Consider the following 64,363-nt stretch of genomic DNA (forward strand, 5'->3'; position numbering starts at 1 on the left):
GATCTCAGAGACTTTGCTATGGTAAAGAATCCTGAAATATCACCCACACTTAATAGGAATCACAAGCTGAAGTGTTGTAAAATACTTCAAGACTGTTCCTGATGGTTTCACACTTAATTCTTCACCTTTTAATTCCTGATTTCTTTTGCAGTTAACATGTGTCTTTTCCTCTTGGCCTATTTTTGTATGACCCTGCTGAACCAATGAGCATTTTGCTGTACATTGGTCACACCTTAATTTTGCAATTTCTAGTATTGCATTAGTATTGCTTCCTTCTCAAGAGCATTTAATAATATTAGATTTTTCAGTGCAAGTTAAATATCTCTTTTGACCCATTTTACCTGTAAAAGAAAATCTGCTTAATAATTATGCAAATCCGAATATAAGGCATTTTTCACTTCCAGCCTTCCTTAACAATTATATATCACTTATAAATGATTAAATACAAACATAATAGTGGTTATTAAGATTGATATGGTTTGGAATTGGTTAAATGTGCTTATCAACTTGCATAATAATTATGCATGCACTATATATATATATATATAGTGTTATTGAGTTGGTCCCCCTTTTGCTGCCAAAACAGCCCTGATCCGTCAAGGCATGGACTCCACTAGACCTCTGAAGGTGTGCTGTGGTATCTGGCACCAGCAGATCCTTTAAGTCCTGTAAGTTGAGAGGTTGGGCCTCCATGAATCGGACTTGTTTGTTTAGCACATCCCACAGATGCTCGATTAGATTGAGATCTGGGGAATTTGGAGGCCAAGTCAACACCTCAAACTCATTGTTGTGCTCCTCAAACCATTCCTGAACCATTTTGGGCGCATTATCCTGCAAAAAGAAGCCACAGCAACAAGGGAATACCGGGTATACATGGTCTGCAACAATGCTTAGGTATGGTACATGTCAAAGTAACATCCACATGGATGGCAGGACCCAATGTTTCCCAGCAGTACATTGCCCAAAGCATCACACTGCCTCTGCCGGCTTGCCTTCTTCCCATAGTGCATCCTAGTACTATGTGTTCCCCAGGTAAGCGACGCACACTACCCGGCCATCCACGTGATGTAAAAGAAAACGTGATTTATCAGACCAGGCCACCTTCTTTCATTGCTCTGTGGACAGGGGTCAGCATGGGCACCCTGACTGGTCTGCAGCTATGCAGCCCCATACGTAACAAACTGCAATGCACTGTGTATTCTGACACCTTTCTATCAGAACAAGCATTAACTTCTAGAGCAATTTGATCTACAGTAGCTCATCTGTTGGATCAGACCACATGGGCTAGCTTTCGCTCCCCACGTGCATCAATGAGCCTTGGCCGCCCATGACCCTGTCGCTGGTTCACCACTGTTCCTGCCTTGGACCACTTTTGATAGTTACTGACCACAGCAGACCAGGAACACCCCACAAAGAGCTACAGTTTTAGGAGATGCTCTTTACCCAGTCGTCTAGTCATCACAATTTGGCCGTTGTCAAAATTTGCTCAAATCCTTACCCATTTTTCCTGCTTCTAACACATCAACTTTGAAAACAAAATGTTCACTTGCTGCCTAATATATCCCACCCACTAACAGGTGCCGTGATGAAGAGATAATCAGTGTTATTCACTTTACCTGTCAGTGGTCATAATGTTATGCCTGATGGGTGTACATATATACATACATAAATACACATACATACACACATACAGTGCATATAGAAAGTCATCATACCCTCTGAAAATCTTTAATTTTTGTCACATTACACCCTGGAAAATAAAATAAATTAAGTCTAACTTTTTTGAGCTGTATACACATTATAACCCTCATCATCAAAGTAAAAATAACATTGTAAAACATTCTATTAAAAATTGAAAAACTAGAATAACAGGGTTGGAAAAGTTGTCAGTCCCCTTATTTAATAGTGCCACATTTCACTTTAATTACAATTTAATTAATTGGATATGTTTGTACTAGCTTTGCACACCTAGATTGGGGAATATTGCCCATTCTTCCTTGCAGAATTGCAGTTAAAGGATTAGTCCACTTTTAAATACACTTTTCCTGATAAATTTACTCACCCCCATGTCATCCAAGATGTTCATGTCTTTCTTTCGTCAGTCGAAAAGAAATGAAGGTTTTTGAGGAAAACACTCCAGGATTATTCTCCTTACAGTGGATTTCAACAGGTTGAAGGTCAAAATTACAGTTTCAGTGCAGCTTCAAGGGCTTTAAACGATACCAGATGAGTAATAAGGGTCTTATCTAGCGAATCGATCGGTCATTTTCGAAAAAAATACAACCGTGTATGCTTTATAAACAAAATATCGCCTTGAACGTACTTTCCGCTTCCGCATTCTTCATAACGCTTACGCTGAATGTCCTACGCCTGCCCTATTCAAGTTACGAAAAAAAACGAAACTGGCGCCGCGTTCGTTCCGTAAGTAGAATAGGGAAGGCGTAGAACATTCAGCGTAAGCGTTATGAAGAATGCGGAAGCGGAAAGTACATTAAAGGCGATATTTTGTTTATAAAGCATAAACAGTTGTATTTTTTTCGAAAATGACAGATCGATTCGCTAGATAAGACCCTTATTACTCATCTGGTATCGTTTAAAGCCCTTGAAGCTGCACTGAAACTGTAATTTTGACCTTCAATCTGTTGGTAGCCATTGAAATCCACTGTTAGGAGAAAAATCCTGGAATGTTTTCCTCAAAAACCTTCATTTCTTTTCGACTGACGAAAGAAAGACATGAACATCTTGGATGACATGGGGGTGAGTAAATTTATCAGGAAAAGTGTATTTAAAAGTGGACTAATCCTTTAAATTCCATGGTGAGCTGAAGTCCATCCACAGATTTTCTATCGTATTTAAGTCAGGGCTCTGACTTAGCCACTCAAGGAGATTCACCTTCCTATCCTTAAGCCATTGAACCACCATTTCTTTGTTCTTTTGGCGGTATGTTTAGGTTCATTGTCATGTTTGTCAGGTTCATTCTTTCATTGTTTTCCTCAAGTATTTGAATGTACTTCGCGGCATCCACACTCCAAAAAATTTTAAGCCTTTTTTTTTTTTTTTTTAAAGATTTATGCAATTTAATTAATAGTAAAATTCCATCAAAATGAATTGAATAATCCTTACGCAGTTTAATTGATTAAGGATTTTTGAATTATTCAATTAAATTTCATAATCAATTTGATGGAATCTTACTATTAAATTGCATAAATCTTAAAAAAAAGGACTTACAATTTTTTTGAGTGCATTTTCTCAGTCCCCGCTGGAGAGAAACACCCACACAACATAATGCTGCTTAAAATAATTGTGTTAGATTATAGATTCACTGCATGCTCAGAACACTCAAGACGACTTCTACAGAGTTTTTAATATTTAGTTTAATAGTTTAAGAAGTTTTCTTGAAAACTGGTAAAGAAAACAAAAACAAAAAAAATGTCAAAATGTACACTGACAAATTTATTTCTTTAGAAACAACACTGCTAAACAATAATAAAAAGAACAAAATGTAAACTGTGACGCAATAACACTATGAAGACCTTTTAAAACAATCACACATGAACAAATCCAGTCTTACAGTAACATACAAGTTCAGAATAGAAAAAAAGGAACCTATATCAGAATATAACTGCTAACCAAAATTTACTACAAATATATGAAATCTGTGTCGATTAAATAAAAACAAAACAATGAATCCACGATTGTCTTGCTAGATTGTCCAAAATCACAAAAAAATAAAAATCTGGGATTTATGAAACTGAAACATACAGCCTTTCATGTGTGTGCTTCATTCACATTTTTGTAACAATGAATGAAGCACTAATAATTTCTGTTAGACAATGCAAAATGTAAGGGAAGCACAATAAGTAAAATACAGAGGAGCAAAACAGCTGAAATAAAGATGAAGTGTTTGAACTTTGTACTTGGTGTAGAGTTTTTCAACCACAGAAGAAGAATCTGAAGTGCATAACACGGCTCTAGTGCTATGGGAGCTGTGCAAGGTGAGGTGTGTATAAAGAACAAACGTGTAATCCCAACAAACACACTTTAGCTCAAACCAGTTTCAGGTATCAAAGGAGAGAAAACATTACTAAAATAAGGTTGTAATACTGATAACATCACCAACTGTGCAAGATAAACATTTATTCACAGCCATGCTGTTCTGCTGTGCTTTGGTGTGCTGTGGCTTATTTTGAATATGTGGACTCTTTTTTATTGTAGTTTATTGTTCTATCTAGAACAAACTACTTATAAAAACAAGCTTCCTGCTGTAGATGAATTATTAAAAGACTTCAAAAGATCTGTTCATCCTGGGTAGGAGGATCACCCCAGCTAACAGGGAATATTCTCAGAACTTTGGCTAACATTCTGGAAAAGAATAAAAGTTATGAACAAACATTCTTACAGTAACATTAATAGAATGTTCGTTCAAAGTTATCTGCAATGTTCTCAAAACGTTAACATTCATAATTTTTTTTAAATGTATTACTTGGACGTTCAGCTAACATTTTAAATGTTACTACTTGTTTCGGAATGTTCAAAGAATATAGTAAAGTAACATTCCCATAATGTTTGCAGAAGTAAAATGGAATGATCCCTTAACGTTCCCAAAAGAAGAAAAACATTTTTAAAACATTAAAAAAAAACGGGACCTTTTGAATGTTCAGAGAACATTCAGAAATAAGTTTTTCATAACTTAACGAGAACGTTATCAAAATGTTCTAAGAACTTATTTTTGTTAGCTGGGACAGAGACCCGAAAGTTGCATTGCTGAATAGTTGCAAAATTGGAAAAGTAAAACTTAAAAGTCAACATGAAATGACATCCACAACCCTTTTGCTTTCGCAATGTTACACATTGTTAAAAATGTCTTTCCATACAAAAATTTGCAGTCAATTGTGAATGACATTGCCACGTAATCATTGTTTAAAAATTGGCCTTAGTGATTAGTTAGTTATTACATTTTGATGAACGATTACAAAGACAATTTTTTGCATATTAAGCAAAACATGACACAACCCTTGTACAGAAAGATTAGGAATGCGCATTGAAAGAACAATCAGAACGCCGGCTCATTATTGGCCAGCTCCAGCGTAAGCATCACATGTATATGTTGTGCTGCTCACGTGAACAGCCTCGGCCAATAGTGAGGCGGCGTTCTGACGTAGAACCCGGAAGTGCTGCACTGTGTTTACAACGTGAACACCTTAGGAGACTTGACAGGGAAGAGAAGAAATTGTTGAATAAAGTCGTTATTTTTGTTTTTTGCGCACAAAAATTATTCTCATCGCTTCATGACATTAAGCTTGAACCACTGTAGTCACATGGACAATTTTAACGATGTCTTTACTACCATTCTGGGCCTTGAAAGTGGCGATTATATTGCTGTCTATGGACGAGTCATTTAGCTCTCGGATTTCGTCAAAAACATCTTAATTTGTGTTCTGAAGATGAACGAAGGTCTTACAGATGTGAAGCGACATGAGTAATTAATGACAGGTTTTACATTTTTGGGTGAACTGACCATTTAAGAAAGTAAATAGGGTCAATTTTGATTTCATGTTGACTTTAAAGGCCTGTTTACAAAAAGACGAATGTTTGAAGCAAAATTGCACAATAAACATTTTAATTTGAATGAATAGAATTTAATGTGTCTGTTCAGACCATCAAAAACTTCAGCATGCTGTCAATGCGATGGATTTTTTTTAAACAGCGAGGGGTTCTAAACTCTTTTCCATTGCACTGCGAAAAACTGCCAACCAATAAGTCTCACATTTTTGGTCACATGCCCAGAGCTACTGCTATTACATAAAACTATGTCTGCATCCGAAAACTTAAAAATGCATGCCTGAATTCCAATGTTAGCTTCACTTCCTGTCTTCTGAGATATCTTCATCTGATCGATTTCTGAAGGCAGCATAGATGTATCCTTCACTACCTTTGATATCCCACAATCCTTTGTGTTCCATTCTGTGACAGTTAAGCACTTGTGATGTCATTTAAATATTTAAATATTTGCTTAGTTATCACCAAAGCTCTCTCAATCTTGTTGTAGATCATTAAACCGTTATGTTGCCTCAGAAGTCTAAGCTAGAAGTCTAAGCCCTAAGCTTTCGGACGCAGCCTATGACTTGGTGGCGCTCACAAAGAGAGTACTTTGATTAGCAAACCGGCTTCTTTTCTTCTCAGACACCCTGTGGTATGTGGTATCTGCTTTCCTTTAAGCACCACTTACTGTCAGAGAGTGAAACTGCAGTTTCATTCAGTCCGCCTGATGGTTTTTATGCATTGGTCTGAACAGACATGCCAAAAATCACACTGAATTTTCATGCCGAACATTCGTGTTGGTGCAAACAGGCCGTAACACCTTAAAGGGTTAGTTCACCTAAAAAGGAAATTTCTTTCATTAATTACTCACCCTCATGTCGTTCCACACCCGTAAGACCTTAGTTCATCTTCGGAACACAAATTAAGATACTTTTGATGAAATCCGAGAGGTTTCTGATCTCCATATACACTGCAATATCATAACAAATTTCAGGGCCTAGAAAGGTAGTAAAAACATTGTTAAAACAGTCCATGTGACTACACTGGCATATTCATCGACAAGAATACTTTTTGTGCGCAAAAAACAAAATAAAAATAACGACTTTATTCAGCAATTTCTTCTCTTCCCTGTCAGTCTCCTACACAGCTCATGTTGTAAACACAGTGCAGCGCTTCCGGGTTCTACGTCAGAACGCCGACTCATTTTTGGCCATTTTGACTGACAGGGAAGAGAAGAAATTGTTGAATTAAAGTCGTTATTTTTGTTTTGTTTTTGCGCACGAAAAGTATTCTCGTCACTTCGTAACATAACAGTTGAACCACGGTTGATAGTCACATGGACTATTTTAACAATGTCTTTACTACCTTTCTGGGCCTTGAAATTTGTTATGAAATTGCTGTGTATATGGAGATCAGAAACCTCTCAGATTTCATCAAAAATATCTTAATTTGTGTTCCAAAGATGAACGAAGGTCTTACGGGTTTGGAACAACATGAGGGTGAGTAATTAATGACAGAAATTAATTTTTTTGGGCGAACTAACCCTTTAACAATATCAAACCACACTCAACCAACAAGCCCATTTGGCTCATTTTTAACTTTTACATTCTAGAGGAATTCTGTTGTTGTCCTGAATATAAGACAAAATGTAAAAAGCCCCATTTCCCACTTCATAAAGAAAATCCCTTTTCATATTGCTTTTAAATGGACTGTAGTGGGATTCATAAGACCTGTCTGTGCACAATATCCTCCCGTAGCTACAGTATGGACAGACAACTCAACTTTATCATATTCCCACTGCAGTCTCCCTGACTGAACTCACACACTCTCACACAAAACACACAAGGATACATGCATCTCACACACACTTATTAGACCCCCACTCATGTCTCTAGGTCTGGCAGTAAAACATTTTCATCTTGTTCACTGGCATGGGAGCTTGTCTGTCTGTAATAGGCGCTGCCAAATGTCGGAAGCCTCTGGTTGCACAGCGAGTTTCTCTTGTAAAGGAGCCACAACGACCCAATCATCACAGCGAACAACACAATGGCCACCAAAGCCGCCACTGAGATCACACTTCGATGCAGACCTGAAACAAAATGACACATTTGAGTCTTAGAACATGATGAAAGCTTTAAAGTAGAGCCCTTAAATATATTTCATATGTTATAATACATTTTCATATGATGCCTGACAAATGTCCACATTTGAAACTGAGAAATAGACACTGTAGACAAGTTACAAATATTATACTCAAGTTTGAGGCAGTTGTCACGTCTAAAAAAAGCAGACAGCGATGCAGAGTATACAGAGCTTTCACTTCTTCAGAAATATGATGCAACAAAAAAGATTATTCTAACCTTTCAAAGGCTCCACTTCTACCTCTTTGATGGCTCCTGTAATGCAAAGCAAAACAAAACATCTGAATTAAAAACTGACCAATTGCACTGCAGAAGCATTAACAATAATATTAAGAAAAAAATTTAAAAAATAGCTCTGGGTTTCAAAACCACAGTGTTCCACCGAAGAAAGTAAGTCATAAGACATGAGAGTGAGTAAATTATGACTTTTTCTTTTTTACTTTTGTAAGAGCTATTTCTTTATCAGATACTTTGAGTCAGTGCACAAATGATACAGCACTGCAACAAAGAAACGTTGCCACATTTTAAGGCCATTAGTCATTTCCTGCTCTGTTTTTGCTGTACATATAGACTGGGACATTACTGGGCCTCCGCTGGTGGTTTGTGGTGGTTATGAGGTCAAAGGTCATGCCTTTTACCTGATGAGGTTCTGCAGACGAAGCCCTGTTTGTCAGTGCAGTTGGCTAACTGCCACACAGCATCCGATATCCGCATAGTCACACATAGACCAGCCCTCATGACACTGGGATCTGGAGCTTTGGAGCGCCAGTAAGTGTACTTGAGCGGCGAGCCATCCAGTCGAGTCAAAGCGCCCTCTAAAATAAGCATTTAGGATAATTTCATTTTTTCAGATAAAACTTTCAATAAATATAACATAAAACTTTTTCACATAAATCTTTAAAGTGCCCCCGTTATGTTTTTTCAGATATTACCTTTCATGTAGTGTGTTACTATATTGTAATGTTTGTGAATGTAAAAGATCAAAATACACAATAAATGTAGTTATCATCTACCAAACTGATTCTGAACTGCCTAAAACGAGTCGTTAGTAATTCCGGTCTTAATTCCTGCACAAACCAATATAGGTTTGTAAAAAACGTGCATAATGCCAGCCTATGGTCTTCAGTGGATGCCTGTGAACAACATCTGCTTTGACCTGATCTCAAACACGGTAGCTCTAGCTGAGGCCAGGAAGAGTTTAGTTCCTGTTGTTGACATGTAGACAAACCAGTGTTTTCTGTGCTGCGAAAGCAAATCCACTTTGCATGCACTTTCAAAGGATGAGGACTCAGGCTTGAATTGATATGGAACAACTGATGCCATCGTTACTGTTCGAAATTACTGTGTAACAAGTGCTGAGGAAGCCCTTCAGAGCTGAAATTTAGATATGATAAGGGACATAAGTGGTAGATCAATCACATCAGACCAATCACATATGACCAAATCATTTACTGAACCATTTTAGACACTGTAAGAAAAGAGGTGATGCAGCAGTGCATATTCTGAGAAAATGTAAGATTTTTTTACTTGGATGCATGTAAACCTATTTTAGGAGACCTCAAAAACACAATTAGGAACCTTTAAAATAGCATAATAGGAGCACTTTAAATATAACAATATAAATTAAAAATAAAATAATGCATATATGCTTATAAAAAAATTAAATATATATAAAAATAAATATCAACACAATAAGACATTTTCATACATATGTATATATATATATATATATATATATATATATATATATATATTTTTTTTTTTTATATGAAAATGTCTAATTGTATTGATATTTTTATATATATTTAATTTTATATATATACATATATATAATTTTATTCTTTTACACAATCATTTTCATTCATCAATTTAATTTTGCACGTTTATAAAATAATATGTATATAAAATAAATATATAAAAATAAATATCAATAAAGTCATTTTTATATAAAACTTATCATAAATACAAATAATATAACATTTAATATTTAATGATATAATAATATAAATAAAAATTCCAGTGTGTATATATATATATATATAGTATATATATTGTAGTATATATATACACTACATAAATTATTGTATTTTGTACAAATATCATTTTATACATAATTTTCATACATAATTTTAATTTTACACAGTTTATATAACTAAAACATACATACAATTCTAAATATATAATATATTTTTCATTTATATATTCTATTTATGATATAAATATACAGAATTTATAATTTTCATGAATAAAACTATATATATATTATATATATATCTCAATTAAATGTAAATGCTCAGTATTTAACATCAAAGCTCTTACTGTCAGTGTTGTAGAAAACTCCTAGCCACATTTTCCGAGGCCCCTTGTAATAATGCCCCAACTCGTTAAGGACAAACCGGCTCTCCTCATCATCTTGAACTGTCAGAAGGTCTGAAGAATTTCCTGGGAAAAAATAAAAATCTTGCTAAGCCATGCAAATGCAACCATGCAAATCAAAGTCACCACTAGGTGGAGCTCTCGATCTAAACAATTTTAAAATGATGTACCATTCTTTTTACAGTAATTCCTCGCTTCCTCCAGGGTCATCTTTGTTGCAAAAGTTTTAAAATAATAGCAGCTCCCACGAAACTTCAGCCAGGTTTCAGGACATACCACTTCATAGGAGAAAGCAATGCTTTCTGTGCAAGGACAAACAATGATATTAGTCAGATTTCAACCATTTACAAACTGATAAAATGAATGGAAAGTCAGAGAGGAATGGACTCACTCAGAGGAGGTATGTAGCATATCGCTCCTGATAACAGCATGTCACATTCTGCATCTTTCCAGCGTCCATTAACATCCATGGACGCGCAGCCTCCATCTCCCATTGGGATTTCCCAGTTAGTGAACGATCCCTCACTGCCATCGGACCACTGGTGAGATGTATCATCCTATGGAGACAGAGGGCGCTCTTGTTTAACACCACTACAATTCATCAAAATACATCACATTGTGATTTCAAAGCCTCCTTACATCTGTGCTGTACAAGCCAATCCAAAGTGGGGCGTCAAGCCTGTTTATGAGCACAGTGAGATAGGCCTGATGATACGGGTCTGTGATGCTCACAAGCACCGCCCCCTTATCCAAACATGCTTTCTGGGCCTCGTACCAGCTCAAGTTGCCATGGATGATAAGGTAACTGTGGTTCTTATACTCAGATGTGTCCAGAGAGGAAGCGGTGTAATAGGAGTGGGTTGGACGCTTGGTGATGTCTGAGATAGAGTATAGATGCACCAATATTAAAGGGTTAGTTCACCCAAAAATGAAAATTCTGTCATTAATTACTCACCTTCATGTCATTCCAAACCCCTAGGATGAGTGAATTTAAGCATCACAACATGATTCACAGTATGAAAAATGGATATTCATTTTTTTTTTACCTTTGCTAAAGATTACATTTACCAGTGTTATTAAATGACTCATCTTTTCAAGTTAGATGACTGCAAAGGCAATATAAATGTAAAAATATACGAAATGCACATCTGCAATTAAATACCCACTACTGGTCGATACCTATAAATTTAAAAATTCTCTATTGTGAAAAATCTATCTATATCATGAAAATGAGCCTACCTTGCGGCTTCTGGCAGACAAAGCCATAGATGCTCTCAGTACAGACATCATCTTGCCATACCCCTGTCATACGGAAGATGTGACTGTTGGACAGGTAAGTACAATGAGGTTCCATAGGAGATTTATAATTAGACTTCTGTAGACACACACATAGAAAAAACCATTTAAAAACTGTGTTGGAATCAAGTTACATTTCAAATATATCAAATCCCGAGTTTTTATACCTCCCAGTTATCATAGACGAGTGGCTTCCCGTTACTCCATGTGGGAGAAAAACGCCCCTGTGCACCAATCCAAACCCCCGCTGACCTGCCATTAAGCAGCATGACGATGTAGGCTTCAACCATAAGATAAAAGCCATGAAAAAAATGTCAATATAAAACAACATTGGAAACATCATCGGTGTCACAATCTGTGTGTTAAGTTTCGTTTTCGTGAACTTTTAGTTTGCATTCATCAGTTACCCGTTTCCTTTGTTCGTAATTTCCCACCAGTTATCAGTTGTCATGAACACTCATCTAATCATCACACCTGTTTTTTATGTTGTCATTATCACGTTGCATTCAAGTTCCTCTTTGTGCTCCTTTAAGTTGTCCGGTTTGTGTATTGTGTGGTACACGCTGTCTTGTTGGTATTTCTACCTCTGGATTATATGAATCTACTTTGGTTTTCTTTATTTAAATAAAAGGACTTATATTTGATCTTCTCTGCCTTTCATTTTCATCATTGGACTGACAACGGTACAGAATATCGGAGCATAAAAGAATTTAATAATGCTTTAATTAATGTCACCCCGATGAGGTGCTCTTACAGACCCAGCGGGGTCACAATTTTTATGTTTCAGGGAGGTAGAGACCTGGAGGAGTATGTGGAGGAATTTGTTGCCGTCAGTCACCTCGCTCAGTGCAACGACATTGCACTCATGAAGAGGTTTTGGATCGGATTGGATGATGAAATGCCATGGGGAAACTCCTGCTGGACACTGGCAGAGTATATCAACTTCGAGAGAACGAGAGACCCAGCCACAGACATACAGACAGAGCCAGCTGCAAAGTCCATCCCTGAAGAGAAGCCTGAGGTCCCGTCTGACCAGGTGTGTGAGCCGGCCATTGCATCCGTGCCTGTGAGAAATTTGCCCAACCACGAACCTTCTCTGTCACTGGTCCCCTCCTGCACTAATGTCTTGTCATCACCACTGGTTCCGTCCAGCACAGTCTTTGTAATCGCTGCAAGTTCTGTCCAGCACAGTGTTGTCTTTGTCGCCACCATCCCTGTCTATCAAGTCTGTGTCCACACCCAACCTTCCTCTCCTGTTTGCTCCACCAAAGCCAAGTCATTCCCTCGGCCCCGCCTCCACTGGATTCCTTCAGCCCTTCGGCTCCGCAATGCAACCCAGCTCCGCTGTGGCATGTGGATTCCCTAGCTCTGCCGTAGCATGGGGATTCTCTGGCTCCGCCTCATCCCTCCAAGTCCTCAGCTCCACCTTGGACAGTCAACCAGTTGGCTCCGCCTTGGCTCCTTGCCCCCTTGGCTTTGCCCAGCTCCACTGGGCTCCCTCGAACCACCGGCCACCAGGCTCCACCTCGGCCGCTCGTCGCTGGTACTCCGCTTTGGTCTCCAGGTCCAGCGATGTCTCTCGGTCCATCGGACGTCACCTGGTCTCACCATCTCCCTGCGTCACCTCTGTCGGCTGGGCTCAAATTACCACCTTGGCTCCTTCCTCCATCACTGCCGCCATGGATTGCCTCCATCATGGCTGTCTCCTGGGTTACTCTGAAATCTTGTCGGCCATCTGTACCAACCTGGATCCTACCACCAATCACTCCTCCGTGGGCCTTTCTACAGTCATCTCCTCCATGGCTTCTCCCACCATCAACTCCTCCATGGTGCCTCCCATCGTTTCCTCCATGGTTTCTCCCACCATCTGTTCTGCCCTGGTTCCTCCCATTTAGCCCCCATTGGGTTTCCAGCACCTCGCCAGTCCCTCATCCACCTCCAGAACCTCCTCCCTTTTTCCCTCGATCTACCCATCACAGCGCAAGGCCGTGCCTTCCCGTTCTGTCACAATCTGTGTGTTTATCACTGTGTATCCAAGTTCCTCTTTGTGCTCCTTTTAGTATTCTTTGTGTATTATGTGCTGTTTCGTTGCTATTTCTACCCTTTGGATTATTTGAGTCTATTTTGGTTTTCTTTTTTTTAAATAAAAGGACTTATATTTGATATTCTCTGCCTTTCATCTTCATCATCGGACTGACAACGTTACAATCAGAAATGAACATGATCTTTACCTTGTTCAATTTCATCCTCTATGGACACCAGAGATCCCTGATAGGATAAGCATTTGGTCTGAGCCTCCTGCCAGGTTTTCCCCTCTTCCGGATGGGCTGGGAGATGCAGAAACAGACACTGGCAACCAATCACAAACAAGCAATTCTCAATCATACAATAAAACACAAGAACCTAAAATGGTAAATAAAAAGTTGATTTGTGAAGATCATATCTAAAATGTATAGAAACATACTGCATAATTCTGGTGTGCTATTAATATTAGTTCTTCAAAAAAAATTGATACATGTGAAAGAGAAAAGACATGAGCCTTCAATATTAGGAATTCATTGTTAAATTATGTTTTTGCCTTAAATATTAGGAATTAATTGTTAAATTATGTTTTTGTTGAAAACTGCAGTAAAAAAGTCTTCAGCTTTATATATTTTTTCTCATGATTAATGTGAAAAATGAATTGATTTTTATGTTCTATATAATTTGAGCTGCAAAATTTTTTAAATTTTGCGAAAATATACAAGAGAAAACATTCCAAAATAAATAAATAGACAAACCAATAGATAAATAAATAAATGAAGTGATATTACTTTGCAAGAGCAATATGACAGGAATATGCACTTTGTGAACCACTGATCTAAGTTACATTCTCACAAGGCTGCTAAGCCAGCTTCTGGTGTATGTGAACCTTGTGTCCGTAGTAGAGCCAGTTCTTTGGGCAGCTCCCGATATAGTGAGGCTCACGAGGGTCCTCCAATACAGACACCGTTCTGCGCTTGCACACGTAACCATGAGGATCTTTACAGTTTCCTGCCGACCACTGACCTGCACAACATTATCGAGATAAGCGTGTTTGGGTATTGTGGATAATGGTACTTGCGTGTGCTTAAAATATTGTGTACATATATTGTTTACCAGACTGAGACGACATTTGGATGCAGTTCTGGCCAGGCTTTCGGGAAAAATGACCATTTTCCCAGTTCTCATAATCCAGAGCAGATCCATCAGTCCAACTGCAGAACACACAAAAACGCACAAATCCCAACATGAACTCTGCTTCATATTGTACAGTATGCTCATCTTTTTTCTTAAAGGTCAAGTGTGTGATTTCTGTAATACTTGTTGACCAAATGCAATTGAAAAAATACTGTTTATTTTGACAACTTGAGAAAAAAATAAGAATAATAAATACATAAAAGTCAATTGTTTTACTTAATTCTAATGTAAAAGAGACTCATTATGGTAGTCAAAGAAATGCACCTGAGGCCATTGTGATTATTGTTAGCAGACAAACCAATCCACCAATATTCAGAGTCCTAAAAAACAAAGACACAAACAAAGATGTTCTTTTATATACATACATATAATTATTATATGTATTTATGTGTATATACAGTATACACACACACACACACTACTGTTCAAACATTTGGGGTCAGCAAGTTTTTTTAAAAGTCTATTATGCTCACCAATGCTGCATTTATTTGCTATAAGTGTTACGTGTTTTCTATTTGAATATATTTTAAAATGTAATTTATTCCTGTGTAGCAAAGCTGAATTTTTAGCAGCCATTACTCCAGTCTTCAGTGTCACATGATCCTTCATAATTCTAATTGGCTGATTTGATGATCAAGAAACACTTCTTATCATTATGAATGTTGAAAACAGTTGTGCTGCTTAATATTTTTGTGGAAACTGAGAATTATTCCGCTTATACTATGGTTACCCACACCTCAAGACATTGTTCAGATGTTGTATTTCAAGACATTTGTCAGGTTTAAGTTGCTAAACTATTGGTAAAATGATCAGAGCAGCGTTGACAACACATTTCTCTGCAAGTGTGCCTGTACTGTATGTGTGTGTGTTTGAGTGGGAGAGAGCGGGTGTAAGAGAGTGTGCTTTCCGTACATAATAAAATGTAATTTTGTGGCAAAAAACATGGAAATAATTTTTGGTTTTTATCCTATTGTTTACTACATTTATTTGTTTGGTCAGCGTAATTGTGGGTTTTTGTTCTTTTGCTGTTGTAGGCTGTAACGACCTTAGGAATAACTGAAATCATTTGGCGAAGTGATATGGACATGTAATGCGGTCAAGACCTGCCTGGAACTACTTTAGCCATGCGTTTCCCTGAAAATAATTGCACACCTTAAAACGTTCATCAACCAATCAGATTCAAGCATTCAACAGCCCCGTAGTGTAAGATCAATTTAATGCATTCCTGCTGAATAAAATAAAAAACTTCCTGAGTCCAGACTTTTGAACGATCCATAAGTAAATGAATGAATATATATTTAACCTTCATGCGATCTCTGATGAAGTTCAGTTCATCGCTAGAGTGAACAGAGAGAAGATCAGCACCCATCATCTTACAGGCGAAGGCAACAGCCTCCCAGGGAAATGGCTTACTGGCAATGTAATATTCAGCTCCACGGAAAAACACCCATGGCTCAAGTTCTGCACCATAAACAAAAACAAACATCATCATCATCATCATCATCAGTGAGTTTCTATAGTATTTACCTGTACTGTACTTACGGTCGCTGTACCAGTATGGCTTGACCAACTCCACACCTGAGGAAAAATCAAACACCTACATTTCAACAATTATATTTCAGTTTTATGGATGTTTTTCTTGCTTAAAAGACCAGAAAGTTGTTTTATTATTTTTATTATTTTATTAAATTTATTATTGTTATTATTATTATTATTCAGAAACCATAACTAGACTTCTTTCAATTAAATACAAAATGAATTAAAAAGTACCAATTAAAAATATTAGCTGAAAGCCGTGTGGAAATTTAAGAATGTCTGAGCTGGTCTTTTCAGCAGGTTGATAATGAATTTTTTATTAAATATTTGAAATGTATATTCATACACCCTAAACACAAACCTTTGGGGACCTTGCAAATCCACTCATATTTGGAGTCACATGAGTGGGGCGTGAGAGTGTTTGTGAGGTCACTGTACACAGCACACATGCGAGAGTCCACTTCATTCATATCCTCAATGAAAAATGTCACCACCTACAGAATGGTATGAATATGACAATTGCTTAAAAAAAGCTGATGAACTGGTTCCTTACAAAATGGTCTGTTTTTCTAAACTGACTTTCTGTCTTTTTCTTTACATGTAGATAATATATTCAAACATATTCACTCGACTCTGCTTTCTCTTTGGCTTTTTTTCTCTGAATTTTTACCGGTGTGCCATCTGACCACTCCCAGGCTCCGTTGGACCTAGGGTTTCTCTTAGTAAAGCCCACCCAAAACCAGCGACCCTCTGTACTGAAAAGAGACAAAAATAAAAGGAAGGAGAGAAAACAATAAATTAATGAATTACTTAATGCTGTTAAACTGATCAATCGCAATGATTCGCATCTTACATAAAAGTTTGTGTGTGTGTGTAAATATATATATATATATATGTTTATGATATATATATATATATATATATATATATATATATATATATATACAGAGCTGGGTAGTAACGGATTACATGTAATCTGAATTACGTAATCAGATTCCAAAAATGAAGTACTTGTAATTAGAGTAAACTACTTTTTAAAATACTCGTAATTAGACTACAGTTACTTTTTTATGGATTACATGATTACATATTATTTACACAATGGCAATAAGTTGTTCATAATTCTTTGATTCTCCTTATTTTTAATTTTTTTAACGTTTATATTTTTTTTCATAATAAACCTGCCGCTTATATACGTTCATGATTCTTCGAGTTTTTCCGGCAGCGAGGGGGAGGGGTGTGGAATCGTGCACAGAAATCAGCAACAACAAGAACATTTGTTTTTGTAATGTTGCTGTTTTCTATATTTACTTAATTTTAAGTAAATATGTTTTAAAATCATAAAATGTGATTTTGTGTTATTTAGTGTTACTATCAGCAAACACTAACAGGCACATTAGTGTTAGTCCCTCCAGGATTTCGCGATTCTGCGATTGCAAAATCAAGCAAACTCCGCAATATTCGGAGGAGCTTGCATATTTTTCCTCAGATTTTCCACAGATTTTGGGCTTAGACATGTCCCGTGACGTCATCGCAACATGCATTTATGCTGTGTTCCGGACGAGGTTGGACGTGGGAGTATCCCAATTTACATGTCCAACTTCCGACCTCAGTGTGTTCCAGTCAATCACACGTCATGCTCACATGCTGACCATGTGATGTCGCCACAACACAAGGATAGCATATTGTGTTTTTATGGCAAAAACAGAATAAAAATAACCATCTCTTTGAAAATAACTGACGAAAAGCAAAAACGAATGTATCATTACAGCAACTTAATGTGTAATGTTAAAGGTGCCCTAGAACCCCTTTTCAAAAGATGTAATATAAGTCTAAGGTGTCCCCTGAACGTGTCTGTGAAGTTTCAGCTCAAAATACCCCATAGATTTTTTTAAATTAATTTTTTTAACTGCCTATTTTTAGCCATTATTAAATATGCACCGATTAAGCGTGCGGCCCCTTTAAATCTCCCGCTCCCCCGCGAGCTCTCAACTGCCTTAAACAGCAAACACAAAGTTCACACAGCTAATATAACCCTCAAAATGGATCTTTACAAAGTGTTCGTCATGCATACATCGATTCCTGTGAGTATAGTATTTATTTGGATGTTTACATTTGATTCTGAATGAGTTTAAGGCTATGCTCCGTAGCTAACGGGCTAATGCTACACTATTGGAGAGATTTATAAAGAATGAAGTTGTGTTTATGAATTATACAGACTGCAAGTGTTTAATAATGAAAATAGCGACGGCTCTCTTGTCTCCGTGAATACAAGTAAGAAACGATGGTAACTTCAACCATATTTAACAGTACATTAGCAACATGCTAACGAAACATTTAGAAAGACAATTTACAAATATCACTAAAAATATCATGGATCATGTCAGTTATTATTGCTCCATCTGCCATTTTTCACTATTGTTCTTGCTTGCTTACTTAGTCTGATGATTCAGCTGTGCACATCCAGACGTTTTGCCCTTGTCTAATGCCTTGAACATGGGCTGGCATATGCAAATATTGGGGCGTAGACCCCGACTGTTACGTAATAGTTGGTGTTATGTTGAGATTCGCCTGTTCTTCGGAGGTCTTTTAAACAAATGAGATTTATATAAGAAGGAGGAAACAATGGAGTTTGAGACTCACTGTATGTCATTTCCATGTACTGAACTCGTTATTTAACTATGCCAAGAATAATTCAATTTTTAATTCTAGGGCACCTTTAAAGTTTGTTTTTACGTTTATGCTCATTAGAAACAGGACCTGCCGACATCTTGAAAGTGACGTTAAATGACGCGTCTCGCTGAGGTCAGGGTTGATCGATGTACCCAACTTCAGAGGTTGAATGTCCCACTTTGAGTGAGAAGTTGCTCACTGCAGAGCAAATGGATGGAGTTTACGTTAGCTCCCCCTTGCTAGACATCCAGCGAGGAGGAGCTAATGTACAACCACACCCTAATCCTACCCTAACCCTACCCACAACTCTGGCCATCATAGACTCTGCAGTGAGTACCACTTGCTTTGAGTGGCGTTCCAGACGTTATTTCCAAGAAGGAGGTAGGAAAAATCCTAATTCCCACCTGTCTGGAATGCAGAATTAGTCAACTCGTTTGAGCTGCGCAGCTCGGACCAATAATAGACAACGCAACATGAGTTCAGAGCAGGGGCCTGATCTCGATCACACAACATTTCTACACAGCGCTGTGAAGAAAGCGCTTGAATTCACCACAAAATTAATAACATCGCTGAGAAATCTTGTGAGAAACATTGACATTCATTGCAGAATTCTCTATTAAACCACAGATATCAGATCAAACAGTGCCGACGTGGGAACTGTTTGATATTTGTGGTTTAACAGAGAATTCTGTGACAAATGTACTGTGAATGCTTCTCTAAAGATTTCACAGCAATGTTATTAATTCTGCGGTGAATTCAAGCGCTTTCTTCCCAGCGCTGTGTCATCTAGAAACCATGATAAACAATGTGACATTAACAAATTAACAGAAATGGTCTAATGTTTTCAAGTGCTTCACACAACTTTTCCCAGCACTTCAAATCTTTAAATATTGCCCAATTTGAATGTTATTTTTAATGTTATGTCCAAAACATTATTTGTTCATCCTTCATAGTTAGTCCCCATTTGTAAAACTAAAGGTGTCATGATGTAGGAAAGCGAACACAACTGTAGTAGATGCTGCAGAGGAGCACTTATTGGCTTATTAGCCATTTCCACACCCTAGTATATATATTTTTTTTAATATATTTTTTAATACTAAAAGTTAATATTATCTGCAGCTCAACTCAAGCTCAGTGCTTTTCTGTCAGCCCTGACAGCGCTGCCAAATCAGGGGCTGGTGCCACCTTAGAACTTAAAGGGTTAGTTCACCCAAAAATGAAAATTCTGTCATTAGTTACTCACCCTCATGTCGTTCTACACCCGTAAGACCTTTGTTCATCTTCGAAACACAAATTAAGATATTTTTGATAAAATCTGATGGCTCAGTGAGGCCTCTATTGCTAGCAAGATAATTAACACTTTCAGATGCCCAGAAAGCTACTGAAGACATATTTAAAACAGTTCATGTGACTACAGTGGTTCAACCTTAATATTATGAAGTGAAGAGAATACTTTTTGTGCGACAAAAAAACAAAAAACAAAATAACGACTTTCTTCAACAATTTCTAGTGATGGGTGATTTCAAAACACTGCTTCATGAAGCTTTGCAGCTTTATGAATCTTTTGTTTTGAATCAGTGGTTCAGAGCGTGTATCAAACTGCCAAAGTCAAGTGATTTCAGTAAACGACGCTTCGTTACGTCATAAGTGTTTCGAGACGTTTCGAAATTTCAATGGTTCACCACTGGGGGGGCGATGATCTCTGTGAACCGATGAACACATGCTGTAAATGTTGCCGCAAATTTTGAGAAAAGCCGCCAAAAATTCAGTCATTTTAGCCCGCAAAAATCAAAAAAAAAAGTTGCGTGAAATCCTGGAATGACTGGTTAGTATTTTGAAGTATTAACTGCCCATACATTGCACTTAAAAAATAATCTGTTGAGGCTCCTGTTGGTGAATAGAATATATATTTTTGGACTATATTTTTTCTTTGTATCTGTCAAAATAGTACAAGATTATCCTACAATATATGTGACATCAAATAAAGGTTAGCACAAAAGTAATCTAAATGTAATCCAAAATTATATTACTGATTACAAATTGTCATGTAATTTGTAATCAGCAACTGATTACAATTCATAAGTAATCTACCCGGCTCTGTATATATATATAATATATTTATACACACAAACGCATACTGTTTATTATTATACTGTATATATATATATATATATATATATATATATATATATACACACATATATTATATTTTTTGTTAGATGTGATTAATCACGATTAATCGATTTTACAGCATTAAAATAAATAAAATTCAGAATTGCAAAAAAAAAACAAAAAAAAACCCACCACCAACAACGACAAAAACAAACAAACAAATAATAATTCACTATATTTTTTAATTTATATTTTTTGAAAATTACTTGTTAAAACTGCAGACAAATTTTACAAATATATCCAGATACAGTGAGGTCCAAAAGTCTGTGAGCTTCAATGGAAGCACAAAATCTGACAATGTCACAAATGTATTTTGTTTGGTTAGTTTCTAACCTTCCAGGTTTAAACTACATTTTGGAATCCCTTAATTTCAATGTGGTATTAGAATTTTGAACCCTACTACACAAAAATCCCAAGAGATTTGTTATATGTAGTCTTACATAAACTACCGTTCAAAATGTTGGGGTTATTAAGATTTTTTTTTTAATTAACATTTTTAATTCAGCATTAAGAATTGATCAAAAGTGAGAATAAAGAAAGACATTTACAATGTTACAAAAGTAACAAAATTAACTTTCTATTATCCTGGAAAAATGCATATTAAGCAATATATTAAGCAGCACAACTTTTTCAACATTGATAATAATAAGAAATGTTTCTTCTATTTTTTAATATATTCAAATATAAAAGTTATTTTAAAATGTAACATTATTTCACAATATTACTGTTTTCCAACTAAATAAATGCAGCCTTTTTTGAGCATAAGAGACTTCCGACCAAAAAAGAGTGTATAAACCCCCACCTGCCATGGGTAAACGTGTAAACCAACCTTTGGAACATCACGGAGAGGAGATTTTTGACAAAAGCCTGATCTTCATAGTGATGGAAACTGGCCAGATCAGCACCCAAAGCCCGGCAGAAGAACTCAGCCTCGCTCCAGGTGCGCTGCATCAGGATCTTCTCACTGTGATACACCTAAACAACAAAAAAAAAGCAGATAATAATCCAACAGACATGAACGGCAGTAACATACTAAATATTAAGTAAACAATGGGTAAATATGCATCAAACTAAAGATTCAAAACAAGAAAATGAAAGCATGCAGTGACTCTCTATAATGCATTTATGCTTATATATACCTTGTAACAGTGAGACAGGCCTTTGCGGCTTTCCCATCCTGTCGGACATGGTGCATTTATATCTATGTGTGGCACGGGAATCACGGTGTAATTGTCACCGCTCATTTCCTGTTTGCACACAGCCCGGGCCTTAAAGGTGTTACAATTTTTCACCTCCCAGTGACCCAGTGCTTGACCCCCAGACATCACCACACACCCCCCAATACTCACTGCAGACAAAGGAAAAAAGGGCAAATAAAGAAAGAGCTCTCAGTCTGTTTGTGCCCAGGTTTATGACGGTAACTGTTTCAAGCACTTACCTGGCTGGTGTCGGTTCCAGTTGTTGTAGTTGAGGGGTGTCGACGAATTGTCCCAGGTCAGCCAGCGGTACTCTCCGCTTCTTTTCTGGTCCTGCAGAGCTGTCCAGTAGGATTGGGAATCAGAGCCTCCCATTTCATTGATCAGACTGTTCAGAAAAGCCTGCTCAAACCTGCCACAGAGAAACCACATGATTGTGATGAATGTATCTGCTTCTTTCACGTTGTAAACGTCTTAATTATCCTTGTATAGTAAGCATTTCCTGACTCAGGTACTCATTTGAGGTTAACACTATATGAAACACATTTCCTGGTTATTCCAGGTTAGTTTATGATCCTGGGAAGTTCCATTAGTTACATAAACTACCATTCAGACGTTTTTGAAAGGAGTTAATACTTTTATTCATCAAAGGATGCAATAAACTGATCAAAAGTGACAGACATTTAAAAAGTTATAAAAGATATTTCTAGGTCAAATTAGTTCTTTTGAACATCATATGCATCAAAGGATCCTTAATGTATAATGGTTTCCCAAAAAATATAAAGAAGCAAAACCGTTTTTAACATTTAACATAATCAATGTTTGTTGAGCAGCAAATCAGCATATTAGTATGATTTCTGAAGGATCATGTGACACTGAAGGCTGCTGATAATTCAGCTTTGTCATCACATTTAATAATAATATTTCAAAATATTACAGTTTTTACTACATTTTCAGTGAAATAAATGCAGCCATGGTAAGCATTAGAGACTTTTTAAAAAAAAAAAAAACATTAAAATAAATTACAGACCCCTTACTTTTCCTTAAAGTAGTAAATACAATGTGCAAGTTCAAGTAATTTTGTCATGAAAAAAATAGACATACTAGGTAATTTCATATTTCAAGTTTTATTAAATTCACATACCAAACTAATGTAGCAATATACAAAGTAAAGTGTACTCTATTCAAATTGTGTACAAACTAATTTGTCACCGTTCACAGTTACCGCCTACTCTGATCAGTACCAACAAAATTTCATCCAGGTGTTTTCTACATACCTGTTTTCTACAGTAACAAGAGATTTGCAGTAATATCCTCTCACTGCATCTGCAAACGTCTGCTCCTGATCTGTGATCTTATAACACCAGCTGTCCTTCCTTCTCCAGTCCTGCACATGCACACAATACACAAACTTTATATAGATTCTGCAAGGCCTTAAACTGACATACAGATATAAAATTAAGAACATAGTAATATTAACATGCTGAGATATTTGTGAATATAAAACAGATTTTCCTCACAAAATCTGATTGTTATGGTTTGTAGTATGTAGTATACAGTGGGTACGGAAAGTATTCAGACCCCCTTAAATTTTTCACTCTTTGTTATATTGCAGCCATTTTCTAAAATCATTTAAGTTCATTTTTTTTCCTCATTAATGTACACACAGCACCCCATAGTGACAGAAAAACACAGAACTGTTGACATTTTTGCAGATTTATTAAAAAAGAAAAACTGAAATATCACATGGTCCTAAGTATTCAGACCCTTTGCTGTGACACTCATATATTTAACTCAGGTGCTGTCCATTTCTTCTGATCATCTTTGAGATGGTTCTACACCTTCATTTGAGTCCAGCTGTGTTTGATTATACTGATTGGACTTGATTAGGAAAGCCACACACCTGTCTATATAAGACCTTACAGCTCACAGTGCATGTTAGAGCAAATGAGAATCATGAGGTCAAAGGAACTGCCTGAAGAGCTCAGAGACAGAATTGTGGCAAGGCACAGATCTGGCCAAGGTTACAAAAAAAATTCTGCTGCACTTAAGGTTCCTAAGAGCACAGTGGCCTCCATAATCTCTAAATGGAAGACATTTGGGATGACCAGAACCCTTCCTAGAGCTGGCCGTCCGGCCAAAGTGAGCTATTGGGGGAGAAGAGCCTTGGTGAGAGAGGTAAAGAAGAACCCAAAGATCACTGTGGCTGAGCTCCAGAGATGCAGTCGAGAGATGGGAGAAAGTTGTAGAAAGTCAACCATCACTGCAGCCCTCCACCAGTCGGGGCTTTATGGCAGAGTGGCCCGACGGAAGCCTCTCCTCAGTGCAAGACACATGAAAGCCCGCATGGAGTTTGCCAAGATGGTGAGAAATAAGATTCTCTGGTCTGATGACACCAAGATAGAACTTTTTGGCCTTAATTCTAAGTGGTATGTGTGGAGAAAACCAGGCACTGCTCATCACCTGTCCAATACAGTCCCAACAGTGAAGCATGGTGGTGGCAGCATCATGCTGTGGGGGTGTTTTTCAGCTGCAGGGACAGGACGACTGGTTGCAATCAAGGGAAAGATGAATGCGGCCAAGTATAGGGATATCCTGGACGAAAACCTTCTCCAGAGTGCTCAGGACCTCAGACTGGGCCGAAGGTTTACCTTTCAACAAGACAATGACCCTAAGCACACAGCTAAAATAACGAAGGAGTGGCTTCACAACAACTCCGTGACTGTTCTTGAATGGCCCAGCCAGAGCCCTGACTTAAACCCAATTGAGCATCTCTGGGGAGACCTAAAAATGGCTGTCCACCAACGTTTACCATCCAACCTGACAGAACTGGAGAGGATCTGCAAGGAAGAATGGCAGAGGATCCCCAAATCCAGGTGTGAAAAACTTGTTGCATCTTTCCCAAAAAGACTCATGGCTGTATTAGATCAAAAGGGTGCTTCTACTAAATACTGAGCAAAGGGTCTGAATACTTAGGACCATGTGATATTTCAGTTTTTCTTTTTTAATAAATCTGCAAAAATGTCAAAAATTCTGTGTTTTTCTGTCAATATGGGGTGCTGTGTGTACATTAATGAGGAAAAAAATGAACTTAAATGATTTTAGCAAATGGCTGCAATATAACAAAGAGTGAAAAATTTAAGGGGGTCTGAATACTTTCCGTACTCACTGTAAGTATAGGATTCATGAGTCATATGTAGTGTGGACTACAAAGTAAGGTCTTGTGGACTTAACGGACAAGCGTACGCGGCAGCCATTTCAAGTCCACAAGACCACAAGTGCACATGAAGTGTGCACTTACAGTACCAGATTTATTATACAAGGAAAATTCCCATAAAAGTGCTGTTGGGAGGGGAAAGTTCTGCGGGTAATCTACTGACAATGTGCAAATTAAAGAACAGATGCAGCCATGTCAAGTGCAAAATGGGTTAAGACATGCTTTTTTCCTGTGTTAAATAATGGCGCAAATACCAGTAAATTGACTACTGATTGAATTGATTGACTAATTGAATAACTGCGCTATATGCTGGCGCTGCCCACAAGGCTATCGCTGCCGACTACAGCAAACTTTATTAAATCATGTTGCATGACTTATTTAAATACTCTCCTCCCGTAAATTTTGCGTCTGAAAGAGAAACTCCTACAAATGAGTATGCAATACGTTCAGTATCCAAAATAACTGTGTCTACGCCTTTTCATTGCCTATTTTTCACTGCGTGTAGTAAATCCTTACAGTAGTTTTTAAATGCCAAAGTGTGTTTGCGCTGGCGCAAGCTGTTGGTAAATCTGCTCTATATTGTGGTGTGACTTATTTGAGAGAAAATATGGTATATAATACTATTTATACTATAAATAGTGCATAGTTTATTGTAATAGAAGGTAATTTGGGGTGCAGCATTAGCTTCAATTTTCCAGTGGCATCTGGCTGTGTTTTCACACCTGTCCTCCATTAACCCTGAGTCCAATGGCCTCAATTCAGTGTCCTTCATATAACCCGGACCAGACTGAAACAGGCATTTTAACAGCTACATACAGACACAGACGAGTTAGCTGATGCTGAACTTTGAACCTTTTTTTTCAAGATCAACTTCATATCAAGTTAAAACTGATATGAAGGGGAAAGCATATATTTTAGGTGCTAAAATACTTTTTTCACCATTTTACACTCTTTTGCCTTCAGTAGAATACAAAACCATTACAGTAGAAACAAAACAGATAAACGGTTGTTCTTCACATACAGTGCAAGATGATTAAGTGTGGGTGATGAGCATTCACTAGCACGTGTGCAACTCTGAAAAGTGGCCTTTCTCTGTTAGGTCATATTCGTCACGTTTGTCCTTCTCGCAGCCGTCTTGTTTCATAGCCAGCAAAAGCAGAAAGAGAGCGACAGAACAGATCTGAATCAATCTGTTGTTCTCCAGCCCTGACCTGCTCTCACCCTCGCTGACGGCCACTTTGTCCTCTAGACACACGGCCTGTCTGCCCTCTTCACCCCACACAAAGCCCATCTCAAGCACAACCAATCAGAAATGCAGGAAAACAGATGGAACGAGAGTGCCGGTAATGAGATTGACGGGAAAAGGCAGTTCAGTAATGGAGTTTTTTTTTTTGTTGTTAGGTCAGTTTTTCAAAGACCTCCACTGATTCACTGCATTTTATTCATGTTTCTCATTCAATGTATTTGGAATGACATGCTAAATGTGTGTATATGACACTTCTGGGGAACTTTTGGTTTGTTTTATTGTTCTTGCTGTGCTTTTATTATGAAATATGAATTGCAATCATATTAGTAGCCAAGACAAATCTACTTTATTCTACATAGTGGTTTATCCCTTTATCAATTAATCATGAAAAAAATAAATCAGCAAAAAAGATAGGTTATGCAATGTTAATGTTAAGCAAACTACTCCAATAACACTCAATGAATTGTAGGTAAATAATGCAATTTATCCGTCACTCTTTCTCTTTTATAATGTGAACTGAATGAACTGTTTGAATGATTCAGAATAAATCACTAACAGTTCAGGTTATTTACAGTAACCTACTGTATATTGTGAGTGAATCACTTAACGAAAAGAATGAATCATTTGTGAATTGACATCATGTTTATTTTAGTATTACTAGTATAGTACAGTATTTTAGTATACCATTACAGTATTTATCAATATTTTTTAAATGAGCTTTTATTTGTGTACTTTCACTTTTCTTTTTTCATTTTATTAATTTTATATATATATTATATATATATATATATATATATATATATATATATATATATATATATATATATATATATATATATATATACACAGTACAGTCCAAAAGTTTGGAACCACTAAGATTTTTAATGTTATTAAAAGAAGTTTCGTCTGCTCACCAAGGCTACATTTATTTAATTAAAAATACAGTAAAAAACAGTAATATTGTGAAATATTATTACAATTTAAAATAACTGTGTACTATTTAAATATATTTGACAAAGTAATTTATTCCTCTGATGCAAAGCTGAATTTTCAGCATCGTTACTCCAGTCTTCAGTGTCACATGATCCTTCAGAAATCATTCTAATATGCTGATTTGCTGCTCAATAAACATTTATGATTATTTTCAATGTTGAAAACAGTTGTGTACTTTTTTTTTTTCAGGATTCCTTGATGAATAGAAAGTTCAAAAGAACAGCATTTATCTGAAATACAAAGCTTCTGTAGCATTATACACTACCGTTCAAAAGTTTGGGGTCAGTAAGAATTTTTATTTTTATTTTTTTGAAAACAAATTAAAGAAATGAATACTTTTATTCAGCAAGGATGCATTAAATCAATCAAAAGTGGCAGTAAAGGCATTTATAATGTTACAAAAGATTAGATTTCAGATAAACACTGTTCTTTTGAACTTTCTATTCATCAAATAATCCTGAAAAAAAATATTGTACACAAATATTTTGTACAATTGTACATTAAATGTTTCTTGAGCAGCAGATCAGCATATTAGAATGATTTCTGAAGGATCATGTGACACTGAAGACTGGAGTAATGATGCTGAAAATTCAGCTTTGCCATCACAGGAATAAATTACTTTGTGAAATATATTCAAATAGAAAACAGTTATTTTAAATTGTAATAATATTTCACAATATTACTGTTTTTTACTGTATTTTTAATTAAATAAATGTAGCCTTGGTGAGCAGACGAAACTTCTTTTAAAAACATTAAAAATCTTAGTGGTTCCAAACTTTTGGACTGTACTGTATATATACTTTATATATAGTTTTAGTAATTTCAGAACTTCAACTTAATTTTTTTAATTGAAATTAGTTGCTAAAACAACATTTTGTTTAAGTTTTTCATGTAAAATTTATATACAAAAACACAATTTTGATAGTTTTAGCTTTGCAACTCGTAGAAAATACCAGACACATGAAAAATAGCTGTTGTATAGACTAGCAAAACATAAGCAAATGACTATAATCTGCAATATTGATTTCTTTTGTTTCTTTTCTACTCTGTAAACCCTAATGCTCAATGCATACTTAGTTGGTTTGAGTAGGACAAATTTAAATTGAACGAATTAGTTCAGTTAAATTAACTGCTATGAGTATTTAGAACTTTCTTTTTTTCTTCAAGTTGGTATTTTTTGTATTTTCTTAGAGTTTACAGTGAAGTAAATAACTCATTTTGATTTGCAAGAAGTTAATTAACTAAATATATTATGTTAATTGCTATAAAAAAAAAGAGTTAGCTAACTCAGTGCTTCAAGTCTGGAGCAATTAACATGCATGAGTACTACAAACTCAAAACTTGATAGTTCTGCTTACTTAAAATTAAGGACATCATAACTCAAAAACTTTGATGTAACTGATTACCTACAAATTTTTATTCAGTAAGACTGCCCTCAGGTTTGAAATTATGTTTCTCCTCACAGAAATGTAACAATATGTGTGTGTGTTTTATGTTACGTTCTCACTTCTGGACATCCTTCATCCCATTCTCCAGCAGGATGCTGGGGAACAAGACCTGACGCCTTACAGATTGCTGAATGCTTCTCTTCACACTCCGCAAACTGCCATCTGCCTTCCTAAAACACACAGACACACGAGTCTTTCATCAAGCACAGAAGAAGATTCAGCATGGTTTCCTACGGTAACTAACTGGTGACGGATTACGCAGGATAAAGTTTTCATGCAGTGACTGTCTCTGAAATTGCTGTCTCAGTAGCTGTATTGATTTATGGGGTGATTCTGGACACGTGCTTCCTTCATGACCACATACTGTATGCTCGGTTTATGACTAATGTCCTGTGACATTAATCTGATCTACGACCTCTGATCTCACCTTCTGGTCTGCTGTAACACAGATGCGCTTGTCGCCATGATGATGGGAAGGCTCCTGAGAGTACCAGGATGTGAATGTCACTGGAGAGTTGTCTGACCATTGGACTGCTGGAAGTTTGGCCTCCTTGTGCAAGCCGATCCATACGTTAGAGTCGGGTTCTTCTAACATAACCAACAACATTGTAATCAATGTAACTTCAAGTGAATAACATTTAATTTCTCTTCAATATAATATCCAGCCAACCACTGAAGAGCAGCAGATTCATCAGCAGTTCCTGTTGGGAGAGGGAGTGGACGCTGACCAGCTCTGCCTCAAGAGCCTTGCATGCGCTAGAAGAGCTGTCCCAGCTCGACTTCTCCTCCAGGTAATGGTAACAAAACCCATTGTGGTCCAACCAACCATCAGGACAAATCGTCTGCTTATATTGCCAGTTATCTTGTAGACAAACAGACAGAGAGAAAATTTGAAATTAAACACTACAGTATAGACTACTGTTTAAAAGTAAAGAAGATTCTTTTCACATACAAAATACCGTTATATTTGTCCCAGGGAAAAGATTATTTTCATGTCTTTTAATCTAATCAAGCCTGCATTCAGTTTGAATTTTTAAAAATACAGCTGTTTAAAAATTGTTTAATTGTAAAATGTTTGTACATTTTATCCCTGTGATGGCAAAGCTCAATTTTCAACAGGCATAACTCCAGTCCTCACTTGTCACATGATCCTTCAGAAATTGATGAAAACAGTTGTGCTGCTTAATATTTTTGTAGAAGCATTTTATACATTTTTCTAGGATTCTTTGACAACTAGAACATTTAAAAGAACAGCATTTATTTGAAATAAAAATCTTTTGTAATATTATAAATGCAGTTACTGTCCGTTCTGATCAATTTACTGCATCCTAGCTGAATAAAAGTACGAATAAAAAAAAGTTATATATATTTACAGTATGAAAACTGGTTAGTTCCTGTCTTTGATTCTGATTGGTCAATAGCTTGTGTTTTATTCATGATAAAACACGGCTATTACCGCTTCACCCAATGGTTCTGTGTATCACTACACAACACCCTTAGCAACCACTCTTAGCAACGTAAACTGTTTGTTCTCAATTGATATTAGAGTTCATTGAAGCTTACTGTATTATGTAGAAGAGTATTGTGAGAAAAAGATTGAGTGAGCGAGTTTATTACCTTCATTCATATTTAACATTCATAATAAAAAATCTGTTTATATGTCCAATGTATTATCTTGTCCTTTTAACAGTTAAGGGGTTTTCCCATGGCTGACAGCGCTAGTCAAAGCATTTGTCAGTTGCGTCTATGTTTCCATGTTCACAACAATTCAGTCTTTTCAATGTAAAAATCTTCGCTACTTCGACTGACACACTTATAAAGACAGTCTTTGCCGCCATCTAATGGTGTAATAATGTAACTTCTGTTGCTGTTCACGGTCAGGGACTATTTTTTTCCAGGCAGAAGGAAGGCTTTTAGTGAAAGTTTACTTCATGAAAGTTGCATTGATACATATTTTTGGCTTTATAGCCGAACTCAGTAAGATTTGCGAAGCTCCCCCTACAGGTGCCTTCAGTGAATCACAGTCGTAAATACTCCAAGCGCAGCTCTGGACTACAACGACTACAACGATCACCAGCGCAGTAGTTTTGCAAATACAGTATAAGAAATCTCAATGGAGGTGGTTAATTTTCGAAATTGTCTTTTAAAGTCATAATATATACATTGTTTTTGAATTACCGTAAAGCATTTTGTCACTCTCGCGTGAACGTGAACATGAGTTGAGATTGTGTCTGGTCGGCACAGCTCAACTTGCAAGTGCTGTTTTCTGGCGTAGACATGCCAGAGGGGGTTAGTGCACGCCTCAAACACACCACTACAAGTCAATTAACCATCGTAAGGACTTAAACTATTTATGAAGGTAAAAAAGCTAATTAGTTCTGCTTTAATACTTGTATTGTGTGGTAACCGTTTTATAAAAGCAATAAGGTACTCGAGGCTAGTGCTGTATCATGAACAAGTCTCAGCTGAAGGGGTTTACATAAAGAACCCCAAACTTTTAAACAGTAGTGTATGTTTTTTTATGTAATTTTTGGCCCAATAAATAAATAAATAAAAATAGGACTGTGCCAATCTGGTTATAAATATTTTACTGATATAAAAATTATATAGTATTGTATAGAAAAATAAATAAAAATAATAATAAATAAAATAAAAATCAATCAGTTTCTGTCCATGTCAAATCAATTTCTGTGATCCCTGAATGAAAATGAAAAATTGGTGTTTGAAAGTCCTTAGTATATTTTTATAAGACAAGACAATAGTGATCCTACAAAGGCTTACATCTTTGTCATAAAGCTACTCATTTAAGTTAGCAAGTTAAGTTACTGCAAGTTAAGTTACTGTATCTATAAAGTCATCAAGCCAACACTTAAAGGAAAGGATTGATTCTTATATTGTTGCCGATGACCCCGACCGTATCTATATTTACACACATGCTGTGAGAATATGTGTGTTTGTGTGTTGTTTGATAGCCAGGGGCAGGAGTTCAGACTCTAGATGGGCCACAGCTGTTGTGCCTTTGAACAAAACTCAGCACACACCCACATTCATTCTCTTCCAACCAATCACAATCAATGCTGAACCATCATGGAAACAATAGTCACTAGTTTGTATTTGACAGTGTGCTCATTCCCCCAATAATGAGCACTGGAAAATGACACACGTTTTTACGTAATATGGGCTGTTACATGCTGGGACTGAAGCTTAAACGAGACCAAACTTGAGAAAACCTGGTGGATGGAGAGTCTGGGAAAAGTCACACACATTAGAGGGAAAGACAAAAGGCTATTTGAAACGGATGGATGGACAGGACATAAAAAGCTGGATTAATGAAAGGAAGGATGAATGAGCAGTCAGATAACTCATCTCTTTACCAAGCGGCTCGGCATTCCGGCTGTAGTTAGTGGTTTTTTTGCAGATGTAGGGCAAGGCTGACTCACAGGACAGACTCTGCCAGGAACCCTGTGTGGAGTTAAACACCCCACACTGCTGGTTCTGCTGCACTGGAGTGGAGGTCAGATCTGGACAGATGAATAAACAGTGAATAGGGCATTTAATAGGTAAAACTGTCCATGAAGAACAATTCTTCTACTTAAAAACATAAGCTAGCTATACCTGCGGTATGACTGACAAGAGTCAACGGAGATCCATCAGACCACTGCCAACCCCCGTGCTGACTGAGATGGTTTAATCCAATCCAGACCATCACACCCATATCTGAGAGTCTTTCTGGTGAAACACAATAACAACAATGAAATACTTTGTTGAAACACAACATGACATGTTAGGAAGAATGTTCGAGCTCATCTTTTCCATACAATAATGGATGGAAATTTATACTGCTAAGGTGCAACAAACAAAGCAAAAGCACCATAAAAGGTGTCCATGTAACTATTAAATTTATCTTATGACTTCAGAAGACTGGGTATTAAATGTCAGAGTACTTTTTTTTTGGTGCTTTTTGTCCTTTTTTGAAGCAAGACAGTATAAATATACATATACACCACAGGTCAAAGGTTTGGAATAATTAATAATAATAATAATAATAATAATAATAGGAATAATATTGGTGTTTTTTTAAAAGTTTCTTATGCTCACCAAGGATACATTTGATCAAAAATGCAGTGAAAACAGTAATATTATACTAAAATTTTAAATAATTGTGTTCTATTTTAATGTATTTTAAAATGTAAGCTGAATTTTCAGCATCATTACTCCAGTCTTCAGTGTCACATGACCTTTAGAAATCATTCTAATATGCTGATTAGGTGCTCAAGAACATTTCTTATTATTATCATCATTGTTGAAAACAAGGAAACAGTGATACGTTCTTTTCTTCATTTGATGGATATAAAGTAAAAGTATGTTTCTTTTGTAACATAATAAATCTTACTGTAATTTTTGATCAATTTAATCTGTGTCTTTGCTAAATTAAAGTACTAATTTCTTTCATTATTTAAAAATCTTACTTGCACCAAACTTTTTAATGGTAGTGCATCACGGTTTCCACAAATAATTAAGCAGTAATGCTGTTTTCAACATTAATAATAAGAAGAAATGTTTCTTGAGCACCAAATCAACATATTACAATGATTTCTGAAGGATTAGAGTAATGGCTTCTGAAAATTTAGCTTTACAATAGCAGAAATAAATTACATTTTAAAATACATTAAAATAGAAAATTGTTATTTTAAACTGTAATAATATTTCACAATATTACTGTTTTTCATGTATTTTTCATCAAATAAATTCAGCCTTGGTGAGCATAAGAGACTTCTTTCAAAAACAATTAAAAAGTCTTAATTATTCCATACTTTTGTACTTTCCTTCAATGGAAAACTTCTTTTTTGTATCACAAGAAAAAAATAAAAATAAAATACAAGGTTAGAATGACAAGAAGGTGAGTAAATGATAACGAAAGTTTCATTTTTAAGTGAATGTATCCTTTAACTAGCTAAACTAGCATGACTTTCTTAAACCAGCTTCACCAGACAGACCATGCTCATAGACCAGCTAAATTTAGCTGCATGGCAAACACAATGGCTATGTTAGTTATCCACCAGTGAGACCAAACCCAAACCAACATTAACCAATGCATAATCTCAAAATAATCAAAATAATCTGAATGTGCAAACATTTGAGCTTGTGTATACCTCTGATATAGCTCTGTTCACTGGACTGCGTGATGGACAGAAGACTCCCTCCCTGTGCTTGACAGGAAGTTAGAGCTTGACTCCAGGTGAGGATGGAGTACAAGTTAAACTGGTAACAGGCGTTCAGCTCCGCATGGCTCTCCCAGAATTCATTGCAGCCTGATACTGAAGAAAACACACATAGATAGGCTCTAATTGGTTCCATTAATTAGTATCTACTCAAAATACATTACCATTCAAAAGCTTGGGGTCAGTAAGAAGTCTCCATTTGATAAATAGTCAAATATATATTTAATTTATCAAATTAATATATTTCAAATTGTGTTTTATTCCTGTGATGGCAAAGCTGAATTTTTAGCATCATGACTCCAGTCTTCAGTGTCACATGATCCTTCAGAAATCATTCTAATATGCTGATTTGGTGATCAAGAAACATTTATTATTAAAAACAGTTGTGTTGTTGAATATCCTTGTGGAAACCATGATAGAAATCTTTTGTAACATTATAAATGTCCTTACTGTCACTTTTTATTTATTTAATGTGTACTTGTTGAATAGAATTATTAATTTCTTTCAAAAATGTTTGACCCCAAACTTGTGTAGTGTAGAAAAAATACATATTTAAATTAATTAGTATGCGGTTTTACCTGAATTGGGGCAAAAGCCCCATTTCTCATCTTGATCATAGTGGTTTGTGGTGGCACACCAGAGGTGACGGTCCTCTCTGCCCTCAGAGGTACAATCCCAGAACCATTTATTGTTGTATTTGAAGGGTATGGAGCAAGTCATTCCATGGGAGTTTCCCTGTAGAGTGTGGATGTCTGCCAATGGCAAGAAAACAACAGAACAAGTAGAATCTGTCCTGTGAACTCCGGCCACATCAAATTAACCTCATCAAACAAATCCACTGAATGCACTAGTTTGATAGGTGACCTTTTTGGTTAACCAAAATTGGGCATCAGTTTTGCGTTGAAACTGATATCTAGAGAGAGGGTTGACAGCAGTTTAGTTTAAGTAAGTTTAAGTTCTCAAATAACAGTCATGTGGTGCAGCCAACATGCAGAAGCTTGCAGGAAACATAAAACAGGAAATTACCCCTGATGACCCTCATAGCTTTTTGTCAATGTCAGTAGTATATCAACATGTACTCAAAATGTAAACTCAAAATGTAAGAAAAATGTTATTAATTTTTACTTTATCGTTACACTGAGTCAAAAAACTGAAATCTTTCTTGAAAATGGTATAAAAGTTTTTCAGAACCATATGAAATCAACATGAATACAAATAGTACATGAACTTGGTACATGTGTTTTTGGCATTGGTGTGGACACTAATGTAGTTATAGTTGTTATTCTTGGGGTGAATGGGCCATTAAACTAGATTTTTACTTTTGCTTTATCATGGGCACTCATATTTGTCATTGATCTTAGTTTGAAAAAAGTATCTGAAGGCATCTTACCTTCGTACGGGTAAGCGCAAGGCCCTTCACCAGCTGCCCCATAAATCCTCCACTGTTGCATAACGGCCTTCTTTACCACCACTTTTGAGTCCACCACCGCTAGCTTATTATTCATCGCTCCGTACAACATGCTTCCCCCCCCACAGCGCCACCACATGGTTGGGAGGGAAACATCACACTCAAAAACGCCCACGTCAGGCTGCAGCTTTGGTCGTGTTGATCCCTAGACATCGACTGGTGCCCAGATTGTAGAGACGGTGCCTGGACACCCATTTCCAAAGCAGGCCGGCAGATGGGGGCTCACAGCTGGCCAGAGATAGACCGGACGAGTCTGCTAGGAGGCACCGCTCCTGCGATATACTTTCCAACCGGAAAACACCTTTACCTGAGACACACAAACACAGATGCATGGCAATGTTGAATATAGCAGCTTTCGAATTGGTCAAGCTTAAGCATATTTTCTTGTCGTATCTAATACATTTGGGAGATGTGAGGCCCTAGGGTTTTTTGACCAGTGGGAAAAGCCTTTCTTTAGGAGTATTATATAGCCATTTACATGCAGAGCCATGTTAGATTATAAAGGCAAGTGATATTGGAGATTCTAAGCCTTTCAGAGGCACTGAGGTATCAGACAGGTCTGATTATGCAGCGAACAGATAGAAAGATAGAGCTGCTATCTCCAGTTTCACCTCCACAAATGGGGCTTAATATTTCAGAGTTCTCAGAGACGACAGGGCTGAGGGTCTTTTGTGGGTGTTGACACGAAAGAGTAATTGAAGATACAGGCCAAAGACAAAGATATTCTCAAACAGTCGAACACACACAGAGTATTGTAAAACTTCAAAGGGAAGTTATGCATTATCCTCGCCATATGTCTGAGAGCAAGAATTCGCTTGTAAGTAGCCTATATATGGAAGTATAGGATTTTCTTGTCTGGTAGTGGTATTTTCATTTAGCTTGTGCTGAGAATGGGAATAATATTGTTTTTTTCATCTTCAGTGTTTTAAAACATGTAAATAAAATGGCTTAGTCCTTCACACAATGTCTTTTTAAAAATAGCTGAAGATCTTTACATGTTTTTAAAATGGAAAAGATTAGATTCACAGTGAGAGGTGTAGTTCTTCTTTAAAGTTGCCCTAGAATCAAAAATTGAATTTACCTCGGCATAGTTGATTAACAAGAGTTTAGTACGTGGAAAAGACATACATTGAGTTTCAAACTCCATTGCTTCCTCCTTCTTATATAAATCTCATTTGTTTAAAAGACCTCCGGAAAACAGGCAAATCTCAACATAACACCGACTGTTCCGTAACAGTCGGGATCATTAATATGTACGCCCCCAATATTTGCATATGCCAGCCCATGTTCAAGGTATCAGACAAGCCAGTATTAATGTCTGGATGTGCACAGCTGAATCATCAGACTAGGTAAGCAAGCAAGGACAATAGCGAAAAATGGCAGATGGAGCGATAATAACTGACATGATCCATGATTACATGATATTTTTAGTGATATTTGTAAACTGTCTTTCTAAATGTTTTGTTAGCATGTTGCTAATGTACTGTTAAATGTGGTTAAGGTTACCATCGTTTATTACTGTATTCACGGAGACAAGAGAGCCGTCGCTATTTTTTTATTTTTAAACACTTGCAGTCTGTATAATTCATAAACACAACTTCAACAAAATTCTTTATAAATCTCTCCAACTGTGTGTAATGTTAGCTTTAGCCATGGACCACTATCAAACTCATTCAGAATCAAATGTAAACATCCAAATAAATACTATACTCACATGATCCGATCCATGCACGCAGCATGCATGACGAACATCTTGTAAAGATCCATTTGAGGGTTATATTAGCTGTGTGAACTTTGTAAATGCACTGTAATTATAGGTCGAGAGCTCAGGGGGAGGGAGCACGGGATTTAAAGGGGCCACAGCATGAATCGGTGCATAGTTAATGATGCCCCAAAATAGGCAGTTAAAAAAATTAATTAAAAAAAATCTATGGAGGTATTTTGAGCTGAAACTTCACAGACACATTCAGGGGACGCCTTAGACTTATATTACATCTTTTGAAAAGACATTATACGGCACCTTTAAATTTAGTGTCCTTTCCCTGGAATACTTTAAAGGATTAGTTCACCCAAGAATGAAAATTATGTCATTAATTACTCACCCTCATGTCGTTCCACACCAGTAAGACTTTCGTTCATCTTCAGAACACAAATGAAGGTATTATTGATGAAATCTGAGAGCTTTCTGTGACTGTCCCTCTATAGACAGCTATGTGACTACCACTTTGACACTTAAAAATTGAGGGGTTTAGTCCAAATTTTCTGAAGAGACTCAATCGCTTAATATGATGAACAGATTTAATTTAGGCTTTTAGTCACATTTAAACAATGATCAGCAAACATCAAGAGAAGCTCAACAGAAACTGCTTGACGCACGAGAACAAGCCTCTTGCAGAAGCTCAAACGTGCGTAACACACGAGAATGAACCTCATCAGTTCACACACTTCAAGCAAACATGCTTGAGCTTCTGTTTACCACAACTGATGTGTGAGTTGATGAATGTTTACATGTGAATAAAAGCCTAAATTAAATCTGTTAAAGAGCTGTTCATCATATAAAGCGATCGAGTCTCTTCAGAAAATTTAGACTAAACCGCTCAAATCAAATAGATTAATTTTACTATCTCTTTATGATTTTTTTGAAGCGTTAAAGTGGTATTTGCATTGCTGTCTATGGAGGGACAGAAAGCTGTCAGATTTCATCTAAACAATCTTTATTTGTGTTCTGACATGAGGGTCAGGGTTCCCACACATTTTCCATTTCAAAATTCCATACTTTTCCAGACGTAAATTTCCAGACCTCCTTCCAAATGATTTCTGCCATTGGTAAGCCTTGGTCTCCTTTTCTCTGCTTCATGTTTGCCCTAGTCCGCCCTAGTAAGCGTCCTACAGTCTTTTAGTGATTTTTAAATCAGTGTTTGATTGTTGAAATAAAGTTTTGTATTTAGTATTCACTTCTAGGTCCTTCTATTCTTAAAACCACCTGTGTGACTTTTAAGTACTAATATATTCCCTGTTTAACTGGGTGGCGTAGTGACTTAGTTTGTTTCCCTTTCCGACCATACCACTCGCTATATAGGCGTAAATATTTAATTTGTTTAACATTCTATTAAATCGATACATCTACTTTATAGACATCCTTCTCTGATTTATCCATTCTGCTCTCGGTTTGCTCTGTTGTCGGTATTGGTTGTTGGTATCAGATAGCATTTAGAGTAGCCTACAAGTGCGAGAAGCCTACACAAGTGCGCATAACCTGATTTTGCTGAGTTCAACATGTTCCTGGGTCAACATTTTTGTTGATCCTGGAACAACATTTAAATCAACTAATCAGATTTGAGGGACAAGTTTACAATTATGTCAAGTTTAGGCTTAAAATCATCAATTGGTGCTTCTACACCAGTTTAATCATCTATCTTTCCATCTGATTTTTGGGATAACTTATGGGTAGGGTTAGGTTTAGGGGTAGGAATAGGGTTAAGACTAAATTTTCAGACTGGAATGTTGTTCCAGGGTCAACAAAATATGTTGAACGCATCTAACTCAGCAAAATCAGGACGTGCACACAAGCGCAGTATTGCAATTTCCCTAATATTTTAGAAATGTATACCTTTAGAAACATATCTGCAAAGTGCAAAGAGAGGGAACAGGTGACGTGTATGAACTAAATTGTTCTAGGGAGGTCTGGGGGCATCGTCCCCCAGGAGAAGATTTTTGTGATTTTAAAATGTCAACGAAGCATTCTGGTGCACGCTGACAAGAAAATAAATGGGAAAAATAACATTTGCTTCAAGTAAAAAAAAAATAAAATAAAATAATTGGCACTAGGGCTGGGCATTGACAAATTTCACAATAGAATGCGATTTTGATTCAAAAGCTTGGGATTTGATTTTGATTTGATTACCTTTGATTCAATATTGATTAATTTGGGGCCTACAGTATCAGGTACAGTATATTCAAATAAAATTTTAATTACACAATTATTTTTCTACTCTTTTGTTTTATGTAGGTCTAAACATTTAAATGGTGGCTGTCATAAACAGATTTATGCATTCAATATTGAAGCACAGGTTAAGTACAAATACAATGATTATGCAATAGCCTACAGTGCATATATTTAGCACAACGCTCCTCTCTAAGTTCATTTTTGTAGCTGATTAATGAGTTTTTGGACAATGAACGGCTTTTCTGAGGTAGGCTAAATGTGTAATTTTTACAAGCTGTTTTAATGACGTCTTTCTGCTGTTGAAACACTGATTGATCGATTACATGTGACATGATACGGATTTCGGTAAGTTGTACTGTATCTTTCAACATACCTGTGGGTGTTCAATCATGTTTATTTTGTGTTGTAACTAGTAAAGCGAAAGAGACTGTCGGTTCACGAGCGCTACAGTGATCTGTCACGCCACAGAGCACCAAGAAAGATCGAGACTCACTCCAGCCAATGGGAAAGTAGCCCATTTTCGATTCTTGTGAGAATCTTGTGACGTAAATGACGTATTTTGATTCAAAACGCCTAATTTTGCCATAAAGTGACTAGTTTGCAGGTATGATAAATTAGAAAACTGAATAGAGCCAGTAGTCTGGAAACACAAATATTTTTCCATACTCTGATTTCTTTTTTCCAGACCTGGAAATTACTCAAATCAAATTCCATACTTTTCCAAACTGCATAGGAACCCTGCAGGGTGAGTAAATTATGACATAATTTTCATTTTGGGGTGAACTAACCCTTTAAGGAGACAAATATGTCCTAGAATTATCTTTAACCTTTTTATTTTTATTTTATTTATTCATTTTTGCCACTTTTATGTTACTTTCTTATTTAATACACTTAGTGTGTTCAAACCTCTTTCTTCTGAGGAATACAAAGGAAGATATTTTGAAGTATATGTTGTTGTTTGTATGTTTTTTGTCCATACAATAAAATTCCATGGGGTCCAGTGTTGTTTTGGAGCCCAATGACTTTCATTCTATGAACAAGAACAGTAGAACATTATTCAAAATATCTTCAACAGACACATAAAGGCTCATTTTTGGGTGAAAGTGTCCTACTTTACCTGGATTCCTCCTACTTCTTGAAACAAAACTGAAAGCGTTCCAAGACCTTAAATATCTCAGTGACAGATTAATTATTTGCTATGTGAGATCATAATACTCTCTGGAACAGCAATACCCAAATGCGGTATGTCGAGCGTGTTGTGACCGGTCTGAGTGAGTGAGGGTGTAGGTGTGTGTTTATGTAAGTGTTGCTGACCTCAGCTGACCCTGTTTATAACCAGCAGGGTGACTCACAACACTGGTTCCAAAGCAAATTTATACCTGAGAGCAATGCTAGTCATTTTGGATTAAAGCATCTGCCAAATGCATGAATGAAAATGTAAATGCACTGGGACTGTAACGAATCAGGCTGTTGGACAAACTTCAGAAACCCACTGTGTCCTACAGCGGGGGGTCATACTTGTGGCATGTTTATTAGAGAAGAAGTAATGCAGTATACTGTATTATCCACAAGATTTGCTCAGTTTTAGTCTTTAAGGGAAAATGTGGACAGCATGCTGAAATAAAAACATGATGAATGTAAAACCTGATAGATTGATAGATTAGATAGATAGATAGATAGATAGATAGATAGATAGATAGATAGATAGATAGATAGATAGATAGATAGATAGATAGATAGATAGATAGATAGATAGATATTTTTAATAATTTTTTAATTTATTTTTTAATTATTATTTTAAATTATATTTTTTCTAGCAGTGGTTTTGTTAAATGTTAAAGGGTTAGTTCACCCAAAAATGAAAGTTCTGTCATTTATTACTCACCCTCATGCCGTTCCACACCCGTAAGACCTTCGTTAATCTTCGGAACACAAATTAAGATTTATAAAGGTACTAAAAACATATTTAAATTAGTTCATGTGAGTACAGTGGTTCAATATTAATATTATAAAGCGACGAGAATATTTTTGGTGCGCCAAAAAAACTAAATAATGACTTATTTAGTGATGGCCGATTTCAAAACACTGCTTCAGGAAGCATCGGAGCATAATGAATAAGCATGTCGAATCAGCTGTTCAGAACGCCAAAGTCACATGATTTCAGCAGTTTGGCAGTTTGACACGCGATCCGAATCATGATTCGACACACTGATTCATTATGCTCTGATGCTTCCTGAAGCAGTGTTTTGAAATCGGCCATCATTAAATAAGTTGTTATTTTGTTTTTTTGGCGCACCAAAAATATTCTCATTGCTTTATAACATTAATATTGAACCACTGTACTCACATGAACCGATTTAGATGTGTTTTTAGTACCTTTATGGATCTTGAGAAAGGAAATGTCATTGCTCCCTTTGCAGGCCTCACGGACCCATTGTATTTCAACTAAAATATCTTAATTTGTGTTCCGAAGATTAATAAAGGTCTTACGGGTGTGGAACGGCATGAGGGTGAGTAATAAATGACAGAATTTTCATTTTTGGGTGAACTAAATAAATAAATTATAAAACCACACTATAGCCAAGTGTCACCTTTAGGCCATCACCTAAAGCACAAAAAGCACAAAAGCAAAGCATGCAGCCACCTTTAAAATTTTGTGTTTGAACTTACGATCTGCGGTAGCCCTGTATATTTCTATTGCATCACTTTCGAAGAGTAATTAGATTGTTAAGTGGATTTACTTATTGTAGAGTTAACGAAAGTTATCATGAGCATTGAAATGTCAGATTAAGTGGACGTCATAACAAATGTCAGTAGTTCATTCATAAATCCGTAAGATCTTACCTTCATTCTGTGGAAATACAAACCGGAAGACAGAACTCAACGAGCGCAACGCTGAAAAGGGGCATGGCAACATAAGTTGAAAAGTTGAACTGTGTTCTTCTTAAAGGGTTAGTTCACCCAAAAATTAAAATTCTGTCATTTATTACTCACCCTCATGTCGTTCCACATCCGTAAGACCTTTGTTCGGAACATAAATTAAGATATTTTGATGAAGTCTGAGAAGTTTCTGTCCCTCCATAGAGATCCAACGCAACTACCACTCCAAGGTCCAGAAAGGTAGGAAAAACATCATTAAAAGTACTCCATGTGACTCCAGTGGTTTAACCTCAGTTTTATGAAGCTACATGAGTGCTTTGTTTGTGCAAAAAAACATAATTTACCATTTTATTTATAAAATAATATTATCCAAAGCGTGTTCACGCAACAATGCCAGCTCTCGCGTGAACACAAACACGCATGCATCATGATGCTCTTGTGAACACTCGCGCATGTGCGTTGTATTGACGCGCGAATCTGAGCACAACACATGCGTCGTGATGCTCTCGTGAACGTACGTTGCAGATCTTTTTTTTTTTTTTAAGTAAAGTGGTAAATTATGTTTCTTTGCGCAAATAAAGCACTCACGTTGCTTCATAAATCTGAGGTTAAACCACTGGAGTCACATGGAGTACTGTAATGATGTTTTTCCTACCTTTCTGGACCTTGGAGTGGTAGTTGCGCTGGATCTCTATGGAGGGACAGAAACCTCTCAGACTTCATAAAAAAAAAAAAAAAAAATCTTAATTTGTGTTTCGAAGATGAACGAAGGTCTTACGGATGTGTAACTACATGAGGGTGAGTAATACATTTTCATTTTTGGGTGAACTATCCCTTTAACATGTATGTCAATGTGTACCGGGGCAAGTTGTCACGTCATTGACAATTAAATTTGTTGGCCAAATCAATTATTTGATATCTTTGTCTGTTGTTTCCTTTCACAGTATTGCATGCCAGATTCCATTGTGAAACATATTGTGTTTGCTATTGGGTCATGTTGTCACAAAGGTCAACATTTGTTCAATAAAAAGTATCTTTTTATGGAAATATTCCTTAGTTTTATTTAAAAGTTTTAAGTGTACTTTGAGTTTCTTCCAAACGGTCTCTCTATTGTATCATGTGATGAGCAACCGCCTATCGGTTTATTTGTGGACAGGAAACTTTCACTACGTTTAATGGGCAGCAGTTGTGTAACTCTTAAAAAACATTACTAAACATATTTTGTTTACTCTCCCGCTTGAGACTGAACTAATAGTCTGTGCAGGTTTACCTCAGACAAGGAATGACACACTACGGTCAGTCTTTCATAGAGAAGAGCTGGACTATACGCTCTACATACTAATGTAATCAGCAGAGCACAGACTTCATCTAACGTTACACGATAAACTCTGATCCTGACCAAACCCACGCGCAAAGAATCGTTTCAGTAAGATATTTCACAGAAATGTCGCGCAGGCCGATTGCACTTACTGTACAGCTCGAGAAGTTGAGTTTTGTTCCAAACTTCAGATTTGTCCGACACTTCCGCAGCAGCACAAGCGAAAATATTGACATAAGCAGCATATAAAGGACATAAAACGCTTCATGGAAGCGAATACGAAGAGTTTGAGTGTATCCTTGCATTTCCATTAGAGTTGAGCGCGCCGTATAGACTCCAGCCTGTTTTTCTCCACACTTTCCGCAAGTTTTTAGATTCTCTCTACGTCACTGGTCTCTCCATAGGGCAGAAAAAGGCAAAATATTCCTCTCTTCTTACAGCCCGTCTGCTCTAAACGCGACGCGACCAGATTCGAACGCTGACAGTCAGAAGCGTTTTAGATTCGCGTTACTCGCGTGCAGTGTTTGATAACTCGCTTCCATTAAATGTACATCTTGCGCTACAAAACAGAAGCTGCATCTAAAATGGCTTATATTCCACGAAAACGTGATTTTACACAGTTTAATGCTGCACGACTCGTCATAACTGCATTTACACAGAAATTACAAATGTAGAAATAATATTTTGAAGACTTTGATACACTCATCTCGGGCTTATAGCTAACTGAATTTTTGTAACACTGAAACAAGCATTTTCTGTAAAGCTGCTTTGAAACAATATGTATTGTGAAAAGCTCTCAAATAAGCTTGAGTTGAATAAATATGAACTTATTAACTATTTGGATAACACTGCAGCCTTAACTTGGCCGTGTAAAGATACATTTAGAAGGAAATAATTAGACTCCATATGGAAAAACATCAAATATATTACAAAACACAAGTACAGACAGACTTTTTACATTTGATCCTGCAAAATCTTAATGAGTTAATTAATCATATCTAATTACAAAAGGCACAGCCTCAACTAATCAATCACAAACAACAGTCACAAATACTACATAAAAACATTTTGCAATAGCAACCACAAGAAACGCTAAATGTAAAACAAGAAGATCCAGTGTTGCCCAGATTTAACCTTTAGCACCTTTAGCAGCACAACACATTGTTTTAATTTTTTAAAATAAATTGGCCGCCAAATTGACAGGCCTACCTCCACCTTATAAGTACACAACTGCACACACACAGTGTCCCACCTGTACAGTACAAGAAAATAAATTTAAATAACAATAAAAAAAAGAACAGGATTCGCTCCTGGTAAATAGAAGCCTACATTCTGTGTTTCAACACACAAAGTTGGTCAGTAGCTCTAAGAAATATCACTCTTCTGCTGCCCTGTGCTTTTGTAGGTCACATTTTTAAATGTTGATGTCGAGCTCCTGAAAAGAGGATTTGTGCTCTGGGGATAAAAGACAGACAAAAGCACATTACATAAAAGTAAACTGGTCCATTAAAATGCAGTTTAATGCATTAGTAAACATGTTGGAATAGGGTAAAACTCTCGATAATGTTATCATACCGACTGCCATCTTGCTTTTGCCTTCTCTGCCTCAAACTTGGCAACCTCTTTCCGGTCATGGACAGAAACAAGAAACTTCCAGATCACAAGGAGTGTAATGCCAATGATGAGGACAGACATGCACACGCCCAGAGCGATCAGTGGTGCGTTTGGTGGGTCAGGGCAGGCTGTAGGATAATTATACACACAAACAATTTTGAATATAATTGCAGCTATATGTATAATGCAACAATGTATTAGTTAGAGTATATATATATATGTTCATATATTTAAAAAATGAAATGTTTTAATCTCACCGTAAAGCTTGGGGTTGTAAATGATGCTGCCGTGATCACTGTCCACCAAGCTGAAAGACAGTAGGCAGCTGTCCTCGTTCTGTAAGGTGCACAATGCTGCTCGACTTTCCTCAAAATCTAAAAAAAAAAAAAAAACAATTAAAAGAAATATACACACTATTATATTAATGCACAATAATGCCACGTTTACACTATTGCGTTTTCGTTTTAAAATTAAAACGATCCTCGTTTAAACTGCTGTTTCCACAGCGTTTCAGAAACTATCTCCGTCTACACTACACAACTGAAAACGCATGTCACATGGAAAGAACGAAAATGCACTAGTGTAAACGGGTCCTAAGACCAACAGCATATTAAGATTATTCCAAAGACAACAAGATTTGAATTAATAATCTTTAATTAAAGGGTTAGTTCACCCAAAAATGAAAATTCTGTCATTTATTACTCAGCCTCATGCCGTTCCACACCTGTAAGACCTTCGTTAATCTTCGGAACACAAATTAAGATATTTTTGTTGAAATCCGATGGCTCAGTTAGGCCTCCATAGCCAGCAATGACATATCCACTAATGTACTAAAACATATTTAAATCAGTTCATGTGAGTACAATGGTTCAATATTAATATTATAAAGCGACAGGAATATTTTTGGCTCACCAAAAAAACAAAATAATGACTTATATAGTGATGGCCGATTTCAAAACACTGCTTCAGGAAGCTTCGGAGCATAATGAATCAGCGTGTCGAATCATGATTCGGAGGGCCAGTGTCACATGATTTCAGCAGTTTGGCGGTTTGACACGTGATACGAATCATGATTCAACATGCTGATTCCTAATAAGCTTCCTGAAGCAGTGTTTTGAAATCAGCCATCACTAAATAAGTCGTTATTTTGTTTTTTTGGCGCACCAAAAATATTCTCGACACTTTATAATATTATATTGAACCACTGTACTCACATGAACTGATTAAAATATGTTTTTAGTACATTAATGGATCTTGAGAGAGGAAATGTCATTGCTGGCTATGGAGGCCTCACTGAGCCATCGGATTTCAACAAAAATATCTTAATTTGCGTTCCGAAGTTTAACAAAGGTCTTACAGGTGTGGAACGACATGAGGGTGAGTAATAAATGACATTATTTTAATTTTTGGATGAACTTTTGGGTGAAAAACGGCATTTTAAAATGAAAACGATCCTTGTCTACACTGGCGTTTCCACAAAATTTCAGAAACGATCTCCGTCTACGCTACATGACCGAAAATGCATGTCACATGACCATTCATGCACACTGGGCATGCGTGTACAAGGAGTTTAACTGCACAATGGCTGCTAAAAATGACAAAGCCAGCAAAGATTGCAGTTCAGTCTCCATGTTATTGTTTACACGGTCATCATATGCAGAGCGAATGTGGGCAGCCACACCATCGCTTTCAAAAGTCTTGTTTGGTCTTAGTCTTGTTAAAACGAAAATGCATTTGTGTAAACGGGGCCTAAGATCAACAACAGTTATTAAAGGTGCTAAAGAGGATGTTTTGTTTTATACATTTTTGCAATATTACTTGAAACTGTCTTTACTAACTGATAAAAGACTATTTATTAGGTGCACTGAAAGGAATAATATTAATATACATCATCTGTGCACGAGGTAGGGCCTTAAAAACATCAGCCAATCGTTTACGCGATCATCGTGTAAACGATTGGCCCTCTGGCTTGTCAATCACTGCCGTGACGTTCCTTGTGAGAGATGAACGCGGCTGCGCGCTCCAGTAACTTTCCACACTCCACAGGCGCTGCATGCAATGTTTTTGTCAGGAGACAGGAGTAACAGCTGCAGATTATGAGTTACCTGCGGTCAGTCTGACATAATGAATCCACTAACACGACACAGCGAATGTCGGTGGTAAACACTCGTGTTCCAATACTCGTGCACGAGTTTTGGGAGGCGTTCCCTTGTTGTTCTTACGCATGCGCTCATTTCAAAAACTCACTAACAGTCTTTGGGTTCTCAGTCGACGAAAAGATCCTCTTTAGCACCTTTAAGATTATTCCAAAGAAAAAAAGGTTTGTATTAATAATCTTTAATTAAGGCCCCATTTACACTAGTGTGTTTTAGCTTTAAAACGCATAACTTTTGCTACGGTTACGCCTGTCGTTTACACTGCTCTGGCATTTTCTACCCTCGAAAACCGAGACTTTCGATAACACTGCAGAGCCCATTTTAGTTTCAAAATGCTGGGGTAACTCATCCCAATGGAATTCTTGACATGTATATTACATTCTTCTACAGATGTATTCAATCAGATATGGACACCCTATTTGGATTATGTTTCTCTCACTTTGGACGATTGCTTAATTTTTCTTAAACTATTGTGATGGCTCAAAACAAGAAGCCCTGTAATTGTTTATCTTCTCCTGTAACCTATTTATTTCTTTGACTTTTAATTTGATTAAGAATTGATTTGAGAATTGTGCATTTTAGGTCTGCCTGAGCCTTTTTTCTGTTTTGTTTTGTTTGTTCTGTTGGAGCTTCTTTAACAAAAATCTCAATAAAAGTATTCCAAAAAAAAAAAGGAAAAAAAAAAAAAAAAAATGCTGGAGTTGTGTTTCAGTGTATACGGACCAAAACAGAGACTTCTGAAAACGATAGCATGACTGCCCACGTTTGCTCTGCGTATTCTTGACGACCGTGTAAACGATAACATGGAGACTGAACTGAAATCTTTGCTGGCTTTGTTGTCATTTTTAGCAGCCATTGTGCAGTTAGACTCTACATGCGCAAGAGGCAACTGTTTACACTTGTGTGCATGAATGGTCATGTGACTTGCATTTTCGTTCGTGTAGTACAGATGGAGATTGTTTCTGAAACGCCAGTGTAGACGAGGATCGTTTTCATTTTACACACTAGTGTAAATCGGGCCTAAAATATAATAAGTTGCTCCACCTTTGGAAACAATGTTCCTTTTCTGATGACATCACCAAGCCCTCTTATTTTTAAACCCCGCCTCTCCAACCACCTGTCCTATAAGAGTTGCTTTTTTTAACAATCATTTTAACTCCTGACCAGTGTTGGGGAAAGTTACTATTAAAAATAATGCATTACAATATTGCGTTATTCCCTAAAAAAGTAACTAACTGCGTTACCTAGTTACTTTTTATGGAAAGTAATGCATTATATTATTTTTGCGTTACTTTTTTTCATCTGGGCTGGGCTGTTTGTTTGTTTGTTTGTTTGTTTTAATAACAACAAAAAAGTTCTATTTTTGGCAAATGTAAAGGCCCTTTTACACCAAAACTGAAATGAATAAGCTTCCAACTGAAGGAAATACAAATTCACGCCTGTACAGTAGAGGGCGCAGTTTGAACAAACAAGCCTTTCAGCAGCGCTGCCATTCTGGAATACAGAAGAATAGGAACCAGAAGTAAATGAGTAAATTACAAAGTAACTGCATTACTTATTTGAAAAAGTAACTTAACTAGTTACTTGAAAAAAGTAATCTGATTATGTAACTTGTGTTACTTGTAATGCGTTACTCCGAACACTGCTCCTGACAGATAAAATCAAATCCGTACTATATTTTGTTCTCAAAATTTGTTATTCTTCACTCCAATATTCACCAACCTTTCTTATATACCATGTCATGCATGTATGATATTACCCCGTTCAAATATAATTTTATTCCCTTCCATCTCTGTTCTTTTCTTCACAACTCATTCCTTTGTCCCTCTTGTGTCTTTATCAAAGACAAACAGCGTTTTGTGTCTTTTCATCGTCTCCCGGTCAGAGACCGTAAAGAGCCAGCCTCCACAACACCAGTTGGCTTTTGATCTCAGGGTTCATAATAGACTGATCTTGTATAGACACTTTAGGGTCTTGAAACTCAATGGGCCCCAACAATAGGCTCTCCACACAACAAGCTAAGTAGCATGTTTTCCTTTGTAAAGTGTCAAGAGGGCTGATCTAAAGGATGACTGCTTTTCATGTGCGTGTGTGAGCACATGAATACAGATTTTGAAAGGAAATCAACATGAAAGTATCATAAAATTGTCTGTATGAGTTAAAAGACTTACAGGTTTGGAGTGACATGAGGGTGAGTAAATGATGACACAAAGTTATTAGGTGTACTGTTCCTTTAAAAGAGGTGAAAAGTAGCTTTTTTGCCTACTAAACAACTACACTACTGACCATGTGACCACTATAAACGAACACTGCAGAGAACAAAACAATGGATTCTGACCTGTGGAATTGCTGACAGTGGCATGTAGGGAGTTGCACTTCATGGCACACTCATCCGATGGGCCTTTAGTTTTGAGGTAACACTCCACACAAGACCTGTGGGACACATAATGACAACATAAAAAACCTGTCAACCCCATGCGAGTCCGTCTCTAGAGGAAGCTTAGTTGTGTATTCATTGTGAGTTCATTCTCTCGGTATCTCTCTATCACAGAGTCAAATGACCCATAGGGTGACAGGACCTTTAGTGGGAGGAAATGCAATACCACAGAGCTGCCACATGCCTTTTTGGTGCTCATATATGCCCTCTGGAAATTAGTGGACTAGAGGAAGACTCATTAAAAACACACAGTTGTTCACACAAACGCACAGTCATGAGAAAAAACACAGAGGAAGGTCTGGGTGAGGTGAAGCCGTGGGATGCAATGTCAGTGTGCAAAAAAATAAATTTGTTTTTATTATTATGTAAATGTGATGTTTTACATTGTATAACAGCAACAAAAAATGTATTACTAGTTAGATAGTTAAATTCATTTTCACTGAACAATACATTTTTATTTAGCACCATGCAGCAGGGTTATAATAGTTAACTGAAACTAAAACTAAAACCATAAAAAAGTTGTTGCTTTAAATAAAATATAATATTGAAAAAACTTAAAATAACTAATACTAAAACTGAAAATAAAATAAAAACTATATAGACATTTTAAACAGAAAAAAGAAAATAAAAAAATGACAAAATTACTGACACAAACTAAATTGAAAATGGAAAATATAAAAATAAACACCAATTCAAAATATTAATAACTATAATAGTATCTGAATGGCTGAATGATGCTGCAATAACACTGGCCCCAGAGCATGAGAGCCGAAATTTTAATGTTCATATTAAAAACTATTCTTCTTTGGAATATTTTTCCCAATTAGGATATATAGTATATACATAATAAATATACACAGTACACAAAAATATAAAATATTATGTAAACAAAAACTTTTATTTAGGATGTGATTAATCACTATATATATATATATATATATATATATATATATATATATATATTTTTTTTTTTTTTTTTTTAAATAAATATATATATATATATATATATATATATATATATATATATATATATATATATATATATATATATATATATACACAATAAACAAAAATTTAAAAAGGGACATTTTCTCAAGATTCTTTTTTTTTTTGTATTATTTGTAAAAAAAAAAAAAAAAAAAAAAAAAAAAATGTTTCAGAATAATTTCTTGAACTGTTGATTATACAAATCAGACAGCCCACAGTGATTCAAACCATGTTGTAGTCAAAACAAATGCCTTTAAAAGCTTCATATTCATTTTGAAAGTCAGTGTCAGTCATAGATACCTGAACATGTCTTTACCTGGGTAAGTTACAGATATCTTCACAGGTTGGGCACCTTTCGCACCGCTCTCCTGAGGCTCCGGGAACGGTGCACTCGCACTTCCCACACACACACTTTCCCCGTCCACTGCAGACGGACCCATCTGCAGACGTGCACAAGTTTGTGCTGGTGCTGCAGTTACAGAACTCCCCCATCCAGCCTCTGTGACACACACACTCGCCACAGTCACATTCCCCGTGACCTACACAAACACATATTAACACGAATGAAGGGGGAAAAAAACTGGACATTTATAATGTTACAAAAGATTTCTATCATGGTTTCCACAAAAACATTCAGCAGAACAACTGTTTTCAACATTGGTAATAAGAAGTTGCCATACATACATTATTATTTACTTGATATGCTGATTAATTAATCAAAATCAAAATGAATCAATGATTGTGAACATTGATAGCCGTTATTTAACACAATTTAACACATTACCGTACATTATTAAGGTAGACAAAAGCTTCAAACTTGAATTGCTCCAATAGTAAGAAAATTCCTTATTACAGAATTATTTTATATTAATTAATTATAATTAATTATAAATTAATTATATTTCATTAATTATAATTTTCTTACTCTTTTTTAAAAAAATAATTTAATCACACTAAATTATTGTGATGATTATCACAGTAAATTGACAGCCATAAAATAAATATAAATAAACTCGCATTGCACATTTGCATGGATATGTAAATAAATATAAACATGGGATGGACACGGGACCCTTCCGTCTGTGTCCTCCCAGGCACAGCAACTGTTTTGGCAATTATCAGTGTGTTATTCTTTCATTAACATTCCACAGGGTAAGAGCAGATCAAATATCCCTCCTACTGTGTCAGAGCTTTCTTTTCCTCCCCTCAAATTTTGTCACAGTGTTACAGTAGGTACTGACCTCCGCAAATCTCTCCTCTGAACCTGAGGCAGGAGAAGTCGTCACACTCGCAGTACGCCCCATATACACGACCAAAATTGGATGGGTGGCACACACACTGTCCGCAGAAACACTCGCCCTGGCCGTTGCACATCTCCGCACCTTCGTGTTCCCTGCCACACATAAACTTACATTAAACTATGTCTCCGTGCCTCTCAGGAAACACTCCATGATTCTTGTTCTCACCTGCAGTCACTGACTTGTTCTTGGCCCTCTGTGCACTCGCACTTCGGCCCCACAAAGCCTGGGTCACACACACAGGCTCCGCACTCCAGCGCCCCTTGCCCTCGGCTGCAGTAGGTGCTGTTCGCCTCGGGAGTTTGATGGCAGTCACACACACACTGGGACTCCAGTTCGATCTCTAGGGTATCTTGGAAACCTGCCGGCCGCAAGGAAAACCGCCGTGGGCCAGCAAGACAGCCTTTTAACTCGACCGTAACGTTAAAAGATACCTGAGTGAGAAAAGATGACGTTTGTTTACATTTCTTTGAGAAAATATATAGGAGTCAATTTATTGTCACAGAAAACAGGACATATTTCGCAATGTTTCGAGCAAATATTTTCAAAACGTGTCCAACTTGTTTAGCAAGGTTTGTTTGTAGCCGTCAAACCGTACTGTTTGATTTGCTTGAACACAATAAAGCTGTTATGTACATAGCACAATGAAAGCAAAGACCTTTCTAAACTAAAATAATATGATATTCCTGGTATTATATTGTTTATTGTACTAAAGTGTGACATACCTGTTAAACTTGACATGACAGGCTTTTTATTTATTTATTTATTTTTTTGCTTCAGTCCTGTTTTAGTTTACTAGGGTAGTTTTACTGTAAGTAAAGAAGAATAAAGAACTGACCACATCACCAGCTTTGACATTGGAACAGTTTTTATGTCCGGGGATGATGGTCCCATCCTGACAGAGTGCCGTAAAGGAAATCTGCAGATCCTCAGTGTTTCCCAGAACCTCCAGATCAATCTCCGACCTCAGTTCCTACCAATCAAACAACAGACACAAACTCCTTTAATGTGTAAATTGTGTCATTTTCTCAGTGTTATAAAAACCCTCTTTTAGCCGGTCACTGCAACAAAACAAAACAAAACAAAACAAAACAAAACAAAACAAAACAAAACAAAACAAAAAAACATCAAAGAGCAAACACCAAAAGAAAAAACAAACAAAAACAAAGCAAAAACAACAAAAAAAAATGAGTTCAAATAAATGTAATTTCTGAGACCACAGAGATATGAGAGACTTTAAAATAGCACAGCTCTGAAATCATGTTTAGTGGTCGTCATATAATGCTGCATTTGATAATAATCAAGTATTTCATAGAGCTGGGTAATATAGAAAACAAAATATCAAAACCATGAGTCAGCCAATCAGCTTCAAGAACTCAAAACAATGTTATGTAACTGACGCTATTGGATAAGAACTGAACTGAGCTGGACGATGACATCATTGTTTTCTGCAGAACTGCTTTACAGATGAAATGAACTAATGTAATGATTAATCTTCACAACGAAACTGAATCAACACTGAACTGACTTCAGCTGAACATTATGAAATGTTTTCTTTTAGTTTTCTGCTGTAAAGACTAAATGCATCCTGTGTCATTTTGCAATTATCACTATAAAGCCGCTTTGAACCAATCTGAATTGTATAAAGTGCTATATAAATAAAGTTGACCTGACTTATATAATTATGTGGTATACTGTAAGCTGGAGAACCTGAGCCTCCCATCATGTGTCTGGATGACTCACGTGCCGAGTCAGCGATACGAGCATGCCAGACGTCCAGATCATTTTTAGATGGTTAACTTCAGTTCAAATAGTCTATTCTACTATTTTGACTGGGGTTTGTCATTGACTCTTCAATAATACACCACCATAGCGCACCTGTGTCAGGTAGGTGGGATGTGCAGCACTCGGGTAGTTTTTAGAGGGTTCTAATGAAGATTAGAGAGCAGGCAGAGGAAAGAGAGAGTGGGGGATGGAGAAACGGAGATGAAGAGATCAAACAACAGCCAAAGAACGAGTGCAGACACGCTCTGTGAACACGGCGATTCCCAAGAAAATGAGCAGAGGGGGTTAAAAGGAGGGGAAAATCTTTTTTAAAAATTTCCTCAGTGACTAACAGTAATGGACTATAAACCTATTTTTGATTTGTACCAATTTTTAGCTCTTTTTTTTATTTCAGTTTTTATTATTATTATTATTATTATAAATTATTATTAAAAATTTTGTATGTATGTGACCATGGACCACAAAATCAGTCATAAGTCGCATGGGTATATTTGTAGCAATATGCACAAGTTCATTGTATGGGTCATAAGAAATTATTTCTTTTATGCCAAAAATCATTAGAACATTAAGTAAAGATCATGTTCCATTAAGATATTTTGTAAATTTCCTACTGTAAATATATCAAAAATGTATTTTTGTGAGTGGATATGCATTGCTAAGGACTTCATATGGACAACTTTAAAGGCGATTTTCTCAATATTTTGATTTTTTTGCACCCTCAGATTCCAAAATATTTGTACGTCGGCCAAATATTATCCTATCCTAACAAACCATACATCAATGGAAAGCTTATTTATTCAACTTTGAATGATGATGTATAAATCTCAATTTCAAAAAATTGACCCTTATGACTGGTTTTGTGGTCCATGGTCACGTCAAATAAATAAATAGCTTGTTTCTAAAGGTGTTGAAATCATATATATTTGTATATTAATGTATACAATGTATATAATATATTTACAACAAATAAATTATTTTTAATTTGCAATAATTCCTAGACTTCAAACATGGCATTTTAACTTCTAAAATGATCACTAAATCACTTATAATTCTTAAGAAGCCTCATCCATGATAACATTTCAGACTTCACAAAGCATAAAAACACGTGCATGATCATCAAATGTATGAACGTTGGCCTAATATGGCAATTGACACCATCAACTGTCCAGAAACACTGTCACATTACCCGAGACCTGTGAATATGTGTTCTTGTACCTTATATGAGGTCATGATAAGTTCCAAAATGTTCCTTGAATCGGATGCCAACACCCCCACAGTAGCACCAGGAATCAGACTTGCATAATTCTGTCAGAAATGCAAAAGAAAGTTGTTAAACATCAACTCCAAACTCCTGGAGAGTAGCCACAGAATTTGAGATGTGGGAGAACGATAAGGAGAAAGGGAGGGAAGAAGAAAGAAAAGGAGAACTCTGAAAACATTAAATATTTGTGTCATGAGAGGTCGGTCTGGGTGATGTGATAAAGAATGTGTTTGAGCATGTTGTTAGGAGAACTGAATATACTAGTGATTCATGCAGTCTATTCACTCGCTGATATATCTTCCTTCACGGGTCCTCTCAGGTTCCACATACACAGAAAAACAGAGTTTGCCTCATTGTGGCCTAATATGAATAAACATGAGTTAGAAAGTCCCACTCTTTTCTCACCTCATAGTTCTGTCTCTGGTTTTCAGTCACAGCAAATATAAGGAGGATATTGTTTTCAACAAGTTTGTCGACAAGCTGCCCTAATGTTGGATACTCCTAAATATGGAGGACAAAAGCACCAAAAACAAGATACTCAGAATTTGTTGTCACACAACAACAAATTCACAAAAAATAATACAGGGGACAGGACATAATTATATTAATTTGTTTTTAAAAAAAAGCAATATTTAATTATTTTTTGGTTTAAAACATAATCATTAAAGAAGAACTCAAAATAAATATTGCATTGCCGTTTGTAAAGGAATATTCCAGGTTATATACAAATTAAGTTCAATTGACATAATCTGAAAATAATGAATTATTACTGTAAATGCTTTCACAAAATTATGATTTCACTTTTCTGTTGTGAAAACCTTTGGACAACTTCCCCCATAGGCAGATAAAATGGTTTTTCACTATTTTAATTACATTTCTTCCTTAATTTTTTTAAGTAACTAAAACAGAATTAAGAATAATTATTATATTATATTATATTATATTATATTATATTATATTATATTATATTATATTATATTATATTATATTATATTATATTTTTAAAGGATTAGTTCACTTAATTTACTCATCTCCATGTCATCCATGATATTTATTCATGTCTTTCTTTCTTCAGTCGAAAAGAAATTATGGTTTTTGAGGAAAACATTCAAGGATTTTTCTCCATATAGTGGACTGAAGGGGTGGAAGGACCAAATTACAAGTTTCAGTGCAGCTTTTCGTCCGCCCAGACAAGGAATAAGGGTCTTATCTAGCAAAACAATTGGTCATTTTCTGAAAAAAATTAAAAATGATATACCATTTAACAACAAATGCCCATCTTGCATTGCTCTGCAATGTGCCACGCTTACGTAATCACATTGGAATGGTCATGCGTGGCGTAGGTGGAAGTATCACGGTAGGGCGAAAAACTTCAAAATTGTCTGACATCGTTGTATTACATTTTTTTGTAAAGGCTGTTTGGCTTATTCTTTGCACGTTCGCTTTGTAAACAATCGCTAGGTACTTCCGCTTACGTCACGCGTGACCTTTTCAACGTGATTACGTAATGTGTGGTGCATCACGGAGCAGTGCAAGATGAGCATTTGTGGTTAAAAAGTATATAATTTATTTATTTTTTTTTAGAAAATGACTGATTGTTTCACTAGATAAGACCCTTATTCCTCGTCTGGGATCGTGTAGAGCACTTTGAAGCTGCACTGAAACTGCAATTTGGACCTTCAACCCGTTGGTAGCCATTGAAGTCCATTAAATGGAGAAAAATCCTGGAAAGTTTTATTCAAAAACCATAATTTCTTTTCGACTGAAGAAAGAGACATAAACATCTTGGATGACATGGGGGTGAGTAAATTATTATAGGAAATTTTAATTCTGTAGGGAACTAATCCTTTAAGTGCAAATATTCCATGAATGCATTAATTTGACTACCAAAATAAAATCTATATTTTAAATAAATAAATAAGAATTAGGAGGAAGTTTTTTAGTAATAGTAATAGTAGAGTTATAGCATGTCACACCGCAGGAAACAACTTCCTAAAAGTAGTTCCCATAAGCTACCAAAATGTATATTATTATTGTAAATGCATACCTGTAAACGTATTACTTTTCCTTTTAGAAACTGAAAGATCAATATTATTTTCTGTGGTGTGCTGCTGCTAACCTTTGACAGTACGCCATATTTAATTTAATGCAAATGAAAACAGGCTGTTAGTGATATATGTATGTTCAATGGGTAGGACTATTGTTTATCTTGTATGATGTCGATCGTTCAGCTGATGAAATACTGACAATGTGCATTTCCAAAAACTACATCTATCCCTCACAGCCACTAATTTATTGACTATAGAGTTTCATTTCTATTTATTGTAACCCGGAATATTTCTTTAAGTGATCCAAATTTCCTGATTACTCAGGAATTGAAGCTGCAGACTTCACCTTACCAGGTGGGCAGTCATGGAATACTCATTATTGCCATCCATGTGACACTCTCCGTCATTGGGAACAACGATGCCGGACATTTTGCTATCCATCCCAAAATGAGAATCAGCATCGCTCACGAACACCAACAGCTTCATGGAATCGTTCCGCCAGCCAATCCTATCCTGAGGTGGGATGGACATTTCCAGAAAGTTGGAACAAAATGGCATCCCTCCATAAAAACAAAAACTGAGAAGGATTTCAAGAGAGTCTGTGGAAAGCGCACTTACCCCACACACCGCTGCCTGCATGATGGCGTCAAAACCGCCCTCTGGCACGTCAATGTTAGCAGATACTTGTTGCTTTGAGACGATCTCATTAAACTTGTCAGTACTGCTTGTTAACGACAGGAGGTGTCTGTATCCAAATGTGGGGGGACATTCATGATCAACACTCCTGCAAAAGATAAAAGTGAAAAAAATGGGTTTCTATTGTCTGAAAGAGTTCATCATTCACTTCTTAATGGAAGATGATGTAACGCACTGATCTCAGTGGTCATAAATACAATCGGTTGAAATTAAATCACACGTTTCCCCCACTGATGTCCCATTGGCTGTCACAATTCATCTTACTTCTTGGGTTTATACTGGCAGACCCTTTAGATTTGGCTATGGTGGTGTATTATGGGAATTACCTGCAGGGATTGGCCAGCTCCTCGTGTGTTATCTTGATGAAAGGCAGAACTGGTTTCTCCACAAAGGAGCCGAATCCTAGTCTGAATTTGCTGGTAAGACTAGCCATCTCTTTTGAGAGATTGGAACCCAAGTCTTTGATCATTTTCAGATCATCAACCATAGATGCTGACAGGTCCATCAGGTAATAGATGTCCACCGGATGATCCTCCGGTTGCTGCACTTGAATCTGAAAGTTCAGCTTGACTTCCTGTGGAAGAGAAATGACAAATAAAGCTCACATTCTAAGATTCCAGTGTGGTACAAAAGTTTTCCAGGTCAGAGTGATCTTCAGTGCCCACTTCTAACCAGTAGACATTATTTAGTTTGTCTATAGATTGTTTTCTGTCTCTGAATGAGTAAATCTAACCGTCTGGGGAAGTACCTCAACAGCAGACGAGCCGCTGTGGGTAGAGAGAGAGATGTTTCTTTGATTTTCAAATCTGTGTCACCCATTTTTATACCTGGTCTAAGCTGGAGGTGCATCTTCTGAGGAGCGATGTATGAAACATTGGTGTGGCCGGCACGCTTTCCTAACCCTTGATCCTTCAGCACTTTGACATTTGTGACGGGGAACTCCACGAATTCGCCAGAGCATCCCTTTTGAAGAAGAGCCTCTGGTGTGTCGCATCTCTCCTCGATTGAGAAAAAGTCGGTGAAATTCTAGATAAAGAATTTTAACCATTATTAGTAATGCTTTACAGTGTTGCATATAGTGACATAAGTAACAAAAATGGAAATAAGAATAATTTTAAGCAGCTTTACAAAAACGATGTAAAAAATTATTTTTCAAAGTTGTAAATAAAACAAAGATTATTGAAGTATGTTTTATATGTAAATTTACTTCAGAATTTCATGTTTAATTCAATGTGTTACTTGGCACTTCTTTGCAATGATTTCTAAAATTTACTAGCAATTAGCAAATAGCGAAAATTGTTTATAAATAAATCATTTTTTCCCCTCCCAGTGTATTATCCATTTTAAAGGAAATTTGTTTTTTGGCCCCCCACAAGTGGTACAGCATACACATAGCCTACATCTTTTTTCACAACACATTACAATCACATTAAATCCATAATAGAAAAAATGGTCCCACTTTATATTAGGTGGCCTTAAAGGGTTAGTTCACCCAAAAATGAAAATGATGTCATTAATGACTCACCTCATGTCGTACCAAACCCGTAAGACCTCCATTCATCTTCCGAACACAGTTTAAGATATTTTAGATTTAGTCCGAGAGCTTTCTGTCCCTCCATTGAAAATGTATGTACGGTGCACTGTCCATGTCCAGAAAGGTAATAAAACATCATCAAAGTAGTCCATGTGACATCAGTTGGTTAATTAGAAGTTTTTGAAGCATCTAAAATACATTTTGGTCCAAAAATAACAAAAACTACGACTTTATTCAGTATTGTCTTCTCTTCTGGGTCTGTGTATATCCGCTTTCAATCCACAGTGACGCTGCTTCTTCTTCTTCTACGGCGGTTGGCATCCAGCTTATTGGTGCATTACCGCCCCCTTCTGCTTCGGACAGTGACGCTGATGACGTGTTATGTAGTGCGCCCGAGCTTCGTTTACAGTCTGAGGGAGACGCACGCTGTATTCAAGCTATTCTACATTGTTTGTATTTTGGTATTGCTATATTTGTTCAAAATGGTGCGTAGGTGTGCATGTCGCGGATGTCCTAATCGCGTCACTGTCCGGAGCAGAAGGGGGCGGTAATGCACCAATAAGCTGGATGCCAACCGCCGTAGAAGAAGAAGATGCAGCGTCACTGTGGATTGAAAGCGGATATACACAGACCCGGAAGAGAAGGCAATGCTGAATAAAGTCGTAGTTTTTGTTATTTTTGGACCAAAATGTATTTTAGATGCTTCAAAAACTTCTAAGTAACCCACTGATGTCACATGAACTACTTTGATGTTTTTATTACCTTTCTGGACATGGACAGTATACCGTACATACATTTTCAATGGAGGGACAGAAAGCTGTCGGACTAAATCTAAAATATCTTAAACTGTTTTTCCGAAGATGAACAGAGGTCTTATGGGTTTGGAATGACATGAGGGTGAGTCATTAATGACATCATTTTCATTTTTGGGTGAACTAACTCTTTAACTACTATGTACTTACATTTAAATGAATCATTTGATACAACGCACTTATTGTGTATATGGGTTATTGACGAATAAGGTTTTTTAAAAGTGTAAAAAGAAGATATAATTAATTTTGAAGTTTTAAGTGTTAACAATGAGATTATGTGGTTTTTATAATAAATTAACTCTGTTTTTGTCATTTTTTACAAGATGGACAAAATTTGTCACCAAAAAAGTCATAACCAAAATTTCAGTTTTACCGAATTACATTTTTGGTTATACCGAATGACAATATTTTCAAACAATGCTAACAGGCTGATATCTAGCTAGCTAGCAAAAAAGACAATCAAATATTTTATGTTTAGTACAAGTTTTTAAAATATTACAACATTTTCCATGATTTTATAGCGGTTGTACCGAATGACCTGATGTTTCAGGACATGCATATGAGAAAGTGAAAACATGAATTTTTCAAATAGTTAAGAGAGAGTTAGTTACTTTGCTTCACAACCATGTGGTCCTTTACAGGTGTCTGAATGATGTCACATCCTGTCACATGATGTTTTATTAACAAAATTCATAATAATCATCACGTCATTTCAGCCAGCTGTTAGCAATCAGTAATCAATATATAGACACAGTCGACTCACCCGTATTCCTCAACAGTTTTACAGCATCCCTCCACCACCCCGTCTCCTCACACTTGCCTGGTTACTTTCCTAACCAGAATACGGGGGGAGTACTTTGTGTTCGGGCCAAAATACCGAGCTCGGAGCCCTCTCCTCGGACAGCACGCCAAATATGCATACTACTAAGCATACTATTTACTATCTGATTATTTGTAAGTGTGAATTCGTGAAATGATATTGACCACATGACTTGATCCAAAATGGTCCCTTTATATTGGTTACTCCGAATGACATCAATGAAATTCATTTTTCTGGTCATTCTTTCTCATAACAAAGCAATGACTTCTACACATAATTTTAATACCATTTTGCACTATGTTGATATATGATGTTATAAAATTATGCCAGAATAAAAAATATATACATTTATTACATTTTAAGATATTTTAATCACAAATGAAATGGCTGTATTGGCCTTTGGACGGTTAAACCGAATGACCTTTTGACACTTTAAAATCTTTATATACCTTTATATGTAGCAAAATATACTTATAACCTTTTGGATTCAATAAAAGTGATACAGTTGTACTACCTTACATACTTTGGATGTCATATCTTTGTTTTTTAGTATTATTAAAGCCTTTGGACAAAAAAAATGACCCGTCACGTCATTGACCCCCATACATGTTTTTACATTGTGCTTATATTTTAAAAAATATCTGCATGTAATTACAGCTGTAATTACATTTATAATTACCTTTACACCTTAAACCTAGCCATACCACCAAACCTGTCCCTAACCTTACCTGTATCCCACCTAAAGAGCAGCAAAAGCGTTTTGCAATACAATTAATTCATTAAAAAGAGGATGTGAAGAAACATTTACTACCATTGTTGCAATATTATATTATATCATGTTAATTATATTATATTTTTAGAATATATTTAAAAAATATATATTTTCATATTCTCTTTTTTTTGTGAACTATCCTAAAAAAAAAAAAAGTTTGCGCACTGCGTGCACAGCAAAATAGTGTAGGATTTACAGAAAAATGCTAGTAAATTTCACAAATAATTACGAAGCACTTCTGATGGGAGTGCTGTGTTACCTGTAGTGTGCACCAGGCGCACTGCGGCCCCAGCTGCAGACACTCGTCACAGGAGAGAGCGCTGAATTGAGAACACGTCCCTGCACACAAGACACAGTGCAGCGTGGTTTGTGGATGCGGTTCGCTTGTTTCTCACGCAAGATCAAAACCATACAAAGTCAGCTGATTTTTCTATACTCTGCCAAAAAGTATTCTGATAAGCAAAGTACACTGAAAGTACACTAAAAATGACTGTTAAATCATGTTTTTTTACATTTACATTTACATTTATTCATTTGACTTTTTCTTTGATTCACTTACAAGTAATGCATCTTATTTCTACTTTTCCATTACAATATACTGCTTTTGTTTAAAGTGAAACCAACAAACATAGCAGGTGAGTTAGATTGACGCATTTTGTGTTCAAAAATGCTTACACTGAAAAAAACAATTGGGTTTGTGGTTCAGTTCCCAGCATGCACTGGAGTTAGGGTAAATAAGTATGGTAGCATTACTGTTTAACCTTTTTCTTTTTTTTACATTATTGTTAATTTTGTTTGTCATTTTTATTAACTTGTTGTCTTGTGATGTCTTGTTTGTTTCTCTATTAAATTGATCAGTTAGTTGATTGTAATCCTTGTTGTGTTTCATGTACCCAGTTTTAAGGCATGTATGTGACATTCTTGGGTGATTTATATCTTGAGAGCCTTCAGATGAGTGTTTACATAATTATGTGACAGTCAACAAGAACTCTGAACATGTAGCTATTCTCATAAAAACACACGAAGAAGAAGCACACATTGAACAATTTAAATGTAAATGAGGGAAACAACCTTAGAGCTCTTTTTAAATGACACAACCTAGATTTATATATCTAAATAGGTCATTGTAACATTAACGCAGATTTTCAAAAATCAAAAATGCTTTTTCAAATAAAATATTTGAGTCAGCTTACAAACTTTTCATATTTTTAAAGCCGGAATTAAAATCTGAATGGGGAACGAAACTGCACGTATATAGCTACTGTACTGTATGTGTGTGTGATTGATCAAAAATGTGTTCAATCTTACCTCCGACATTGCCGAGCCAGAAGTGAAGGACAAGATAGAGTAAAACAATCCCCATTAGTCCTCACGGTTTCTGATCACAGGAGAAAAACACAGTTCATATTCTCACACAAACAAACGCGGGATGCGATCATGTAGCGCGAGCAGGTCTGAGCTCACCTGGACAGACAGACACAGCCCAACCTTTATATGTACTTCCGTGCAACGCCACAGGTAAGTGACTCTCTCACAAGTGCAGAAATTTCACACAGAAACTTGTCACAGCACAACAGCTTGTCTAACGCACTTAACATCGCGTTTATGAGTAAGAAATAGATTAACTACTAAAGTATTTTACTAGAGTAGATTGAGAACTAGAGTATTTAGCCTACACTTGACTCTAGTGATCATTTCATCGTTAGATATTTTATCCACGGATGAAATTCGAACGAAGTTCTACCATTTTCATAATCTAGAAATGAATAAGGTTGTATAGCTTAATATATTTGACGCATTAGTGTGCCACTTTCATTAGCAAGCTATAATGTGACGTTTTCTACTCAGATGTCTTTCTCACTTCTGCAAACATGGTTTTATGTGGTATAAGTTGCGACATTGAGAATGATACTGGTTATATTGAATTGTTCGTCTTGGTAAAATGCCCACGCTATTGCATTAGATAACAAAATCTGAAATTTATTGGTATGTATTATTAAAGAAATATAGCACCTACCGTTGGCAAGCACAACCAAAGACAGGAAGAAGTTGTTTGTTTGGTTTTAAATTATATAGCCATATATATGTTGTTAAAAAAAAACCCTAAGATTAAAAGTAGTTAAATACTCCCTGGTTGTAAAAAATGAGTCTAACATGGTCTAGTAGTAAAAAGTATTTAGATATTCTCTGGTTGTAAAATATTAGTCTAACATAGTAGTTAATGCGATGAACTGCTTGTTAATTGGACTCCTGTG

The 64,363-nt window shown here is 36.3% G+C and overlaps 2 protein-coding genes across 2 annotated transcripts; both read right to left on the minus strand.

Annotated features, from left to right (window-relative positions):
* Positions 1–6,891: 6,891 nt before the first annotated feature.
* pla2r1 (phospholipase A2 receptor 1) lies at positions 6,892–44,472 on the minus strand. Its single transcript, XM_048172166.1, is given in 32 exon segments — positions 6,892–7,630; positions 7,902–7,937; positions 8,321–8,497; positions 10,002–10,124; positions 10,229–10,360; positions 10,450–10,615; positions 10,698–10,936; positions 11,298–11,433; positions 11,522–11,634; positions 13,586–13,703; positions 14,266–14,402; positions 14,493–14,590; positions 14,838–14,893; positions 15,877–16,034; positions 16,116–16,151; positions 16,471–16,603; positions 16,780–16,864; positions 21,784–21,929; positions 22,094–22,302; positions 22,393–22,562; positions 23,428–23,537; positions 29,114–29,224; positions 29,482–29,642; positions 29,725–29,916; positions 32,429–32,575; positions 32,670–32,783; positions 34,208–34,372; positions 34,855–35,028; positions 35,667–35,868; positions 35,870–36,051; positions 44,041–44,127; positions 44,130–44,472. Coding segments are annotated over 32 exon segments (4,389 nt in total). The 5' UTR covers positions 44,200–44,472; the 3' UTR covers positions 6,892–7,424.
* A 323-nt stretch (positions 44,473–44,795) lies between these two features.
* On the minus strand, positions 44,796–59,187 carry itgb6 (integrin, beta 6). The gene is made up of 14 exons (XM_048172167.1): positions 58,998–59,187; positions 58,497–58,744; positions 58,093–58,258; positions 57,826–57,987; positions 55,832–55,927; positions 55,381–55,470; positions 53,219–53,353; positions 52,549–52,814; positions 52,324–52,475; positions 51,399–51,621; positions 49,997–50,091; positions 45,760–45,876; positions 45,464–45,630; positions 44,796–45,343 (listed from the first exon to the last, which is right to left on the minus strand). The coding sequence occupies exons 1-14, from the start codon at positions 59,043–59,045 to the stop codon at positions 45,254–45,256; spliced, it is 2,055 nt and encodes a 684-aa protein (XP_048028124.1). The 5' UTR covers positions 59,046–59,187; the 3' UTR covers positions 44,796–45,253.
* Between the last annotated feature and the right edge of the window lie 5,176 nt (positions 59,188–64,363).

This window comes from Megalobrama amblycephala, linkage group LG21 (assembly GCF_018812025.1).
Source record: "Megalobrama amblycephala isolate DHTTF-2021 linkage group LG21, ASM1881202v1, whole genome shotgun sequence".
Classification (NCBI taxonomy): domain Eukaryota; kingdom Metazoa; phylum Chordata; class Actinopteri; order Cypriniformes; family Xenocyprididae; genus Megalobrama; species Megalobrama amblycephala.

Coding starts and splice junctions, on each gene's coding strand:
- itgb6 (XM_048172167.1), bottom strand. CDS start 59,045: ATGTTTCATACATCGCTCCTCAGAAGATGCACCTCCAGCTTAGACCAG. Junction 57,988..58,092: donor TGCAGGCAGCGGTGTGTGGG/GTAAGTGCGCTT, acceptor ATCCCACCTCAG/GATAGGATTGGCTGGCGGAA. Junction 55,471..55,831: donor ACCAGAGACAGAACTATGAG/GTGAGAAAAGAG, acceptor CATTTCTGACAG/AATTATGCAAGTCTGATTCC.